Genomic DNA, 72,089 nt, shown 5'->3' on the forward strand with positions numbered 1-72,089 from the left:
CCCTTTAAACACAAGTCTCAAGACAGAGATTTTGGTTCATCTGAGATAAAGAAGAATATAAAAAGAGGGATGGACTACTGTCTCATAAACAGTCAGGATGACCTAGGCCTCAGCAGAAGCCTGGTGTCGGAGTTTAATAATCTCCTGGATGAAAACCATGTAGCGGGCCACCCGGGTGTAGACTCCAGGGATGCCTTCTCTACCTCAGCCTTTCCCGAAACTCGTGATTCCCACCTGGACAAACTGACCAGTAGAGGCCCACCAGAGTCCCCCTGACAAGTGGACAAGATAAACCACAAGTAAGACTGTGTGTGTTTTCCTTCAAGTGATGCAGTACCTGACAGGTGTCCTTTCCACCCTCCCAGAACCCAGCACACATGTCGAAGGTGAGAACAGGATACTCTTCCAGGCAAGCACACTACTTAATGAGTTAATGAGGGGCACTCTCAGCTGCTGCAGGATCTTATCGGCAGACAACGGTCCTGGAGAACATGAGAGAGAATTGGAGGAGAACACGCATAGGGGGATGAAGAAAAGCTAAAAGAACCTGGGCATAACATCTACTGGTTATCCAGTAGATTAGTAAGAATGACTCACCCCTTGCCTTTTTCCCTTTATCCAGATTACAACCTTTCACTTTCGGTTAATTGAAAATTGAGCCATTTTCATTTGAGGAACAAAATGTTGACAGCGGTGCCATACAGGTTATAAAATAGTATTTTCGATGTGCCGATTCCATGGCACATGGTTTATGAACTGATACCCAAAACAATGCTTGATTCAAACTTGGTGTTTCAATTGAAATGATTATACAAAGAAATTCTTGCCACCAACAGAATGTTACAGTGCCTTGCAAAAGTATTCATCCCCCTTGGCGTTTTTCCTATTTTGTTGCATTACAACCTGTAATTTAAATGGATTTTTATTTGGATTTCATATAATGGACATACACAAAATAGTCTTAATTGGTGAAGTGAAATGTAAAAAATAACTTGTTACGAAAAATGTTCAGAAATTTAAAACGGAAAAGTGGTGCGTGCATATGTATTCACCCCCTTTGCTATAAAGCCACTAAATAAGATCTGGTGCAACCAATTACCTTCAGAAGTAACATAATTAGTTAAATAAAGTCCACCTGTGTGCAGTCTAAGTGTCACATGATCTGTCACATGATCTCAGTATATATACACCTGTTCTGAAAGTCCCCGGAGTCTGCAACACCACTAAGCAAGGGGCATCACCAAGCAAGCGGCACCATGAAGACCAAGGAGCTCTCCAAACATTTTTTAAGAATATGGCAGCACAACAAACCCGCCCACCCACCAAAATTCATGGACCAGGCAAGGAGGGCATTAATCAGAGAGGCGACAAAGAGACCAAAGATAACCCTGAAGGAGCTGCAAAGCTCCACAGCGGAGATTGGAGTATCTGTCAATAGGACCACTTTAAGGACCACTTTCACAGAGCTGGGCTTTACGGAAGAGTGGCCAGAAAAAAAAGCCATTGCTAAAAGAAAAAAATAAGCAAACACGTTTGGTGTTCGCCAAAAGGCATGTGGGAGACTCCCCAAACATATGGAAGAAGGTAGTCTGGTCAGATGAGACTAAAATGTAGCTTTTTGGCCATCAAGAAAAACGCTATGTCTGGAGCAAACCCAACACCTCTCATCACCCAGAGAACACCATCCCCACAGTGAAGGATGGTGGTGGCAGCATCATGCTGTGGGGATGTTTTTCATCGGCAGGGACTGCGAAACTGGTCAGAATTGAAGGAATGATGGATGGCACTAAATACAGGGAAATTCTTGAGGGAAACCTGTTTCAGTCTTCAGAGATTTGAGACTGGGACGGAGGTTCACCTTCCAGCAGGACAACGACCCTAAGCATACTGCTAAAGCAACACTCGAGTGGTTTAAGGGGAAACATTTAAATGTCTTGGAATGGCCTAGTCAAAGTCCAGACCTCAATCGAATTGAGAATCTGTGGTATGACTTAAAGATTGCTGTACATCAGTGGAACCCATCCAACTTGAAGGAGCTGGAGCAGTTATGCCTTGAAGAATGGCCAAAATTCCCAGTGGCTAGATGTGCCAAGCTTATAGAGACATACCCCAAGAGACTTGCAGCTGTAATTGCTGCAAAGGGTGGCTCTACAAAGTATTGACTTTGGGGGGGGTGAATAGTTATGCACGCTCAAGTTTTCAGTTTATTTTTGGTCTTATTGTTTCTCTACACAATAAAAAATATTTAGCATCTTAAAAGTGGTTGGCATGTTGTGTAAATCAAATGATACAAACCCCCCAAAACATCCATTTTAATTCCAGGTTGTACAAAATAGGAAAAATGCCAAGGTGGGTGAATACTTTCGCACGCCACTATTTGTATATGGGGCATACAACCAACCATCTCAGCTCTGCAGATTTTGCTGCGAAGATACAGAATCATTAGATCACTTATTCTGGTATTGCCACTATGTACACCTTATGGAAAAACGGGGACTGTGAAGAGACCCACGCAAAGGTACAGACACATGCATACGCACACATTGTGATATTGTTGTATGGTGGTATTGAACATTTTCAGTACAAACAGTTCACTGTTTTATATATTGTTTTCTATGTAATGTGGGTGCTTTGGTGTGTTTGGACCCCAGGAAGAGTAGCTGCTGCCTTGGAACACCTCAAATATGACATTTTACATGTAAAATCATATGAAAACGTGTTTTTGGATCACTTCACATTTGACATTTCACATGTGAAAATGTGTTTTTGGAACACTTCACATGAGATCATGTTTTCACATATGCTCACATGTTGTAACTTGTAGTTTCATGTTATCACCTGTTGTCACATTTTATCACATTAACTTCACATAAGATCACGTGAAACACATGTGATCAAGTACAAGTAAAATGTGGTTTTTCCGTAAGGGTGAGGACCATGTTAGAAGACATTTGTTTTACCAGTCGTCAGGACGTCACGTGAGGGTCCCAGACTGTCCCAAACCGTCATAAGTAATTAAATGGTATGATGGTTTTAAGGTAAATGGTAGGCTGTTCAGCTAAAATATGACTTCACCAGGGATTAGAACTAAACCTCTGGATTGGAGGTGCACTGATCTTTCTGCTGCGCCGCAAAGTCTGTAGCATTCCACTGCACGTTCATGACCTATAATACATCTCTGCACTTAACAAAATAGTTCCATCTGCACTGCTATTTTACTTATCATTTAATCTGACTATTTTCATCATTGACTCCATTGACTTATTTCAGTAATTTGAGGGTTCTGTATAGTTGTCTAATGTTGGTGAGGCATATTATTCTGTTTAAATGTTACTCCTGAATAACTATGATAAATATAATAGTTTTTCTTAAATGTATTTTTAACAAAACTGAGATTTACTTTGAAGTCCAAAGCGTAGGAATACAATGGAAAACAGTTATTGACACAGACAAAATGGCATAGCAGAAAGATCAGAATGCCGTGAACTATGAAGTTGTGAGTTCAAATCCCTGGTGAAGACACGTTGAATAATAATTACTGTATCAATAAACATACAGAATGTTGTCATGTATATGTGTCAACTATGTAAGTTGAAAACACTATGTTAAAAGCACTGTATGTGTATCATAATGACTCATTTTGGTTTTCACATGTGAAGTGTTCCAAAAACACGTTTTCACATGTTTTCACATTTGCAATTTCACATGTGAAATCATGTGATTTTCCACATGAAAAATGGGAAATGTGGTTATTCCTTAAGGGTAGTTTCCAACCATAGTTAATGTGTTTATCCATTACACAGACGAACCAGGCAAGGCTGTCCATTGTCTCCTCTTATGAGAGAAAATAAGAACCATAAACCTGTCTTATTAGAGCCGAGGAAAATATCCAAGGAATTCAAGTGAAGAATTATATGAGTATGTCAACCTTCTATCCTTATGATATATTATTGACAGTTGAAAATCGAGAAACCTATTTGAAGGCTGTGATAAACAGAGTTTCAGGGCGACCTAGGCCTCAGCAGGAGCCTGGGTGTTGGAGTGAATCATCTGCTGGATGAAGTCCATGTAATGATGGGTATGCAAGTGTAGACTCCAGGGAAGCCTTCCAAAGCACAAGCGTTGCAATGCCTTAAAACTCACAAAGTTTAGTTTAGTTAGTGTATTTATTTAGCACATAAAGAAAACATCATACATAAAAAAGGTCAAACATTACAGTGCAGGGAGATGGGAATAAACTCAAGATCAAACTAAATAATGAATACAGAAAATCGATTGACAAGACATTACATGAAAAACAAACAGAAAGGTAAGACACGAAGAGAGAGTGAAGAGTAAAATGCTAAAAATGGGTGGGTACTGCTGTGAGAGGTAGTTGGGATGACTGGGCTTGGGCCTAAAGGTACTGTTTTAATAGTTGTGTTTTTAAACCTTTAATGGATGTGTGATTCGTCGGATGTCCTGGTTAAGTTATTTCAAAACAGTGGTCCTCGTGTGTTTAGTGAGAATTGTCCTTGGGTTGTCCTGTAAAAAGCAGTATGAAGATGATTAGCAGATCTGGTCACACATGGCAGCTGCCGCCATAAACAACATGACAGGAAATGAATCACTCGTCAAGTGCATAAACAGGATGAGACTGAGTGTAAGGGCTCCAGTATACTAAGTTTGAAATTGGCCGCCAGCCCATGGTATATGAGACGTAAGACACGCTTTCGGTTCAGCATTCAACAGAAAAATGATCCGAAGCTCTGCTTAAATATATAACGAAACTGAGGTTTACATAGTACAAGCCTCTTTGTTCTCTTAACAGCTATTTGTCTTTAAGGTCCAAAAACAAAGCAATCGGGTGGCAAAAGCATAAACCGCAGGTGTCTGTCACCTCTGGCTGCATAGCAAATGGCCCAAGACAATGCCCAACACAGGCAGTAGGTGGCACCTTAATTGGGGAGGACAGGCTTGTGGTAGTGGCTGGAGCGGAATAAGGGGAATGGTATCAAATACATTGAACACATGGTTTCCATTTGTTTGATGCCATTCCATTTGCTCCGTTCCAGCCATTATTATGAGCCGTCCTCCCATCAGCAGCCTCCTGTGATACCCAAGAACCAGTCAGCCATTCCCCCGCCAAGGGGTAAAAATGTATCTCTCTCTACAGTATCCAGAGGACTGACTGTTGAATGTGTGATAGAATAATTCTATAGTATCCATTGTATTTATGTTTTTAATAAACATTTGGCGACGAAATATAGTTTACATTTTGTCAACCCCATCTGTTTTGCTCCATAGTTGCACATGCATCGGTCTTGTTGCTAAACAACCAACCTGTCTACACCAGACCCTAATTGTGACTGTGGGGACACAAAACAATTACCAATAATATACACTAAATGGAGACAAAGTTCGATATAATGGTGCAAAAATTAGGCAAAACATTTGTGTATGTGTGAGGGAGGATGCTGGCTTATTCTGAGGCCCCCAGCAGTTAGCTGCTAGCTAGGAGTCCAATCAATGTTCAACATAGTTGTTCAGCAACCAAGACTCTGGGCTACCGAAAACAATTTGTCAACGTCCATGGAGGCTGCAAGTTAGTGATCCCCAGCTTTGCATTCTCTCTGATCTGGTCCTCCATGAGGGTGATCAACGGCGAGAAACTAGGTTATCGATATGTCAAATTTTCTTGACTACTAGCGGAGCTAGCTGGTAAATCAAGCTCTCTCTTGCCAACCAAGTCGGAAGAAGAGCGCAAAACATCTTCTCTCCCAAGAAAAGCCTTGAATGCAGTTATGTGCTGTTCTTTCAATTAAGTTATGCCTTCCAGTTCTGATATAAATGCTGCTATAGCAAAACCAACACCAACCTCCTCAAGAGCAATCATTGTTATTAGGAGTTTCGACTTTTCCCCCAGTACAGGCGCTTCTTGTGGTCATCATCAACTAAACGACCCTCACAGATTATCAGAGGACGCTGATTGGTCCAGCCATACGGTGGAGGGAAGGGAAGGACTAGAACTCAGAGGCTCTCAATTGTGCATCTGTAAAAGATTTCTGAGGGTCTTAGGGGCCAAGCCAAATTTCTTCAGACTCCTGAGGTTGAAGAGGTGAAGTTGCGCCTTCACCACACTGTGGGTGGACCATTTCAGATTGTAAGTGTTGTGTACACCGAGGACCTTGAAGCTTTCCACCTTCTCCACTGCGGTCCCATCAATGTGGATAGGGACTTGATCCTTCTGCTGTTTCCTGAAGTCCACGATCAGCTCCTTCGTTTTGTTGATGTTGAAGAGGTTATTTTCCTGGCACCACTCCACCAGGGCTCTCACCTCCTCCCTGTAGGCTGTCTCGTCATTGTTGGTAATCAGGCCTTCTACTATTGTGTCGTCTGCAAACTTGATGACTTGGTGGGGCACCTGTTTTAGAGAAATGTCATCATTGACTATTGTTATAGGTTTCATTGTCTGCTTACAGTGCATTCGGAAAGTATTCAGACCCCTTGACTTTTTCCACATTTTGTTACATTACAGTCTTATTCTTGAATGTATTTTAAAAAATCCTTCTCATCAATCTATACACAATACCCCATAACGACAAAGTAAAAACAGGTAAAAAAATGTTTTTGCAAATACGGAAATATCACATTTACATAAGTATTCAGACTCGCTACTCAGTACTTTGTTGAAGCACTTTTGGCAGCGGTCCGGATCCTGCTGAGATGGTCCGCGGTCCGGAGCCTCCAGCGATGGTACGCGGTTCGGAGCCTCCATCTACAGTCTGCGGTCCAGGGCCTCCAGCGGGGATTCTCAGTCCAGAGCCTCCTGCGAGGGTTCCCAGTTCGGAGCCCCTGGCGACGATCTACGGTCCGGAGTCCCCGGCGATGAACAACGGTCCGGAGTCCCCGGCGACAATCTACGGTCCGGAGCATCCGGCGACGTGCCCCGCACCGGAGCCGCCCCCGATGGTAGATGCCCACCCGGACCCTCCCCTATTGAGTCAGGTTTTGCGGTCGGTGTCCGGCACCTTTGGGGGGGGGGGGGTACTGGCACGCCCTGATCATAGAGAGCCTGTTATTCTCTATGTTGGTTAGGTCGGGGTGTGACTAGGGTGTGTCATCTAGGTAATTATATATCTATGTTGGCCTGGTATGATTCCCAATCAGAGGCAGCTGTTTATCGTTGTCTCTGATTGGGGATCATATTTAGGCAGCCATTTCCCCTTTGTGCTTTGTGGGCTCTTGTCTAGGTATAGTTGCCTGTGAGCACTACTCTGAGCTTCACGTTTCGTTTGTTCGCTTTATTGTTTTGTTATTTGACTTTTCTCTTCCTAATAAAAAGGATGGGAACATACCACGCTGCATTTTGATCCACTCCTTATGACGATCGTGACACTCTCAGCTGTAATCGCTGCCAAAGTTGATTTTAACATGTATTGACTCAGGAGGTTGAATACTTATGAAATCAATCAATCTATCTATACATTTTGAATACCTTTTTTTTATACAAATGTTGGAATTGGAATTATCCTTTTACATAAGGCGTTCTATGTGTGGGAACATTATTGGCATGGTCATATGTGTAATGAACCTGAAACACCAAATCATACAGTGATATGGGCATTAAATACTGCCACAAGCCTCCTTGTCTACATTTAAATCTACACCAAGAAGTCACTTGTAGTAAAAAGATTGCCTTGTTGAATTTGCCAATGAACAAAAGCACAGCATAATCCCGACACCAAAGCTTTCAGTAGACACTTGGTGCGCCCTGCGAGTGGGGAGACAGAACAGACAAGGCAAATGTTCCAATGCTGTTCCAACGCATGGTGAAATTAAGCCATCTTTACCTTGTCAGCGCAGTAAAATGAAAACTATTAAAACATAATAAATGTATATTATTCTGTGGCTGGAGTGGAGTTGAACCACAAAGACACGAACCAATTGAAGAAAAATAGGCAGAAAAACAGATTTGTGACTCTCCAGTTTTGCTTCTGGAGCAAAGTAAGAAGCATGTGATACATAAGAACCCATTCCAGTACTGCAAACAACAGCTTTCACCTATCCAGTGTCATAAGATATGTGCATATAAAGGAAACGACACAACCAGAAGCCCCTTAGCTACTATTAGGACTCAATCCTGGAATGTGCTCCAAAAGTCTCAGATAGCTCCCTTCATAACACCTATGAGTCTAGGTGGACTTGAATGTGTACAATTTAACAGTTTTTATCTTGTCCTTTCAAATGGTCAATATGGAAATTAAACAAGGAAACAAGACTTATTGGATTGGAACTCACACCAGTGGTGAATCTCAAAAGTCCTTCCTCCAGTCTTCTCCCCGCCCTCTCAAAACATCATAGGGAAGCAAGGAGAGCATTGTAGAAGGACTTTTGAGAGTCACACATTGTGACAAAATGGTGGTTTTAGACGGGTCAAGGGGCACACTCAGGGTGATTCCTCATCTTCCTCTATCGGTTGTAAAACTGAGACGACACCCACGCCAGGCCCCACTTGAGGTTGGTCAACATGAACTTGAGCACCTTGGTCCACTGCCCCCCCGAGTTGAACTGGGTCTTGATGGAGTAGGAGCTGCCGCTGCCTCCCGTGTCCTCAATCTTGCCCTTCTCGACATCCATCCTGACCCATAAAAGAAAAAGGTGCGTGAAAACTCAAACCCTTTATTTTAAGGCCAGTACGGTAAGACAAAATAACCTGCAGATTTCTCATACTAGTGACTAGTTGGAGGCAAATGATCATGCAGAGAGAATGGATTAAGCTGTCAAAAGCTGACCAACTCCAGTTATTTGTGTAAGTTGACTATCCTACCGATCCTCGACTTCGGCGATGTCATCTACAAAATATCTTCCAATACTCTACTCAGCAAACTGGATGCAGCTTATCACAGTGCCATCCGTTTTGTTACTAAAGCACCTTATACGACCCACCACTGCGGCCTGTATGCCCTAGTCGGCTGGCCCTCGCTACATGTTCATCGTCAGACCCACTGGCTCCAGGTCATCTACAAGGCTATGCTAGGTAAAGTGCCGCCTTATCTCAGTTCACTGGTTACGATGGCTACACCCACCCGTAGCACGCACTCCAGCAGGTGTATCTCACTGATCATCCCTAAAGCCAAAACCTCATTTGGACGCCTTTCCTTCCAGTTCTCTGCTGCCTGCGACTGGAACGAATTGCAAAAATCTCTGAAGTTGGAGACTTTTATCTCCCTCAACAACTTTAAACATCTGCTATCCGAGCAGCTAACCGATCGCTGCAGCTGTACATAGTCCATCGGTATATAGCCCACCCAATTTACCTACCTCACCCCCCATACTGCTTTTATTTATTTACTTTTCTGCTCTTTTGCACACCAGTATCTCTACTTGCACATGATCATCTGATTATTTATCACTCCAGTGTTAATCTGCTAAATTGTAATTATTCGATTTATTGCCTACCTCCTCATGCCTTTTGCACACATTGTATATAGATTCTCTTTTTTTCTACCATGTTATTGACTTGTTTATTGTTTACTCCATGTGTAACTCTGTGTTGTTGTCTGTTCACACTGCTATGCTTTATCTTGGCCAGGTCGCAGTTGCAAATGAGAACTTGTTCTCAACTAGCCTACCTGGTTAAATAAAGGTGAAAAAAGAAAAATAGAGTACCACAGTATGAGTCATAATACCTCAAAAAACATAGCGGTCAAATAAGGAAATGGTTCCAACCATATTTCCACCATTCATTTCTCCCCAAAGGGAATTTTAGAAATACTTAAAATAAGGGATTATTTTAATTATGATGTCACAACTGATCAATAAATTCCAAATGTTCTGTTTGAACATTCTGGTATCTGATTGCTGAAAATAGAACACTAGTATCCAAGACAATCTAGCAGATTCCTCCTGAGACATAGTTAACACAGTAGATCACCATAAAATATAGAAAGTGCTACAAGACGAAAACTTAGTTGCAGAACGAGGTTAGAAGAATGCCACTGTCAATCTCCTTGATGATGAGGAGATTCTTGCAGCCGCTACAGGAAGAAAATGCTTCAACAGGGAACCTTGGAGCTGCCAGTAGCAACTCCGTTCAGCCTGCCCTGCCATCTCAACCCAAGGCCACTGAGAAGCTTCCAGCGCTCAAACAAAACAGTTTAAACACCTCCAGAATCCCAGTACTGGAGTTGACTGAAGAAAGAAAGGGTGCTCTGCAGCAACTTGCCAGATTGAAGGCTGTGGAAAAGAAACCACATCCTCCCTCCAGAATCCCAGTACTGCAGAAAAAGACATCCATCTGCAATGGGAAGAGTCAAGGACTGCATGTAGCTCCAACATCTCAGCAGTCAGGGAAGGCTACTATTCCTCCCATCCGGAAGCCACTGCAACCCATCCGTACCAAGAGGGATCAAACCTGCGTGGTGAAAGACATCTACCTCCATAGTGCCAAGCCATTGAAGGCAGTCCATGGAGCCAATATGGTCGCCAAGATGCCACTGCCTCCCATTAGAGCCAGAATCACTGTGCCAAACAATGATGCCAAGAAGAAGCCATTCCAGCCAGTCAGACCAGGCAGCCCTCGTCCTGCTGCTTCAACGTACAGAAGGCAGGTTGTGAAGAAACACGTTCAGTTCAAGACTCAGACTCTAACTGTACAGGATCTACCGCCATGCCCCGATGAGATGGTATGGGACGTCTTTTACTCAGAGGCTGAGCAGGTGATGGCATATATGAAGGCCAAGCTGATCAGTGTCACCCAAGAACTGAAACTGATTAAGAGTGGGGCCAAGATGGATGCTCAGGCTTTGGAGGAGAAAAACTCAAAAGAGCAGTTGAGAAAAAAGGTGGAGAAGTTCATCCAGGAGATTTGCCTGATGAAGGTGGATTCTGACCTATGGGAGATGATAAGAGATAACGAAGAAGAGGAAGAGAGGAGTAAAGCGGTGAAGAGAAATGGAGAACAAATCAAGCCAAAGCAGACAGCCACGAGATACACTGTGAGCAAGCCAAAGGAAGTCAAGAAGGGTTTGAACATGGAAGAGAAAAAGGAGGACAGACAGGTAAAGTAGCTTGACATTGCAAAGCCATTCTAACTGCTGATCTAGTGTAGTGTTGGTGATCACGTGCGTTTGTATCAGAGGAGGCTGATGGGAGGAGTTATAGGAGGATAGGATCGTTGTAATGGCTGGAATGAAATGAATTGATCGGAATCAAACGTGGTTTCCATGTGATTGATGTGTGTGATACCGTTCCTTTTATTCTATTCCACCTATTACAATGAGCACAATACAATGAGCTCCTCCCATCTGCCTCATCTGGTTTGTACATATTGTATATCTTGTCTTTGTTGCCCAGCTGCCCATTATTTGGCCCATCTGATAACATCCATTCATTCAGGTGGTGTTGAAACGTCGATTTGGGATGAGTGCAGCCAACTCCAAGCTGAAACAGTGTGAGCACTGCGGCCGGTGCTTTGATCCTAGTCGCCTGGAGAAACACAACGAGATCTGTGCCAAGCTCTCCTCCAAGAGCTCTAGACGGGGGGTCTATGATTCCACCAGGCACCGGCTCAAAGGCACTGAACTGGCTGGCTACGTGAAGCGATCCGTGGTGTGATGCACTAAGGGACCTGAGTCTGTCGCTCTTTTGTATTTTGTATTGAATAGACAGACATACAGTGACTGCTAAACCACCTGCTGCCCAAATTAGGACTTCTACCTTGGAATCTGTGAGGGTTCCAATAAGAGGCAGTACTACTAGGAGGCAGTATTGTATCCAGAAACGTCTAAACCAACAGTGTTCAGCAGTTCCTCAAATCTACAGAAACACCTGTATAAAACACCTCAATAAAATCAAATCCAAATACTCATCTAAATCATTTTGTCAGATGTGTTACTAGTGCAGGAAAGTAGAATAAAGGAAATATTAAGAAACAAGGGAACATATTTGTCAAATCTGAATATGAAAGGAGTGATTTAATTTATGAATTGGAAAAATGAAGAAAGATAAACTAATTAATTTAGTTGTATAACTATAACCAAATTTACACAAATAACTGAAGTTGGTCAGCTTTTGACAGCTTAATCCTTGGTCTCTCGGCATAATCCATAGCTGATTACAATTATAATTCGATGATGTCTGCTAGACTGGTTGACTGACCTGTAGGGCAGGCAGAATCCCATGTCTCCCTTCTCCACCTCCTCCTTGAACTGCTGCACACAGTCCAGGAAGGCCACCATGGCATGGTCGAACTTGTTGTCCCAGTTTGTTGTTTGTCTCCATATAGTAGCCAGCGGTAAGTGTGTTCATGTACTATACATTTTAGTTCGAGACCTCACTTGTTTAACAACCATCACACCTCCTCATCCATGCTTCACGGTGGGAACCACACATGCGGAGATCATCCGTTCGCCTACTCCGCGTCTCACAAAGACACAGCGGTTGGAACAAATTCTCAAATTTGGACTCATCAGACCCAAGGACAGATTTCCACCGGTCTAATGTCAATTGCTCGTGTTTCTTGGCCCAAGCAAGTCTCTTCTTCTTATTGGTGTCCTTTAGTAGTGGTTTCTTTGCAGCAATTCGACCATGAAGGCCTGATTTACACAGTCTCCCCTGAACGATTGATGTTAAGACGCATCTGTTACTTGAACTCTGTGTAGCATTTATTTGGGCTGCAATCTGAGGTGCAGTTAACTCTAATGAACTTATCCTGTGCGGCAGAAGTAACTCTTCCATTCCTGTGGGGGTCCTCATGAGAGCCAGTTTCATCATAGCGCTTGATGGTTTTTGCGACTGCACTTGCAACTTTGAATGTTCCCGAAATGACTGACTTTCATGTCTAAAAGTAATAATGGACTGTCATTTGTCTTTCCTTATTTGAACTGTTCTTGCCATAATTGTTTATTTTTAACCTTTATTTAACAAGGCAAGTCAGTTAAGAACAAATTGTTATTTACAATGACAGCCAAACAGGGAACAGTGAGTTAACTGCCTTATTCAGCAGCAGAACAAGATATTTTTAACTTGTCAGCTCAGGGACTCGATCCAGCAACCTTTTGATACTAGCCCAACGCTTTAACCACTAGGCTATCTGCCACCCCACTTGGTCTTTTACCAAATAGGGCTATCTTCTGTATACCACCCCTACCCTGTCACAACACAACTGATTGGCTCAAAGACATTAAGAAGGAAAGAAATTCCACAAATTAACTTTTAACAAGGCACACCTGTTCATTAAATGCATTCCAGGATAATACCTCATGAAGCTGGTTAAATGAATGTCAAGAGTGTGCAAAGCTGTCATCAAGGCAACGGGTGGCTGCTTTGAGGAATCTAAAATATATTTTGATTTGTTTAACACTTTTTGGGTTACTACATGATTCCAAATGTGTTATTTCATAGTTTTGATGTCTAGACTATTATTCTACAATGTAGAAAATAGTAAAAATAAAGAAAACCCCTTGAATGAGTAGGTGTGTCCAAATATTTAACTGGCTCTGTGTGTGTGTGTGTGTGTGTGTGTGTGTGTGTGTGTGTGTGTGTGTGTGTGTGTGTGTGTGTGTGTGTGTGTGTGTGTGTGTGTGTGTGTGTGTGTGTGTGTGTGTGTGTGTGTGTGTGTGTGTGTGTGTGTGTGTCTCTCTACCTATCTATCTATCTATTGGGGGATTGGAAATGATGCAGACAATTACATTGATGGAAGCCACAATCTCTATGTGGCCTTCACCCGCCGCTACCTGGCCTACCACAAGGAGGAGCGCATTGACGTGCTGCAGCTGGCCCAAGACCCCTTCCTCATGCCGCCCTTCCGGAAGGCCCTGGCCACCGGACATGGGCCGTTGGCGTCAGGCTCCACGCCCTCCACCTCCAGCGCATACAACATCAGTGCCACGAACTGAGGCGCCCAACGCCACCCCAGAGGGCCCCTGTGGGGGCCACATTACTCAAACGCCCTCCCTTCTGGATAGCGGGATGTGAGAAGGAGGATGGAGGGGGTAAAAACAGACTAAAGGATGGAGGAGTAATGTCTGAAGTGCCCTCCCCATCCCCCCTCCTAAGACATGAAGGGGCAGTGCCAGTCTATGGTTTGTCTGTAGGACCCAATGGCTGCCCACGTACATGTACACACACACACCCCTGCCACAAAGAAGAGAAAGACCTTGCTTGGCCTGTCCAGTGGGCTGCATCACAGGGTCATAGGAAAACGGACTGAAGTCAGTGTGTTGTGTGTGTGCATACCTGTTTTCGGGAAAACCAAACAGCTCAAATCAAATTGTATTTGTCACATATATGTGTTTAGCAGATGTTATTGCGGGTGTAACGAAATGCTTGTAAGCTAGAAGCATGTTAGCCCTATCTGTCGGCACCATTTTCCTACATATCCATTCCATTTGATGTTTGAGTTTATTTTATTTTTACAGGGACAGTGCACATTAATCAACGTTTCCATAAAAGTGCCGGTTTTAGCCAGCCTACTAATTTTCAACCGCAGTCGCTGGGCAGGTTATTAAAAACAATTACAATACAGACAATCAATGAGCAGTGAGCACACGCAGAGCAACACAGGACAAGCAAGACATAGCATACAGACAGAGCAACATAGCACAAAAAGCAACAAGACAAAATCCATAAAAGCAACAAAGTGTTTCCACACAAGCTACAGACAACAGACAACATGGCAATACTGTCTGCAATACACAGCTAGGGATTATGTTCACAAATCTGATTGACCTTTAGCCATGTCTTCATGTTTTTTGTGAAAGTGTGATAGGTGGTGCAGTTATGTGTGTCTGATGGCAGTGTATTCCAGACATGTCAGTCACCTCTCATGGCAGACCTTGTGGATCTGCTGCCATATGTTTGGGTTTTTTGTTTAACAAAAAATTGTAAGTGGAGGGGGAGCCAGGCCATTTAGGATCTTGAATACAAGACAAGGTGTATTGGTGTATTGCACAAGATTTTCCAATCTCAGGAGCTCATGCTTTCTGAGGTTGTAACAGTGATGATGGCTATTGGGCTTCCTATCAAGAACTTTGAGAGCCTGTTTGTAGACAGACTGAATGGGTTTTAATGTTGTACAGCAAGCTTGGGCCCAACCAGTCAAGCAGTATGTTAAGTGGGGGAGTATCATGGATTTGAAGTACAGTTTTCCTACCTCTGCAGTCAAACAATTTCGTATAAATCGGAAATTAGCTAGGTTGAATTTGGTTATTTGAATGACCTTTTTCACCTGCTTTTTAATAGAAAGGTTGGAATCAAGTATGACGCCAAGGTACTTAAAATCAGATACCACCTGGAGCTTCTCCCTTGACACATAGACATCTGGCTCAGAAGCATCTGTTGCCCTCTTTGTGAAGAACATGCAGACAGTTTTTTTCAAATTGAGATGCAAACACAAGTCACTGAGCCACTTTGTAACCTGGACCATTACAGTAGTGAGTTCTTGTGCAGCTTGTTGTTTGCTCTTTGCATGCACATATATCACTGTATCATCTGCAAACATTTGAACTTCAGACCCAGTACAGACAGAAGGCAGATCATTAATGTACAGGCTGAACAGGAGGGCCCCCAGTTTTGACCCTTGGGGCACGCCCACATCATAGCTAAGAGTGGGCGACAGCTCATTGCTCACAGTTCTGCCTTCAAGGTATGATTTCATCCATCTCAAGGCATCGGGGGAAAAGTTGAACTTGGACAATTTTGTGATGAGAATCTCATGGTTAACAGTATCAAAAGCCTTCCTTGGGTCCAGAAACACAGCCCCAACAACGCCCCCTTTGTCCATCTTGGACTTCACATTTTCTAGAAAAAAGCAGTTGGCCGTTCCTGTGGAGTGTTTCGCTCTGAAGCCAAACTGCATGGAGTGTAATGTGAAGGGGCTGTTGTTGAGGTGGGCAATCAGTTGTTCTGCTACACACTTATCAACAACCTTCGACACCACAGGTAGTATACTAATGGCCCTGTAGTTACTCACGTCAGCATGGTCACCCAATTTAAAGATGTCCGTTATTATGGCCGACTTCCATACCCATGGAAACACCCCCAGACCAATAGATGTGTTGGCGACCTAAGTAATGGGGCCAATGAGTGACTCTTTGTCGTTTTTAAGAAAGGTAGAGTCCAGCCCAAATACATCTTTGGCTTTAGAGTTCTTTAGTGAGCTAATCACCTTGTTCACATTTGACTCAGAAACCTCCCTTATAATGAAGACAGGTTGAGTGTCATATACTAGCACTGAGCCCAAGAAACCAGTGTTGCGGTTCTGTGTCAGTACCCTGACAGAGTCAATAAAGTAGGAATTGAAGGCTATAGCTATTTCGACTGCATCCTGTGTTAGATTGTTATTCACCATGATTTCTAGTCTTTTTGCAGTGTTACTATGGTCTTTCCCTGTTAACTTTTTTAGATTCTCCCAGATCAATTTAGAATTCCCCTTTGCTTCACCAATTATGTTAATAAAAAAGTTTGCCTTGGCCTGTCTGATTTCTTTCATCACCTTATTTCTCAACATGGTAAACCTATGTCTGTCATGCTCTAATTTGGATTTTAGGGCTGTTTTTAGATCTCTCGTTCTTTCATCAATTTCCATATTTCTCCATTTAGCCAAGGAAGAGTGCTCTTTTGGCCAGGTTTGAATTTGATTTTCTTTATGAAACCCTTTATTGTAGTCTGGATTGTGGATCACATTCCCTAAGCATGTTATTAAACTGATCAAAAAACACACTTTTGGTGGAAGGTGGTCTATTCACTCCAATAAGGGTAAAATACATTTGGGGAGACAGTGTAACATTCAGGCCAATACATTCTAGTTCATTATCACATGACCACTCAATTTGTTTACATCGGATATGTCCTTTAATGTAAATCATCAGACCCCCTCCCTCCTCTTCCTTCAGTCCTCTCTCCTGAAAACATTGTAGCCAGGCACAATCAAAGCAGCATATGGAGAGTTTTTATGGAGCCATGTCTCTGAAAGGCAGAGGAAGTCGAGGTTGGAGTCTGTGAGAAGATGTTGAATTTGATCACTTTTTGGAATGACATTACGAATGTTCAAGTGCCCCCCTAGTAGTCCCTTGGGCTTAGCTCATGGTTCCCAAATGACTTGAGAGTGATTGACACATTGAAAAAAGTTACATTTTCTGTGTTTTCTGACGGCTGGGTTTAGGCCGTTTTGTTTCGTTTTGATTAAGGGCAGTTCGGTGGCGCAATTAACTATCCCTCCCGCAATGCACTGGATGTGGGGAACTAATTAAAACAGCTTGCGTACCAGAAGCAGAGTCAGGGATCGCATATAGCGACTTGGGTATGTTTGAAGAGTCAAATTCCATCCTGGAGTCGAGAGAAACCATAGGACCATAGCACTCACTCACTTCCGCAGCGGCAATGATCAGTGGACGAGGCCATCCACTGCTTTCCACTCTGGTGAGTATCGCTGGCTCAGTGATGTTAGGCCCTGGATTGAGTTGCACATCCCCGGAGAGCAGGAGAGTAGTGAACAGGAAGTTTAACAGTTTCCGATAAATGTTGGACTTGTGTTTGTTATGCCTAAGCGGTTCAGTGGAATAGGAAGCAAGGTAGACTTGGCCATTATTCAGAACATTATGGTATGCTGTGTACTGTCTGCTCCCGTGGAACCAGTGTTGCCAACTTAGCTATATTTAGCGAGTATTTAGACCCCTCTAGCGACACATTTTCAAAAAAGCGACTAGCGACAAACATAGCGACCTTTTCTGGTGTTATTGGAGACTTTTGGAGACTCTGACGTGAAAGCACGTATCGTTCTTACTCTTCTCAATGAGCAACGGGTGCTGCCGTGGGCCCCACCCCCGTCCTAAAGCACTCACAGGCGGCCCAGTCCTCGCGCAGCAGTCCCTCCCAGCTGCAGTCTGGCCCTAACCTGAATTAGGGCCAGACTAGTTACCATACTTTTCTCACATTGCCATTGACAGTTTTGTCTATTGTCTCTTTTTGGTCCATTTAGATTGTTAATGTAGATTGTATACAGAAAAATGTAAAAAATGTTATGGTTAAAAATGTTCATGTATTACTGTGACTTGTTTTAGGCTCCTAAGTGGACCATAAGGTTAAAAACCAAACCAAAATAACCCTCCCGTTGTCTCGGCGGGTCAGAGTGACCACGGGCAGTTCCGAGTTGATTGCCCGTGTCTGTGTGGGTCAGAGGGACCCCGGCAGCGTTAGCAAGGTGTATGTTGTAACCCTCCTGTCCCTGTGTGGGCGGGGTCATAGTGACGTCAGAGGGGTCAGAGTGACCCCGGCAGCGTTAGCAAGGTGTATGTTGTAACCCTCCTGCCCCTGTGTGGGCGGGGTCATAGTGACGTCAGAGGGGTCAGAGTGACCCCGGAGCAGCGTTAGCAAGGCGTATGTTGTAACCCTCCTACCCCTGTGTGGGCGGGGTCAGAGTGACCCCGGCAGCGTTAGCAAGGTGTATGCTGTAACCCTCCTGTCCCTGTGTGGGCGGGGTCATAGTGACCCAACACTACCACCTGCTGGATACTAGTCAAAGGTCCTGCCCCAAAATGGACACGCGCCAAATTTCGGGCAAGGGCCCTGTGTCGAATACGGCCCTCTGTCCCAGAATACGGCCCTCTGTCCCCGTGTGAGTTTGGATATCGATTCTAAAAACGCCCCCCTCCAAACTACCTTCCCTTGGTTGTGGATATTGTGCCTTTTGGGTATGGCTGTTGTTACACATCCTTCCCCCTTGCCTCGGCGGGTCAGAGTGACCCCCGGCCAAGCTTTACGAGTCGATTTCCAGTGTCTGTGTGGGTCAGAGACATCCCCGGCAGCGTTAGCAAGGTGTATGTTGTAACCCTCCTACCCCTGTCTGGTGCCGGGTCAGAGTGACCCCGGCCCTGTGTTAGGAGTCGTTCCCCTCTGTCTGGGCCGGGTCAGAGTGACCATGTCAGGGACCAGTTGTCCCCGACAACTCAGTGCACCACAACCTCAGTGCTATCACACGGGGAGGCCAGCCGGATGGGTGTACCGGATGGGACCGAAGGGGCCGAAGGGCCGAAAGAGCAGGCAAGGCCGACCATGCGCCTCGTCCATTCGCGCGCCTCGTCCCATTCACGTGGCCACCGTAAGCAGGGCGTAGAGAGGCTACTAATATTGTCAGGAAGAAGAAGAAGAAGATGAGGACGAGGACGACGACGACGAGGACGACGACGAGGAGGAATACGACCCCGCCGAGCGTGAGCCCTCCGCCTACGACTGTAAGCAGGGCGTAGAGAGGCTACTAATATTGTCAGGAAGAAGAAGAACAAGAACAAGAACAAAAAGAAGAAGAAGATGAGGACGATGATGAGGACGACGACGACGAGGACGAGGACGACGAGGAATACGACCCCGCCGATCGCGAGCCCTCCGCCTACGACGCCTCGCAGTCCTGGTTTCAGCGCGGCTCAGGTCCTGGAACAGATATCCTCCAGCGTCGACCAAGAAGACGAAGAAGACTACTGCGATTCCGAAGAGGAGGACGTTTCGGAAGATGAAGACGGCGAGGAATACAACCCCGAACGCGACGCGGACGACTACGAAGACGACTCGGCCTCGCGGTCGTGCTCCTCTTCGGAGGAAGAGCGAGAGGAAGAGCGAGAGGGAGAGCGAGAGGGAGACGCGGCCGCTGCCCGAGAGCGAGACAGAGAGCCAGACAGAGAGCGAGAGCGAGAGCGAGAAAGAGAGCGAGAGCGAGACAGAGCCAGAGAGCCAGAGCGAGAAAGGGAGACGTTGCTGTCAAAAAACGGCAAAATCAAACGGTCCTCCGCGGCCTTTCGCGGCCCGGAACGGCCCCGCGCCATCCGCCGGCCCGGCCCCGCCGTGACGCCGGGCCCCACGGCCTACGCCGCGTCGCGAGCGATCGACATCGCGTCCGCCTTCCGGCTGTTTGTCACACCGGCCATAGAAAGGATAATTGTGGACATGATGAATCTGCAGGGGGTGAGAAAATACGGCGACGGCTGGCGACCCATGGACTCCACCGACCTGCGCGCCTACGTAGGGCTGCTGATCCTAGCCGGCGTCTACAGGTCCCGAGGCGAGGCAGCGGCAAGCCTGTGGGACGCCGAGAGCGGCAGGACCGTGTTCCGCGCCACCATCCCGCGAGACTCGCCACCGACAGACTGGCGGCCGTAAGAGAGGTGTGGGACCTGTGGGAGGAGCGGCTGCAGGCCCTCTACAACCCGGGGCCCGAAGTGACGGTGGACTGGTCCCGTTCAGAGGTACCGTCTATGTACCTGTGTTTTGTACGTGTAAGCGTAGAGAGCACGGGCAGTCTATGTATCTGTGTTTGTACGTGTAGCTTAGAGAGCACGGGCGGTCTATGTATCTGTCTATGTACGTGTAGCATAGAGAGCACGGGCAGTCTATGTATCTGTGTATGTACGTGTAGCGTAGAGAGCACGGGCAGTCTATGTATCTGTCTATGTACGTGTAGCATAGAGAGCACGGGCAGTCTATGTATCTGTGTATGTACGTGTAAGCATAGAGAGCGGTAGCGGTCTATGTATCTGTGTTTTTGTACGTGTAGCATAGAGAGCACGGGCAGTCTATGTATCTGTGTATGTACGTGTAGCATAGAGAGCACGGGCAGTCTATGTATCTGTCTATGTACGTGTAGCATAGAGAGCACGGGCAGTCTATGTATCTGTGTATGTACGTGTAGCATAGAGAGCACGGGCAGTCTATGTATCTGTGTATGTACGTGTAGCATAGAGAGCACGGGCAGTCTATGTATCTGTCTATGTACGTGTAGCATAGAGAGCACGGGCAGTAGTAGCACGGGCAGTAGTAGCAATCGGCAGTAGTAGCAATCGGCAGTAGTAGCAATGGTCAGTAGTAGCAATCGGCAGTAGTAGCACGGGCGGTAACGTAAACGCAGTGCGCCCCGATGGTGAGCCAGTAACGATGACGCTGCTAATCTCCTCTCCCTCTCCTATCCCTCCCCTCTCCCCACCTGAAAGGACGCTGTCCTTTCCGACAGTACATTCCCAGCAAGCCGGCCAAATACGGCATCAAGTCGTGGGTGGCCTGCGACGCCAAGTCCAGCTACGCTTGGAAGATGCAGGTGTACACCGGCAAGGCGGCCGGCGGAGGCCCCGAGAAGAACCAGGGCGCGCGCGTCGTCCTCGATCTGACCGAGGGACTGCCGGCCGGTCACAACGTCACGTGTGACAATTTCTTCACCTCCTACGAACTCGGGCAGCGGCTCCTCGAGAGGGACCTCACCATGGTGGGCACGGTGCGAAAGAACAAGCCCGAGCTCCCTCCCGCGCTGCTCCAGTCCAAGGGCAGACAGGTCTCGTCCTCCATGTTCGCCTTCACGCCCACCGCCACTCTAGTGTCCTACCTGGCAAAGAGAAATAAGAACGTGCTGCTTCTGAGCACGTGGCACGCGGAACCCGACGTTAGCGATCGCCGAGACCGGAAGCCGGCCCTCATCCTAGACTACAACTGCAACAAGGGCGGCGTGGACAACCTAGACAAGGTGGTCGGGACCTACAGCTGCAGACGGATGACCGCCCGCTGGCCCCTGGTCATCTTCCACAACATCCTCGACGTGTCCTCCTACAACGCCTTTGTCATATGGCGAGAGATCAACCCCGACTGGATGCCTGGGAAGCGGAACAAGAGGAGGGTGTTCCTGGAGCAGCTCGGAAAGGCGCTCGTGAAGCCCCAGATCCAAAGAAGGCAGCGTCTCCCCCGCACCGAAGCCGCGTCCGCACTTGTCAAAGTCCTACGGGGCGAGCGTGTATCCGCCGACGAGGCTCGTCCGCAAGCCCGGGAGCGAGCCGCCGGCCCGGCCGCCGCCGCCGCTGCCGCCGCCGCCCCGGCCGCCCCGCTGGGGGCGAGTAAGAGGAAGAGGTGTCAGCTCTGCCCACCCAAGAAGGACGCCAAGACACACACCGCGTGCTGCAGGTGTAAGAAATACATCTGCAAAGGCTGTTCACACCCATACTGTCACACTTGTGCCCACTGGGCCTTTAGCCAAGACGGGACAGGGTGACCCGGGGGGGGACACTGTGTGCTAGGCATAATAGGAGGACAACGGGAGGGTTAAGAAAACTAAACAAAAAAATTAAAAATTAAATTAAAAATTAAAACTAAGTAACTCCGCCAGAGTGTCTCTTTTGGGTCACTTTTGAAAGTCCCAAGCCCGGATAAAGGAGGAGGGTTGGAATTGTGACATAAAAAAAATCAAGAATCAACAGAAGAAAGTTCATTTGTACTTCTAAACATATTTAGGGTGTTTTTTACTCACTTTTTGTCTCTCCCACGACGTTATTCCTCACTCCTACAGCGTCCACAATTACATGCACATGACCAATTATGCAAATTAGGCGATGATGTCATTTAGAAACTTCTAGTGACTTTTAGGACAGCCAATAGCTACTTTCCTTACTGAGGAGTTGGCAACACTGCGTGGAACGGTGAACCAATGTGTTTGGTGTTGATATTCTCCGGCAGTAGATTGATTGTGTCATCCCAGCAAGGACGCACTGAGATTATCAGTAGGGCAGCTACATAACTGACAATCATGGCAAAGTACTGGAGATAAAACACATAATTGCGCTTCAAATCTTTGCATGAGATACTAAGCTGGGGTTGGCGTACACCCGATGTTTGAGATAAAATAACAGCGTTCGTAGGAGAAGCCGCACCACCCTCCCTTCCGTCTGCCATTTTTTTTTCTCCAGCAGTTGGCTGGCAGTCCTCAGTTTTGAGAGAAAGGCTTTTTTATAAGTTGTTGCTTGAGTTGCATCATAAGTTGAACTCTATATATTTCCCAATAATAGAATAAATTTCCCCCCCCCCCTTTTGGAAGGGCTCAAATGAAGGGGGAGTTTCTATTTCATTAAATGAACGTTATCATTGTATCCTCTGTCTTCCTGCGCCTGACTTCGCACTCCGACACCCAGTCCTTACAGAATCCCGCACCCGCCAAATGGAGTCAGCAGGAACAGCGGCCAACCCTCTCCCATCGATGCTTCACCATACCACCGTTCTACACCGTATCGGATTGGCTATGGATTCTATGATGGAAAGAATGGACCGATGGGAGAGGAGTGGTCTCCTCTCTCCACCTTCGGCTCCCCCAGCTCAGGACTCTCCATCCCCCGGCTCCAGCGCTCTCCGTCTTTCACTCCCGAGGAATTATGATGGCGCGGCGGCGGGGTGCCAGGGGTTCTTACTCCAACTGGAACTGTACCTGGCCACCGTAAGACCTACTCCCTCGGGAGCGGAGAGGGTGAGTGTCCTCATCTCCTGCCTCACGGGTCGTGCTCTGGAGTGGGCGAACGCGGTCTGGAATGGCCCAGACTCAGCAAAGGAGCACTACCCAGAGTTTACCCGTCGTTTTCGTGCCGTGTTTGACCACCCTCCAGAAGGCAGAGCGGTGGGAGAACGACTATTCCATCTCAGGCAGGAGAAGAGGAGTGCCCAGGATTACGCGCTGGAGTTCCGGACCTTGGCAGCAGGATCTGGGTGGAACGACAGGGCCCTTATTGACCACTACCGGTGTAGTCTCCGGGAGGACGTCCGCAGGGAGCTAGCGTGTCGGGACACCGCTCTTTCCCTGGATGAGCGGATTGACATGTCCATCCGACTGGACAATCTGCTGGCTGCCCGCGGGCGTTCGGAGAGGGTTCTGTGCGTTTCACCACCCAACACCTCCGCTCCCATTCCGATGGAGTTGGGAGGGGCTGGGCCGAGGGGTACCGGAGGAGGGGGCTCTCCCTGCACCAGCTGTGGTCGGAGAGGACACACGGCCGATCGGTGCTGGGGGGGTCCGTCTGGGAGTCGAGATGGCAGGCGGAACGCTTCTCGATCACCCCAGGTGAGTCAGCACCAAACTCACCCAGACCCCCCTGTTGGTCACATGTTTGTCTTAATTTTTTTTTCTTAAATTTTTCCCTCTTCCCAGCATAGGGCGCTAGTCGATTCAGGCGCAGCTGGGAACTTTATGGATCGCGGACTCGCTCTTAAGTTAGGTGTTCCGCTTGTGCCGATAGATTCTCCCTTTCCCGTGCACTCCCTAGATAGCCGGCCATTAGGGTCAGGGGTGGTCAGGGAGTCCACGGTTCCCCTGGACATGGTGACGCAGGGGAATCACAAAGAGCGTATCAGTCTTTATATTATTGATTCGCCTGCGTTTCCAGTGGTGCTAGCGATTCCCTGGCTGGCCCGGCACAATCCTAAAATTTCGTGGAGACAGGGGGTTCTCCAGGGGTGGTCAGAGGAGTGTTCTGGAAGGTGTTTGGGAGTTTCCATCGGTGCCACGTCGGTGGAAAGTCCAGACCAGGGTCCCATGGTGTGCATTCCCCCCGAGTATGCCGATTTGGCAATCGCTTTCAGTAAAAAGAAAGCGACTAAATTACCACCTCATCGACCGGGAAGGGATTGTGCGATAGATCTCCAGGTAAACGCTGCGCTTCCCAAGAGTCACGTGTACCCATTGTCCCAGGAGGAGACGTGGCTATGGAGACATATGTCACTGAGTCTCTGGGACAGGGGTACATTCGGTCCTCCATCTCACCCGTCTCCTCGAGTTTCTTTTTGTGAAGAAAAAGGAGGGAGGTTTGCGTCCGTGTATTGATTATAGAGGTCTAAATGCCATCACAGTTTAGTTACCCACTACCTCTCATTGCTACGGCAATGGAATCATTTCACGGAGCGCAGTTCTTCACAAAACTGGATCTCAGGAGCGCGTATAGTCTGGTGCGTATTCGGAAGGGAGACGAGTGGAAAACCGCATTTAGTACCACATCGGGCCATTATGAGTACTGCGTCATGCCGTATGGGTTAAAAAATGCTCCAGCTGTTTTCCAATCCTTTGTAGACGACATTCTCAGGGACCTGCACGGGCAGGGAGTGGTTGTTTATATCGATGACATTCTGATCTACTCAGCCACTCACGCCGCGCATGTGTCTCTGGTACGCAAGGTGCTTGGTAGACTGCTGGAGCATGACCTATATGTCAAGGCTGAGAAGTGTGTGTTCTCCAAACGAGCCGTCTCCTTTTTGGGTTATCGCATTTCCACCTCGGGGGTGGTGATGGAGGGTGACCGCATTAGGGCCGTGCGTAATTGGCCGACTCCGACCACGGTAAAGGAGGTGCATCGATTTTTGGATTTTGCCAACTACTACCGGAGGTTTATCCGGGGTTTTGGCCAGGTAGCAGCTCCCATTACCTCACTGCTGAAGGGGGGTCCGGTGCGGTTGCAGTGGTCAGCAGAAGCGGACGGAGCTTTCAACAGGTTGAAGGCGCTGTTCACGGATGTGCCCGTGTTGGCGCATCCGGACCCCTCTCTAGCATTCATAGTGGAGGTGGACGGGTCTGAGGCTGGGGTAGGTGCCGTGCTATCACAGCGCTCGGGTACGCCACCAAAACTCCACCCCTGCGCTTTCTTCTCGAAGAAGCTTAGCCCAGCGGAGCGTAACTATGATGTGGGGGACCGGGAGTTGTTAGCGGTGGTCAGTGCTCTGAAGGTGTGGAGACACTGGCTTGAGGGGGCTAAGCACCCCTTTCTCATCTGGACCGACCACCAGAATCTGGAGTATATTCGGGCAGCTAGGAGACTGAACCCACGTCAGGCAAGGTGGGCCATGTTCTTCACCCGATTCTGGTTTACTTTATCGTATATACCGGGCTCCCAAAACGTAAAGGCGGATGCACTGTCCCGTTTTTACGACACGGACGAGCGGTCCACCGAACCTACTCCCATCCTTCCCGCCTCAAGGCTGATAGCACCAGTGGTGTGGGAGGTGGACTCGGACATCGAGCGGGCGTTACGGGCGGAACCCGCTCCTCCTCAGTGTCCGGCGGGGCGGAGGTACGTGCCGCTTGGTGTTCGGGACAAATTGATTCGGTGGGCTCACGTCCTACCCTCCTCGGGTCACCCTGGGGTGACGAGGACAGTGGGGAGCCTTCGGGGGAGGTATTGGTGGCCTACCTTGGCTAGGGACGTTAAGGTTTATGTCTCCTCCTGTTCGGTATGCGCCCAGAGTAAGGCTCCTAGGCAGGCACCTTCCTAGAGGGAAGTTACAACCCCTCCCCGTTCCACAACGGCCTTGGTCGCATCTATCCGTAGATTTCCTGACCGATCTTCCCCCGTCTCAGGGGAACACTACGGTTCTGGTGATTGTGGATCGGTTTTCTAAGTCCTGCCGTCTCCTCCCGTTGCCCGGTATCCCTACAGCCTTGCAGACTGCGGAGGCATTATTCACCCACGTCTTCCGGCACTACGGGGTGCCGGAGGACATCGTTTCTGATCGGAGCCCCCAGTTCACGTCCCGAGTATGGAGGGCGTTTGGGGGTCTCGGTCAGCCTGACCTCCGGTTATCACCCCGAGAGTAATGGGCAGGTGGAGAGAGTGAACCAGGAGGTGGGTAGGTTTCTGCGGTCGTATTGCCAGGACCGTCCAGTGGAGTGGGCGAGATACATCCCCTGGGCCGAAATGGCACAGAACTCACTACGCCACTCCTCTACTAACGTGTCCCCCTTTCAGTGTGTATTGGGGTACCAGCCGGTCCTGGCACCATGGCATCCGAGCCAGACCGAGGCTCCTGCGGTGGAGGAATGGGTGCAGCGCTCCAAGGAGACATGGAGGGCCGTCCAGGAATCTCTCCAACAAGCTAGTGGACGGCAGAAAAGGGGTGCTGACCGCCACCGCAGTGAGGCCCCCATGTTTGTACCGGGGGACAGGGTCTGGCTCTCGACCCGAAACCTGCCCCTCCGCTTGCCCTGCCGGAAGCTGGGTCCTCAGTGTGTAGGGCCCTTCAAAGTCCTGAGGAGAATAAACGAGGTGTGTTATCAATTACAACTCCCTTCCTATTATCGTATTAACCCCTCGTTTCATGTGTCTCTCCTCAGGCCGGTGGTAGCTGGTCCCCTGCAGGACGGTGAGGTGCTGGAGGTCCCTCCTCCCCCTCTGGACATCGAGGGGTACCCGGCGTATACGATACGGGCCATTCTGGACTCGAGACACCGGGTGAGGGGCCTGCAGTACCTCGTGGACTGGGAGGGGTACGGTCCGGAGGAGAGGTGCTGGGTACCGGTGGGGGACATTTTGGATCCGTCAATGTTGAGGGATTTCCATCGCCTCCATCCGGATCTCCCTGCACCCCGTCCTCCGGGTCGACCTCGAGGCCGGTGTCGGCGCGCTGCGGGAGCCGCGCATCGGGGGGGGGGGGGGGGGGGGGGTACTGTCACGACTCCGACCGAGGCAGGCTCTCCTTCCCGTTCGGGTGGCGCTCGGCGGTCGTCGTCACCGGCCTATTAGCTGCCACTCATCTTTCTCCTCCCCCTCCTTATGTGTTAATTGGTTACACCTGTTTTGTGTTTGTTCGTAATTAGTTGGGCTTTATCTGTCAGCCGGTCCGCCCGTTTCTTTGTGCGGGATTGTTTTATTGTAAGCGTGGTGTTTGTTAGTCTTACGTTACGTGTTTGTGTTAGTGTGCATTTTCTGAACTGTTTTCGTTCCCCGTGTCTGGGGCAGTTTATTGGGAGCACCCAGTGTCAAGTGGGGTGGCCGTTGTTTGTCAGTGGTTCATTAAATGAACGTGATCATTGTATCCTCTGTCTTCCTGCGCCTGACTTCGCACTCCGACACCCAGTCCTTACACTTTCAGTAGACACTTGGTGCGCCCTGCGAGTGGGGAGACAGAACAGACAAGGCAAACAATGCTGTTTCAATGCATGGTGAAATTAAACAATCTTTACCTTGTCAGCACAGTAAAATAAACTATTAAAACATAATAAATGTACATTATTCTGTGGCTACAGTGGAGTTGAACTACAGACACAAACCAATTGAAGAAAAATAGGCAGAAAAGCAGATTCGTGACTCTCCAGTTTTGCTTCTGGAGCAAAGTAAGAAGCATCTGATACATAAGAACCCATTCCAGTACTGCAAACAACAGCTTTCACCTATCCAGTGTCATAAGATATGTGCATATGAAGGAAAAGACACAACCAGAAGCCACTTAGCTACTATTAGGACTCAATCCTGGAATGTGCTCAAAGTCTCAGATAGCTCCCTTCATAACACCTATGATTCTAGGTGGACTTCAATGTGTACAATTTAACAGTTTTTATCTTGTCCTTTTGAATGATCAATATGGAAATCAAACAAGGAAACAAGACTTATTGGATTGGAACTCACACCAGTGGTGAATCTCAAAGTCCTTCCTCCAGTCTTCTCCCCGCCCTCTCAAAACATCATAGGGAAGCAAGGAGAGCATTGTAGAAGGACTTTTGAGAGTCACACATTGTGACAAAATGGTGGTTTTAGAAGGGTCAAGGGGCACACCTTGGGTGATTCCTGATCTTCCTCCTCTATCAGTTGTAAAACTGAGACGACACCCACGCCAGGACCCACTTGAGGTCAACATGAACTTGAGCGCCTTGGTCCACTGCCCCTTCCGAGTTGAACTGGGTCTTGATGGAGTAGGAGCTGCCGCGGCCTCCCGTGTCCTCAATCTTGCCCTTCTCGACATCCATCCTGACCCATAACAGAAAAAGGTGCGTTAAAACTCAAACCCTTTATTTTAAGGCCAGTACGGTAAAACAAAATAATCTGCAGATTTCTCATGCTAGTGAGTAGTTGGAGGCAAATGATCATGCAGAGAGAATGGATTAAGCTGTCAAAAGCTGACCAACTCCAGTTATTTGTATAAGTACAATAGAGTACCACAGTATGAGTCATAATACCCATAAAACATAGCGGTCAAACAAGGAAATGGTTCCAACCATATTTCCACCATTCATTTCTCCCCATAGGAAATTTTAGAAACACTTACAATAAGGGATTCTTTTAATTATGATGTCACAACTGATCAATAAATTCCAAATGTTCTGTTTGAACATTCTGGTATCTGATTGTCTTGGATACTAGTGTTCTATTTCAGCAATCTAGCAGATTCCTCCTGAAATATAGTTAACACAGTAGATCACCATATAATATAGAAAGTGCTACTAGACAAAAACTTAGTTGCAGAACGAGGTTAGAAGAATGCCACTGTCAATCTCCTTGATGATGAGGAGATTCTTGCAGCCGCTACAGGAAGAAAATGCTTTAACAGGGAACCTTGGAGCTGCCAGTAGCAACTCCGTTCAGCCTGCCCTGCCATCTCAACCCAAGGCCACTGAGAAGCTTCCAGCGCTCAAACAAAATAGTTTAAACACCTCCAGAATCCCAGTACTGGAGTTGACTGAAGAAAGAAAGGGTGCTCTGCAGCAACTTGCCAGATTGAAGGCTGTGGAAAAGAAACCACATCCTCCCTCCAGAATCCCAGTACTGCAGAAAAAGACATCCATCTGCAATGGGAAGAGTCAACCACTGCATGTAGCTCCAACATCTCATCAGTCAGGGAAGGCTACTATTCCTCCCATCCGGAAGCCACTGCAACCCATCCGTACCAAGAGGGATCAAACCTGCGTGGTGAAAGACATCTACCTCCATAGTGCCAAGCCATTGAAGGCAGTCCATGGAGCCAATACGGTCGCCAAGATGCCACAGCCTCCCCTTAGAGCCAGAGTCACTGTGCCAAACAATGATGACAAGAAGAAGCCATTCCAGCCAGTCAGACCAGGCAGCCCTCGTCCTGCTGCTTCAACGTACAGAAGGCAGGTTGTGAAGAAACACGTTCAGTTCAAGACTCAGACTCTAACTGTACAGGATCTACCGCCATGCCCCGATGAGATGGTATGGGACGTCTTTTACTCAGAGGCTGAGCAGGTGATGGCATATATGAAGGCCAAGCTGATCAGTGTCACCCAAGAACTGAAACTGATTAAGAGTGGGGCCAAGATGGATGCTCAGGCTTTGGAGGAGAAAAACTCAAAACAGCAGTTGAGAAATAAGGTGGAGAAGTTCATCCAGGAGATTTGCCTGATGAAGGTGGATTCTGACCTATGGGAGTTGATAAGAGATAACGAAGAAGAGGAAGAGAGGAGTAAAGAGGTGAGGAGAAATGGAGAACAAATCAAGCCAAAGCAGACAGCCACGAGATACACTGTGAGCAAGCCAAAGGAAGTCAAGAAGGGTTTGAACATGGAAGAGAAAAAGGAGGACAGACAGGTAACGTAGCTTGACATTCCAAAGCCATTCTAACTGCTGATCTAGTGTAGTGTTGGTGATCACGTGCGTTTGTATCAGAGTAGGCTGATGGGAGGAGTTATAGGAGGATAGGATCGTTGTAATGGCTGGAATGAAATGAATTGATCGGAATCAAACGTGGTTTCCATGTGATTGATGTGTGTGATACCGTTCTTTTTATTCTATTCCACCTATTACAATGAGCCCAATACAATGAGCTCCTCCCATCTGCCTCATCTGGTTTGTACATATTGTATATCTTGTCTTTGTTGCCCAGCTGCCCATTATTTGGTCCATCTGATAACATCCATTCATTCAGGTGGTGTTGAATTGTTGATTTGGGATGAGTGCAGCCAACTCCAAGCTGAAGCAGTGTGAGCACTGCGGCCGGTGCTTTGATCCTAGTCGCCTGGAGAAACACAACGAGATCTGTGCCAAGCTCTCCTCCAAGAGCTCTAGACGGGGGGTCTATGACTCCACCAGGCACCGGCTCAAAGGCACTGAACTGGCTGGCTACGTGAAGCGATCCGTGGTGTGATGCACTAAGGGACCTGAGTCTGTCGCTCTTTTGTATTTTCTATTGAATAGACAGACATACAGTGACTGCCAAACCACCTGCTGCCCCAATTAGGACTTCTACCTTGGAATCTGTGAGGGTTCCAATAAGAGGCAGTACTACTAGGAGGCAGTACTGTATCGAGAAACGTCTAAACCACAGTGTTCAGCAGTTCCTCAAATCTACAGAAACACCTGTATAAAACACCTCAATAAAATAAAATCCAAATACTCATCTAAATCATTTTGTCAGATGTGTTACTAGTGCAGGAAAGTAGAATAAAGGAAATATTAAGAAACAAGGGAACATATTTGTCAAATCTGAATATGAAAAGGAGTGATTTATTTTATGAATTGGAAAAATGAAGAAAGATAAACTAATTAACCACACATGCGGAGATCATCCGTTCGCCTACTCCGCGTCTCACAAAGACACAGCGGTTGGAACAAATTCTCAAATTTGGACTCATCAGACCCAAGGACAGATTTCCACCGGTCTAATGTCAATTGCTCGTGTTTCTTGGCCCAAGCAAGTCTCTTCTTCTTATTGGTGTCCTTTAGTAGTGGTTTCTTTGCAGCAATTCGACCATGAAGGCCTGATCCACACAGTCTCCCCTGAACAATTGATGTTAAGACGCATCTGTTACTTGAACTCTGTGTAGCATTTATTTGGGCTGCAATCTGAGGTGCTGTTAACTCTAAAGAACTGATCCTGTGCAGCAGAAGTAACTCTTCCTTTCCTGTGGGGATCCTCATGAGAGCCAGTTTCATCATAGCGCTTGATGGTTTTTGCGACTGCACTTGCAACTTTGAATGTTCCGAAATGACTGACTTTCATGTCTAAAAGTAATGATGGACTGTCATTTGTCTTTCCTTATTTGAACTGTTCTTGCCATAATTGTTTATTTTTAACCTTTATTTAACAAGGCAAGTCAGTTAAGAACAAATTGTTATTTACAATGACAGCCAAACAGGGAACAGTGAGTTAACTGCCTTATTCAGCAGCAGAACAAGATATTTTTAACTTGTCAGCTCAGGGATTCGATCCAGCAACCTTTTGATACTAGCCCAACGCCTTAACCACTAGGCTATCTGCCACCCCACTTGGTCTTTTACCAAATAGGGCTATCTTCTGTATACCACCCCTACCCTGTCACAACACAACTGATTGGCTCAAACACATTAAGAAGGAAAGAAATTCCACAAATTAACTTTTAACAAGGCACACCTGTTCATTAAATGCATTCCAGGATAATACCTCATGAAGCTGGTTAAATGAATGTCAAGAGTGTGCAAAGCTGTCATCAAGGCAACGGGTGGCTGCTTTGAGGAATCTAAAATATATGTTGATTTGTTTAACACTTTTTGGGTTACTACATGATTCCAAATGTGTTATTTCATAGTTTTGATGTCTAGACTATTATTCTACAATGTAGAAAATAGTAAAAATAAAGAAAAGCCCTTGAATGAGTAGGTGTGTCCAAATATTTAACTGTGTGTGTGTGTGTGTGTGTGTGTGTGTGTGTGTGTGTGTGTGTGTGTGTGTGTGTGTGTGTGTGTGTGTGTGTGTGTGTGTGTGTGTGTGTGTGTGTGTGTGTGTGTGTCTGTCTCTACCTATCTATCTATCTATTGGGGGATTGGAAATGATGCAGACAATTACATTGATGGAAGCCACAATCTCTATGTGGCCTTCACCCGCCGCTACCTGGCCTACCACAAGGAGGAGCGCATCGACGTGCTGCAGCTGGCCCAAGACCCCTTCCTCATGCCCCTCTTCTGCAAGGCCCTGGCCACCGGACATAAGCCGTTGGCGTCAGGCTCCACGCCCTCCACCTCCAGCGCATACAACCACAGTGCCTCGAACTGAGGCGCCCAACGCCACCCCAGAGGGCCCCTGTGGGGGCCACATTACTCAAACGCCCTCCCTTCTGGATAGGGGATGGGGAGGGAACTTCAGATATTACTCCTCCATCCTTTAGTCTGTTTTTACCCCCTCCATCCTCCTTCCCCCATCCCCACCCCTCCTGACATGACGGGGCAGTGCCAGTCTATGGTTTGTCTGTAGGACCCAATGGCTGCCCACGTACATGTACACACACACACCCCTGCTACAAAGAAGAGAAAGACCTTGCTTGGCCTGTCCAGTGGGCTGCATCATAGGGTCATAGGAAAACGAACTGAAGTCACAGTGTGTTGTGTTTGTGTGCATACCTGTTTTCAGGAAAACCAAACAGCGCAAATCAAATTGCATTTGTCACATATATGTGTTTAGCAGATGTTATTGGAGGTGTAACGAAATGTTTGTAAGCTAGAAGCATGCCAGCCCTATCTGTCGGCACCATTTTCCTACATATCCATTCCATTTGATGTTTGAGTTTATTTTTACAGGGACAGTGCACATTAGTCAATGTTTCAGTAAAAGTGCCGGTTTTAGCCAGCCGGCTAATTTTCAACCGCAGTCCCTGGACAGGTTATTAAAAACAGTTACAATACAGACAATCAATGAGCAGTGAGCACACGCAGAGCAACACAGGACAATCAAGACATAGCATACAGACAGAGCAACATAGGACAAAAAGCAACAAGACAAAATCCATAAAAGCAACAAAGTGTTTCCACACAAGCTACAGACAACAGACAACATGGCAATACTGTCTGCAATACACAGCCAGGGATTATGTTCACAAATCTGATTGACCTTTAGCCATGTCTTCATGTTTTTTGTGAAAGTGTGATAGGTGGTGCAGTTATGTGTGTCTGATGGCAGTATATTCCAGACATGTCAGTCACCTCTCATGGCAGCCCTTGTGGATCTGCTGCCATATGTTTGGGTTTTCTGTTTAACAAAAATACTGAGTGGAGGGGGAGCCAGGCCATTTAGGATCTTGAATACAAGACATGGTGTATTGGTGTATTGCACAAGATTTTCCAATCTCAGGAGCTCATGCTTTCTGAGGTTGTAACAGTGATGATGGCTATTGGGCTTCCTATCAACCACTTTGAGAGCCTGTTTGTAGACAGACTGAATGGGTTTTAATGTTGTACAGCAAGCTTGGGCCCAACTAGTCAAGCAGTATGTTAAGTGGGGGAGTATCATGGATTTGAAGTACAGTTTTCCTACCTCTGCAGTCAAACAATTTCGTATAAATCGGGAAATTAGCTAGGTTGAATTTGGTTATTTGAATGACCTTTTTCACCTGCTTTTTAAAAGAAAGGTTGGAATCAAGTATGACGCCAAGGTACTTAAAATTAGATACCACCTGGAGCTTCTCCCCTGACACATAGACATCTTGCTCAGAAGCATCTGTTGCCCTCTTTGTGAAGAACATGCAGACAGTTTTTTTCAAATTGAGATGCAAACACGAGTCACTGAGCCACTTTGTAACCTGGACCATTACAGTAGTGAGTTCTTGTGCAGCTTGTTGTTTGCTCTTTGCATGCACATATATCACTGTATCATCTGCAAACATTTGAACTTCAGACCCAGTACAGACAGAAGGCAGATCATTAATGTACAGGCTGAACAGGAGGGCCCCCAGTATTGACCCTTGGGGCACGCCCACATCATAGCTAAGAGTGGGCGACAGCTCATTGCTCACAGTTCTGCCTTCAAGGTATGATTTCATCCATCTCAAGGCATCGGGGGAAAAGTTGAACTTGGACAATTTTGTGATGAGAATCTCATGGTTAACAGTATCAAAAGCCTTCCTTGGGTCCAGAAACACAGCCCCAACAACGCCCCCTTTGTCCATCTTGGACTTCACATTTTCTAGAAAAAAGCAGTTGGCCGTTCCTGTGGAGTGTTTCGCTCTGAAGCCAAACTGCATGGAGTGTAATGTGAAGGGGCTGTTGTTGAGGTGGGCAATCAGTTGTTCTGCTACACACTTATCAACAACCTTCGACACCACAGGTAGTATACTAATGGCCCTGTAGTTACTCACGTCAGCAGGGTCACCCAATTTAAAGATGTCCGTTATTATGGCCGACTTCCATACCCATGGAAACACCCCCAGACCAATAGATGTGTTGGCGACCTAAGTAATGGGGCCAATGAGTGACTCTTTGTAGTTTTTAAGAAAGGTAGAGTCCAGCCCAAACACATCTTTGGCTTTAGAGTTCTTCACCTTGTTCACATTTGACTCAGAAACCTCCCTTATGATGAAGACAGGTTGAGTGTCATTTACTAGCACTGAGCCCAAGAAACCAGTGTTGCGGTTCTGTGTCAGAACCCTGACAGAGTCAATAAAGTAGGAATTGAAGGCTATTGCTATTTCGACTGCATCCTGTGTTAGATTGTTATTCACCATGATTTCTAGTCTTTTTGCAGTGTTACTATGGTCTTTCCCTGTTACCTTTTTTAGATTCTCCCAGATCAATTTAGAATTTCGACAAACATAGCGACCTTTTCTGGTGTTATTGGAGACTTTTGGAGACTCTGACGTGAAAGCACGTATCGTTCTTACTCTTCTCAATGAGCAACGGGTGCTGCCGTGGGCCCCACCCCCGTCCTAAAGCACTCACAGGCGGCCCAGTCCTCGCGCAGCAGTCCCTCCCAGCTGCAGTCAGAGCAGGAGATGTTCACCCCTCCGTGTCGAGACGGGAAATGAATCGCGAATGCGGGAAGTCGCCGCTGGCTGATCCCACCTGGTTAAAAACCAAACCAAATTAAGAAAACTAAACTAAAAAATTAAAAATGAAATAAAAAATTAAAACTAAGTAACTCCGCCAGAGTGTCTCTTTTGGGTCACTTTTGAAAGTCCCAAGCCCGGATAAAGGAGGAGGGTTGGAATTGTGACATTAAAAAAATCAAGAATCAACAGAAGAAAGTTCATTTGTACTTCTAAACATATTTAGGGTGTTTTTTACTCACTTTTTGTCTCTCCCACGATGTTATTCCTCACTCCTACAGCGTCCACAATTACATGCACTTGACCAATTATGCAAATTAGGCGATGATGTCATTTAGCAACTTCTAGTGACTTTTAGGACAGCCAATAGCTACTTTCCTTACTGAGGAGTTGGCAACACTGCGTGGAACGGTGAACCAATGTGTTTGGTGTTGATATTCTCCGGCAGTAGATTGATTGTGTCATCCCAGCAAGGACGCACTGAGATTATCAGTAGGGCAGCTACATAACTGACAATCATGGCAAAGTACTGGAGATAAAACACATAATTGCGCTTCAAATCTTTGCATGAGATACTAAGCTGGGGTTGGCGTACACCCGATGTTTGAGATAAAATAACAGCGTTCGTAGGAGAAGCCGCACCACCCTCCCTTCCGTCTGCCTTTTTTTTTCTCCAGCAGTTGGCTGGCAGTCCTCAGTTTTGAGAGAAAGGCTTTTTTATAAGTTGTTGCTTGAGTTGCATCATAAGTTGAACTCTATATATTTCCCAATAATAGAATCAATTCCCCCCCCCCCCTTTTGGAAGGGCTCAAATGAAGGGGGAGTTTCTATTTTTGATGACCAAAGTTGAAGGCATGCCTGGCTGATACAACACTGTTACGTTTTACACACGTCTAACTGTCAAGTAAAAGAAAGAAGTCATTTTCACTAGGATCATCACTTTTGACTGATTTGATCAGATTTAAATATTTGCTTGGATATTGGATTGGGAGTTTGCTTTGTTATTTGGATGGTTGTCCATATTTTTTCACGAGGCTTTCCCCCAAAATGGAGAGGGAGAGAGACTTAATAGAAATGCATATAAACCGTTTAACCTACTTTTGGTATGACTTTGTGGTTTGTTTGCAAGGAGTTACGTCAAAGATAATTCTCATTCATTGCAAATTGTGCAGTATAACAATCTAAATTCCAACATGACTTAAACAATAGCAAAGTTATTTTAGTATATTGAGAAACATGATTTCACGCTTGAGCATAGGTGTGTTGTTTACCAGAGAAAAGCAGAATAGCCTAACTGGTAATGGTCAAATATACAGAGCCATACAGAGCTAGCTACGTGCTACGTACAAGGCTAGTAACCCAATGACTGCCTGAAGAGCTAATCTCATAAAGTACATTCAGAAAGTATTCACACCACTTGACTTTTTCCACATTTTGTTGTATGGATTAAATTGAGTTTCACTGGCCTACACACAATCCCCCATAATGTGAAAGTGGAATTATGTTTCCTGAGATTTTCACAAATGAATGAAATAAAGGTATTGTGTCAATAAGTATTCAATCTCTTTGTTATGGCAAGCATGAAATTCAGGAGTAAAAATGTGCTTAACAAGTCACAGATTGCATGGACTCATCTGATAAGTGTTTTACAGGATTTTTGAATTACTACCTCATCTCTGTACCCGACACATACAGATAATTGTAAGGTCCCTCAGATGAGCAGTGAATTTCAAACACAGATTCAACCACAAAGACCAGGGAGGTTTTCTCATGCCTCGCAAAGAAGTGCACCTATTGGTAGGTGGGTAAAAAAACGAACAGACATTGAATATCCCTTTGAGCATGGTGAAGTCGATAATTACACTTGGATGGTGTATCAATATACCCAGTCACTACAAATATACAGGCGTCCTTCCTAACTCATTTGCTGGAGAGGAAGGAAACCGCTCAGGAATTTCACCGAGGCCAATGGTGACTTTAAAACAATTTAACGGCTGGGATAGAAAACTGAGGATGGATCAACTACATTATAGTTTCTCCACAATACTAACCTAAATGACAGAGTGAAAAGGAAGTCTACCGAATGAAAAATATTCCAACACATGCATCCTGTTTGCAATAAGGCACAAATAATACTGCAAAAAATGTGGCAAAGAAATATACTTTATGTCCTGAATACAAAGCATTATGTTTGAAGCAAATCCAACAAATAACTGAGTACCACTCCATATTTTCAAGCATGGTGGTGGCTACATCATGTTATGGGTATGCCTGTCATCAGTAAGAATGTTTATGATGAATATAAAAATAATAGCATTAAGCACAGACAAGCAACTCCAGTGTATGTTTGGCCTTGTGTTTTAGGTTATTGTCCTGCAGAAAGGTTAACATCTACCAGTGTCTGAAAATCCTAGAGGAAAACCTGGTTCAGACACTGGTAGATGTTAACCTTTCTGCAGGACAATAACCTAAAACACAAGGCCAAACATACACTGGAGTTGCTTACGAAGATGACATTGAATGTTCCAAAGTGGCCTAGTTCGATTTTCAAGACGATTTAAGTCAAAACTATGGCAAGACTTCAAAATGGCTTTATAGCAATGATCAACCACAACTTGACAGAGCTTGAAGAATTTATTTTAAGAATAACGTGCAAATATTGTACAATTATGGTGTGCAACGCATTTAGAGACTTACCCAGAAAGACTCACAACTGTAAATCGCTGCCAAAGGTGATTTTAGCATGTATTGACTTAGGAGGTTGAATACTTAGGTAATCAATATAAACTCAGCAAAAAAAGAAACGTCCTCTCACTGTCAACTGCGTTAATTTTCAGCAAACTTAACATGTGTAAATATTTGTATGAACATAACATTCAACAACTGAGACATAAACTGAACAAGTTCCACAGACATGTGACTAACAGAAATGGAATAATGTGTCCCTGGACAAAGGGGGGATCAAAATCAAAAGTAACAGTCAGTATCTGGTGTGGCCACCAGCTGCATTAAGTACTGCAGTGCATCTCCTCATCGTGGACTGCACCAGATTTGCCAGTTCTTGCTGTGAGAGGTTACCCCACTCTTCCACCAAGGCACCTGCAAGTTCCCAGACATTTCTGGGGAGAATGAGCCCTAGCCCTCATCCTCACCCTCCGATCCAACAGGTCCCAGACGTGCTCAATGGGATTGAGATATGGGCTTTTCGCTGGCCATGGCAGAACTCTGACATTCCTGTCTTGCAGGAAATCACGCACAAAACGAGCAGTATGTCATGCTGGAGGGTCATGTCAGGATGAGCCTGCAGGAAGGGTACCACAGATTGCCTGTACAGATTGCCCCTACAAGCTCAGTCCGATGATGCTGTGACACACCGCCCCAGACCATGACGGACCCTCCACCTCCAAATCGATCCCCCTCCAGAGTACAGGCCTCGGTGTAACGCTCATTCCTTCGACGATAAACGCATATCCAACCATCACGACCGGAGAGACAAAACCGCGACTCGTCAGTGAAGAGCACTTTTTGCCAGTCCTGTCTGGTCCAGTGACGGTGGGTTTGTGCCCATAGGCGATGTTGTTCCCGGTGATGTCTGGTGAGGACCTGCCTTACAATAGGCCTACAAGCCCTCAGTCCAGCCTCTCTCAGCTTATTGCGGACATTCTGAGCACTGATGGAGGGATTGTACCTACCTGGTGTAACTCGAGCAGTTGTTGTTGCCATCCTGTACCTGTCCCGCAGGTGTGATGTTCGAATGTACCGATCCTGTGCAGGTGTTGCTACACGTGGTCTGCCACTGCGAGGACGACCAGCTGTCCGTCCTGTCTCCCTGTAGCGCTGTCTTAGGCGTCTCATAGTACGGACATTGCAATTTATTGCCCTGGCCACATGTGCAGTCCTTATGCCTCCTGGCAGCATGCCTAAGGCACATTCATGCAGATGAGCAGGGACCCTGGGCATCTTTTGGTGTTTTTCATAGTAAGTAGAAAGGCCTCTTTAGTGTCCTACGTTTTTATAACTGTGACCTTAATTGCCTACTGTCTGTAAGCTGTTAGTGTCTTAACGACCGTTCCACAGGTGCATGTTTATTAATTGTTTATGGTTCATTGAAAAAGCATGGGAAACAATGTTTAAACCCTTAACAATGAAGATCTGTGAAGTTATTTGGATTTTTACAAATTATCTCTGAAAGACAGGGTCCTGAAAAAGTGTATTTTTTTCTGAGTTTATATATATTGTAGCAGGCTCAAGGAGGTGGGGTGTCCACATCACCAAGTTCAATAACCGAACACGCACACAAAGCATAAATAGAATACAAATGGGGAATTTATTAGGGAGAATTGCACACTGTGGGAAAGGTGGGAATTCAGCAACCAGTTCACAGTCCACAATCCGTTCTCGTTGTCCATTCCGTTCTCCGGGGGTAATCCTAAAACTCGGGTCCTCAGCGAAACCGGTTCGGTACACAGTGGGGTTAATCAGACAGTCCATGTCACAACGAGTAATCACACAGATAATTCTCTCTCTTCTCACACTCTCCATAACACACGTTTCCCTCTGTCCTCTCCCTGTTTGTGCAGTCCGCGTCCTTTTTTATCCTCAAGCACTCCATGGCTTAATGATCCATAGGATTTCCTTGTTGGGGTAGGAAGTCCATATAAGGCTCGGGGAAGGAGCCAGCAGGCTGCAAGATATCTCCCTTCAATCACCACTCCCCTCACTTCTTCCTGACGTCTGAAACAATATTGATTACCTATTTTTATTTATTTTTACAAAATGTTAGAACTGTAAATATACTTTTCCATAAGGCGTTCTGTGTGGGTCCATTATTGGCATGTTCATATGTGTAATGAACCTGAAAAACCAAATCATACAGTGATATGGGCATTAAATACTGCCACAAGCCTCCTTGTCTACATTTAAATCCACACCAAGAAGTCACTTGCAGTAAAAGGATTGCCTTGTTGAATTTGCCAATGAACAAAAGCACAGCATAATCCCGACGCCAAAGCTATCAGTAGACACTCAGTGCGCCCTGCGAGTGGGGAGACGAAAACAGACAAGACACATGTTCCAATGCTGTTTTTAACCTTATCAGCACAGTAAAAAAACTATTAAAATATGCACAATGTACATTATTCTGTGGCTTGAGTGGGGTTGAACCTCAAACACACAAACCAATTGAAGAAATATAGGCAGAAAAGCAGATTTGTGACTCCACTTTTCCTTCTGGAGCAAAGTAAGACGCATGTGATACATAAGAATCCATTCCAGTACTGCATCTCAGTAGTTCAATGTGTCCCAGTCTCCTTCCCTTCATTTGTACTGATCTTTAAGAATTGAACAGGTCAATTGGAAACATCTGATTCTTTCACCTGTCGAGTGTCATAAGATCTGTGCATAAGAAGGAAAAGAGACAACCAAAAGCCACTTAGCTACTATTAGGACACAATCCTGGGATTTGATAAAAACGTCTCAGATAGCTCCTTTCATAACACCTACTAGACTAGGTGGACTTGGATGTGTACAATTTAACAGTTTATCTTATCCTTTCAAACGGTCAATATGGAAATCAAACAAGGAAACAAGACTTATTGGATTGGAACTCACACCGGTGGTGAATCTCAAAAGTCCCTAATCCAGTCTTCTCCCCACCCTTTCAAAACATCATAGGGAAGCAAGGAAAACATTATAGAAGAACTTTTGAGATTTGGGCCCCACTTGAGCTTGGTCAAAATGAACTTGAGCGCTTTGGTCCACCGCTCTTCCGAGTTGAACTGGGTCTTGATGGAGTACAAGCCGCCGCTGCCACCCGTGTCCTCAATCTTGCCCTTCTCCACGTCCATCCTGACCCATAACAGAAAAAAGGTGAGTTAAATCTCAAACCCCCAAGTGTTTGTATATTTCTTGAGGGTTATGAACGAAACTGGTGCAACATCTACAGCTGCCAACACCAAAATGTTTATCTAAAGCTGGGTATGACAAACTAATCAGCAGATTTCTCATGCTTGTGACTATTTGGAGGTAAATGATCATTCAGAGACAATGGATTAAGCTGTCAAAAGCTGACCAACTCCAGTTTTCTGTGTAAGTTAGGCAAGTTATTAAATCAATAGAGCATCACAGTATGAGTCATAATACCCATAAAACATAGCGGTCAAACAAGGAAATGGTTCCAACCGTATTTCCACCATTCATTTTTTGAAAAAATTCAAATAAGGGATGTGTTTCATGTAGGCTTACTCTTGTGTGATGTTTCAATAACCGTGTAAATATCAGTAGGACAAGGTGACTTATCAATATATTTGCCTGTATTCAGCCTCCCAAAATGAAATGCTAATTAGTTGCTAATGTGGCTATCATAAAGAACTACAAATGCCATGATGATCTGAACGAGACTGCCAAGGCAAAGGTAAGAATCTCGGAATGAACTATGTTAGCTACATTTTGTAATTAATAAATTGGCAAAATGTCTATAAATTGACAATTCAGAGTTCAGTAATGTTTCACCTCAAAGAAAAGAGGCATGTTTAAATATGAGATAAGGGCAAGCAGTTCAACACAGGTAGGTCACATTCACCATTTTGGGCAGTATATTATGGTCTATTATGACATCACATCCATATAAGAGTGTGAGATTCTAGAAGTCTCCTTATTTGTGAACCAATGATGATGTCACAACTGATCAATAAATTAAAAATGTTCTGTTTGAACATTCTGGTGTCTGATTGCTGAGAATAAAACACTAGTATCCAAAATCTAGCAGATTCCTCCTGAGATATAGTTAACACAGTAGATCACCATAAAATACAGAAAGTGCTACTAGACGAAAACTTAGTTGCAGAACGAGGTTAGAAGAAGGCCACTGTCAATCTCCTTGATGATGAGGAGATTCTTGCAGCCGCTACAGGAAGAAAATGCTTCAACAGGGAACCTTGGAGCTGCCAGTAGCAACTCCGTTCATTCTGCCCTGCCATCTCAACCCAAGGCCACTGAGAAGCTTCCAGCGCTCAAACAAAACAGTTTAAACACCTCCAGAATCCCAGTACTGGAGTTGACTGAAGAAAGAAAGGGTGCTCTGCAGCGACTTGCCAGTTTGAAGGCTGTGGAAAAGAAACCACATCCTCCCTCCAGAATCCCAGTACTGCAGAAAAAGAGGTCCATCTGCAATGGGAAGAGTCAAGGACTGCACGTAGCTCCAACATCTCATCAGTCGGGGAAGGCTACTGTTCCTGCCAGGGATCAAACCTGCGTGGTGAAAGACATCTACCTCCATTGTGCCAAGCCATTGAAGGCAGTCCATGGAGCCAATATGGTCGCCAAGATGCCACTGCCTCCCCTTAGAGCCATATTCACTGTGCCAAACAATGATGCCAAGATGAAGCCATTCCAGCCAGTCAGACCAGGCAGCCCTCGTCCTGCTGCTTCAACGTACAGAAGGCAGGTTGTGAAGAAACACGTTCAGTTCAAGATTCAGACCCTAACTGTACAGGATCTACCGCCATGCCCCGATGAGATGGTATGGGACGTCTTTAACTCAGAGGCTGAGCAGGTGATGGCATATATGAAGGCCAAGCTGATCAGTGTCACCCAAGAACTGAAACTGATTAAGAGTGGGGCCAAGATGGATGCTCAGGCTTTGGAGGAGAAAAAGTCAAAAGAACGGTTGAGAAAAAAGGTGGAGAAGTTCATCCAGGAGATTTGCCTGATGAAGGTGGATTCTGACCTATGGGAGATGATAAGAGATAACGAAGAAGAGGAAGAGAGGAGTAAAGACGTGAGGAGAAATGGAGAACAAAGCAGTGTGGCAAGTAAGCCAAAGCAGACAGCCACGAGATACACTCTGAGCAAGCCAAAGGAAGTCAAGAAGGGTTTGAACATGGAAGAGAAAAAGGACGACAGACAGGTAAAGTAGCTTGACATTCCAAAGCCATGCTAACTGCTGATCTAGTGTAGTGTTGGTGATCACGTGCGTTTGTATCAGAGGAGGCTGATGGGTGGAGTTATAGGAGGATAGGATCGTTGTAATGGCTGGAATGAAATGAATTGATCGGAATCAAACGTGGTTTCCATGTGATTGATGTGTGTGATACCGTTCCTTTTATTCTATTCCAGCTATTACAATGAGCTAATTACAATGAGCTCCTCCCACCAGCCTCATCTGGTTTGTACATATTGTATATCTTGTCTTTGTTGCCCAGCTGCCTATTATTTGGCCCATCTGATAACATCCATTCATTCAGGTGGTGTTGAAACGCCGATTTGGGATGAGTGCAGCCAACTCCAAGCTGAAGCAGTGTGAGCACTGCGGCCGGTGCTTTGATCCTAGTCGCCTGGAGAAACACAGTGAGATCTGTGCCAAGCTCTCCTCCAAGAGCTCTAGACGGGGGGTCTATGACTCCACCAAGCACCGGCTCAAAGGCACTGAACTGGCTGGCTACGTGAAGCGATCCGTGGTGTGATGTACCAAGGGACCTGAGTCTTTTGTATTTTGTATTGAACAGACAGACATACAGTGATTGCTAAACCACCTGCTGCCCAAATTAGGACTTCTACCTTGGAATCTGTGAAGGTTCCAATAAGAGGCAGTATTGTATCCAGAAACGTCTAAACCAACAGTGTTCAGCAGTTCCTCAAATCTACAGAAACACCTGTAAAAACACCTCAATAAAATCAAATCCAAATACTCATCTAAATCATTCTGTCAGATGTGTTACTAGTGCAGGAAAGTAGAGTAAATAAAATATTAAGAAACAAGGGAACGTATTTGTCAAATCTGAATGTGAAAAGGAGTGATTTTTTTATGAATTGGAAAAATGAAGAAAGATAAACGAATTCATTTTCAATGTTGAACTTACCAAATTTACACAAATAACTGAAGTTGGTCAGCTTTTGACAGCTTGCCACTATAGGGGGTGCTGTTTCGCATTAGCATAATTTGCTCAACAGATTAAACGGCTTCCTAATAAATTCTTGCTCGTACAATATGCATATTATTGTTATTATTGGATAGAAAACACTCTCTAGTTTCTATAGCCGTTGGAATTTTGTCTCTGAGTGGTACAGAACTCAATCTACAGCACTTTTCATGATAGGGAGTCAGATTTCAGACATCCTGGCCCCTGATCTGGAGTCAGTTTAAAGGTCCCTGTAAATGCTATGGAGAAACAGACACGTCTTACGTCTTCCCCTGGATGTCAGTACGTGATGACGCTTTGAATGGAGTCGATTGCGCAATCAGGGGCTGCATAAAAGAGCAAATACCGGAAGTAGCATCCCTTTGCTGCCTGCGTCTTGCGCACGGAGGACGTCGGACTCGCCTCCTTCCAAGCGTTTGTTTAGCCAGTAATATTTCTCTGGTCATGTTTTTACTCGTTAGAGGTGTTAAAAACATCATAAGGTAGTTAATTTAAACCGTTTTATAGCAATTTATATCCGTTTAGTGCGATTTTGACCCATTTATTTCTGAGGCACTTTGAACAGCTGGGCACGTTTCCAGTTCATGCCGAACGCAGTGGGCATTTCCACATGGCAAGAGGACAGCTTTCGACCAAAAGACGATTAGACCCAAGAAAGGATTCTTTGCCCAAGATTCTGATGGAAGAACAGCTCACAGTAAGAACAATTTATGATGATAAATCGTGTTTGTCGAAAAATGTTAAACGCTTATGTCGCCATTTTGTTTTGTATAGCTTCGCTTGGCGCAACCTGTATTGAAAAGTAAGGATAATTTAAAAAATGTAAATCAGCGATTGCATTAAGAACTAATTTGTCTTTCGATTCCTGTCAACCCTGTATTTTTTAGTCAAGTATATGATTAGCTTTTGATTAAACTAGATCACTAAAAGATGGCGACCGACATTTCCAGGCTTGTTTTGCTACTATTTTCATTGTATAACCACGGTTTTTTATGGCTAAATATGCACATTTTCGAACAAACTCTATATGTATGTTGTAAAATGATGTTACAGGAGTGTCATCGGAAGAATTCTGAGAAGGTTAGTGAAAAAATTAATACATTTTGGCGATGATTACGTTATCCCTCTCTTTGGCTTGTATCAATGCTCGGGTAACGTTTGCACATGTGGTATGCTAATATAACGATTTATTGTGTTTGCTGTAAAACGCTTAGAAAATCTGAAATATTGTCTGAATTCACAAGAACTGTCTTTCCATTGCTATGCTTTGTCTATTTTTATGAAATGTTTTATGATGAGTAAATTGGTCATACACGTTGCTCTCTGTAGTAATTCTAGTCGAGTTGTGATGGTGGGTGCAATTGTAAACTGTGATTTCTACCTGAAATATGCACATTTCTCTAACAAAACCTATCCTATACCATAAATATGTTATCAGACTGTCATCTGATGAGGTTTTTTCTTGGTTAGTGGCTATCAATATCTTAGTTTAGCCGAATTGGTGATAGCTACTGGTGTCAGGACCCGGTGCGAGAAACAGTCACTAAATCGGCAGAACCCAGAAGATGAGGCAGACACAGCAGTACTAGAGATGGTGGTTTAATAAAAAATAGATATCTTCCAAAATACAAAGAAAATCCACAAAGTGGTAAAAACAGCAAGGGAAAAACAAACCTCAAAAGACTAATCCAAAATACAAAAGAACAAAACCAGAGAACCTCTGGAAAATCCAACAAGAGAAAAATATATGTTCACAACAAGGCTTGGGCTGGGGCTGGGTGCTAACATACAAACACTGAGCAAGGAACTGAGGAACACACAGGGATTAAATACTAACAAGGGAACGACATACAGGTGCAAACAATAATTAGAGCAAGGGCAAAAACAAAAGGTACAAAAAAGGTGCAATGGGGACATCTAGTGACAAAAAACCAGAACAGAACAGTCCTGGCCAAAACCTGACAGAATCCCCCTCCTAGGAACGGCTCCTGACGTTCCTACCAGCCTTCTCAGGGTGGAGGGCCCTGAACTGACGAATGAGGTCAGGGTCCAGTATGTCCTTGGCAGGAACCCAGGAGCGCTCCTCGGGACCGTAGCCTTCCCAGTCCACCAGATACTGCCAGGACCGCTGCACCCGGCGGGAGTCCAGTATCCGGTGGACGGTATAAGCCGACTGGCCTCCGATGACACGGGGCGGAGGGGGAGGTCTGCCTGCCGGAATAAGGGGAGAAAAAACAACAGGTTTTAATAAAGAAATGTGAAATGTGGGATTGATTTTAAGGGATCTGGGTAAGTGCAGGCGAAAAGTAACGGGATTGACTCTCCTGGCAATCTTAAAGGGTCCGATGAATCTCTGGGACAGCTTGCGAGACTCCACCCGTAGCGGTAAGTTTTTTGTTGAGAGCCATACTCTCTGGCCGGGGTACAGGGTAGGACCGGGACGGCGACGTCTGTTGGCTTGTCGTTGGTACTGCTGTGAGGAACGCAGAAGATTAAGACGGGCCTTCTTCCACGTAAGCCGACAGCGTCTGATGAACCTCGAGGCTGAAGGCACTCTGACTTCTGCCTCCTGGTCCGGGAACAATAGAGGAGCATAGCCAAACTGACACTCATGCGGGGATATACCAGTGGAGGAGGAGCACAAGGTGTTGTGCGCGTACTCAGCCCAAACAATGAAGGATGACCATGTGGATGGGTTGTTGGAAACCATACATCTGAGGGTGGTTTCCAGCTCCTGATTCATCCTCTGTTTGGCCGTTGGACTCCGGATGGTACCCTGAAGATAAACTGGCCGTGGCCCCTATGAGTTGGCAGAAGGCCTTCCAAAACCTTGAGGCGAACTGGGGACCTCTGTCGGAAACCATATCTTGCGGGATGCCAAAGACTCGGAACACATGGTTAATCACCAACTCAGCTGTTTCCTTGGCAGAAGGTAATTTGGTCAAGGGAACAAACCTGGCCGCCTTAGAAAACCTGTCGATGATGACTAGGATCGTAGTATTACCATGGAACGGAGGAAGGCCAGTAATAAAGTCCAGCGAGATATGGGACCAGGGTCGGTGGGGAATAGATAAAGGGTGAAGGAGTCCTTGAGGGCGGAGGTGAGAAGATTTGCCCTGGCAGCACACGGAACAGGCCTTGACGAAAGTGGCAACGTCTTCTTTTATGGTGGGCCACCAGAACTTACGCTGGATGAACTCCAAGGTGCGACCTACGCCCGGGTGACAGGTGAGGCGAGAGGAGTGCCCCCACAGAAGGACTTGGGACCTTGCTGCCTTGGGAACAAACAACCGATTAGCAGGACCTCCTCCAGGGCCCGGTTCGATGGCTTGAGCTTGTTTCACGGTATCCTCCACTTGCCACGAGATCGGAGCCACGATCTTAGCGGCAGGAAGAACAGTCATGTCAGTATCTTCTCGAATGGCAGGAGAGTAGACTCGTGACAAGGCATCCGGTTTGAGATTCTTCGACCCGGGTCTATAGGTGAGAATAAACTGGAATCGGCTGAAGAAAAGAGACCATCGAGCTTGTCTGGAGTTCAACCGCTTCGCCTGCTGGATATACTCCAGATTTTTGTGGTCCGTAAGCACTTGAAACGGTTGAGAAGCCCCCTCGAGCCAGTGTCTCCATTCCTTCAATGCCATCTTAACCGCTAGGAGTTCACGATCCCCCACATCGTAATTCCTCTCGGCCGGGGTAAGCCGGTGAGAGAAGAAGGCGCAAGGATGAAGCCTCTTGTCTTCACCCCTCTGAGACAGGACAGCTCCAACACCAACCTCTGATGCGTCTACCTCCACCACAAAAGGTTCATCCGCCGTCGGTAGTGTCAGGATGGGAGCAGAGAGGATGCGCTGCTTGAGTCCTTGGAAGGCCGTCTCAGCTTCTCTTCCCCACAGAAACCTTGTGTTGCCACCCTTGGTTAAAGCTGAGAGAGGGGCTGCCACCGAGCTGAAGTTCTTGATGAACTTGCGGTAGAAGTTAGTGAAGCCCAGGAAACGCTGAACTTCCTTAACGGACTTGGGGGTGGGCCAATCTGCTACCGCCCCTACCTTCTTGGGGTCCATCTGGACTCGACCGGGTTCCACTACAAATCCCAGGAACTGTACTCGAGAGGAATGGAATTCACACTTTTCCGGCTTAACGTACAAATGGCTGTCTAGGAGGCGTTTGAGCACTTGTCTGACATGCTTAGTGTGTTCTTGAAGGGAGCTCGAAAAGATGAGGATGTCATCCAAGTAAACAAACACGAAAATGTTAAGCATATCCCTAAGCACATCGTTTATGAGCGCTTGGAACACAGCCGGGGCGTTGGTCAGGCCGAAGGGCATCACCAAGTATTCGTAGTGACCAGTAGGCGTGTTGAAAGCGGTCTTCCACTCGTCACCGGGTTTGATCCGCACAAGATGGTAAGCGTTCCGCAGGTCAAGCTTAGTGAAGACCACTGCTTCCTGGAGCAGCTCAAAGGCTGTGGCCATAAGGGGTAGCGGGTAGCGGTTACGGACGGTTATGGCATTAAGTCCCCGGTAGTCGATGCAAGGACGTAATCCCCCGTCTTTTTTGTCCACAAAGAAAAACCCTGCTCCCGCCGGCGAGGTGGATGGACGCATGAGGCCTGCTGCCAGAGCGTCCTTGATGTAGGTATCCATAGCAGCTCGTTCGGGAGGAGATAGGGAAAAGATCCGACCCCTGGGGGGGCAGGTGCCCGGAAACAGGTCGATGGGGCAATCGTAAGGTCTATGGGGTGGTAGTTTGGTGGCCCTCTGTTTGCTAAATACCGGTTTGAGGTCATGGTAACACTCGGGAACTCGGGACAGGTCGATGGATTCTAGAGACTCGGGAGGGGAACTCGGGGAACTTGGGAAGATACAAGTGGCTTGGCACGTAGGACCCCACTGCTTGATAGTGCCCACAGACCAGTCGATGTGAGGGTTATGGCTGTGAAGCCAGGGGTATCCAAGGACGAGAGGGAACTCGGAACACGAGGTCAGATGAAAGTTCATCACTTCCTGGTGTTGGGAAACTGAAAGACGCAAGGGGGTAGTGACACGAGTGACAAGTCCAGATCCCAAAGGGCTTCCATCCAACGTAGTAACCCTTATGGGGTCACTTAGAGGTTCAGAGGGAACGCCATTCTCCTTCGCCCAGACACCATCCATGAAGTTACCTGCGGCTCCAGAGTCTACCAAGGCTTGAAGGGGAAGCTCGTGGTTGTCCCAGGAAAGGGTAACTGGAATGAGCAGGCGGGAGTTGGATGGATGAGAGGAGGTTATGTTTCCCGTTACCGTCCTCCCAGGCCTGCACGGGAGAGTGCGTTTTCCCTGGAGCCCGGGACACGTGGAGAGGAAATGGCCCGGTTTGCCGCAATATAGACAGCATCGCTCCCTCATCCGGCGGTCTCTCTCAGCCTGGGAGATGCGTCCAACCTGCATGGGTTCCGGTGGAGTCAGCGGGGATAAAGGTGGAGACTCGGAGCTGGGACCGATAGGAGCTAGGGTGAGAGATCTACGGTTGAGCTCTCTCTCTCTCAGACGCTGGTCTATGCGTGAAGCCAACTTGATCAGGGACTCGAGGTTGTCCGGTGGTTCCCGAGTGACCAGTTCATCTTGGATGGTGTCGGAAAGACCCTTCAAAAAGCACACTGTGAGCGCCTCGTCATTCCAGCCACTCGCTGCTGCCACCGTGCGGAACTGGATGGCATAGTCCGTCACGCTGCGCCGACCTTGGCGGAGAGTCAGGAGCTGTTTTGCTGAGTCAGGACCGCTGGTAGGACCTTGAAACACTCGCTTGAATTCTTCAGCAAAGGTAGAGTAGCTGGCACAGCAGGGACTTTGGGCATCCCACACAGCAGTAGCCCAGGCTAGGGCTTTTTCCGACAGCAGGGTGATGATATATGCTATCTTGGACCGGTCGGTGGGAAATGACGAGGGTTGCAGCTCGAAGGAGAGAGAACATTGGGTGAAAAACCCCTTACAACCACTCGGATCACCTGAGAACCGTTGGGGAGGCGGCAGACGAGGTTCAGCCAGGGGGTTCACTTGAATCTGATGAACTGGAGCAGAAGCGGTTGCAGGAGAAAGTTGATCAGAAATCTGCTTTATGGAAGTCATCATCTCCGACAGAAGTTGAGAATGTCCAGCCATTAAGTCCTCTTGCTGAACCAGAGCAGCTTCGTGACGTTGGACAGTCCCCTCGTGGTGGGACAGTATGGGAAAAAAGTCCTGGGTACTGGCTGCCTCTGGGTTCATTTTAATAGCTCAGTGTTTCTGTCAGGACCCGGTGCGAGAAACAGTCACTAAATCGGCAGAACCCAGAAGATGAGGCAGACACAGCAGTACTAGAGATGGTGGTTTAATAAAAAATAGATATCTTCCAAAATACAAAGAAAATCCACAAAGTGGTAAAAACAGCAAGGGAAAAACAAACCTCAAAAGACTAATCCAAAATACAAAAGAACAAAACCAGAGAACCTCTGGAAAATCCAACAAGAGAAAAATATATGTTCACAACAAGGCTTGGGCTGGGGCTGGGTGCTAACATACAAACACTGAGCAAGGAACTGAGGAACACACAGGGATTAAATACTAACAAGGGAAAGACATACAGGTGCAAACAATAATTAGAGCAAGGGCAAAAACAAAAGGTACAAAAAAGGTGCAATGGGGACATCTAGTGACAAAAAAACAGAACAGAACAGTCCTGGCCAAAACCTGACAACTGGTGGAGAGAAAAAATGGTGGACAAAGAAATTGTGTATTTTGCTAACGTGTTTAGCTAATAGATTTACATATTGTGTCTTCCCTGTAAAACATTTTAAAAATCTGAAATGGTGGCTTTATTCACAAGATCTGTATCTTTCATTAGGTGTCTTGGACTTGTGATTTAATGATATTTAGATGCTACTATTTAATTGTGACGCTATGCTAGCGATGCTAATCAGTGTGGGGGGGGGGGGTGGGGGGTGATCCCGGATCCGGGGTTGAGGCTCGTTAGAGGTTAATCCTTGGTCTCTTGGCATAATCCATAGCTGATTACAATTATAATTCGATGATGTCTGCTAGTCCAGGAAGGCCACCATGGCATGGTCAAACTTGTTGTCCCAGAAGAAGCACAGGCCCCCTCCCCTGTACAGTACAGTGGTAGGTCCTACACATACAAGAAGAAAGAGAGAGTGGAATGTACCATATACAACATGGCTTATTCACTGGGGTTGGCTTTGGCCAGTCTAATGAGCATTGGAAAATAGTTCACTCTTTTTTTCACAGCTCATTAAAAAATGTTTGTTGTTTGTCTCCATATAGTAGCCAGCGGTAAGTGTGTTCATGTATTGTACATTTTAATTTGAGACCTCACTTGTTGGTGACAACCATCACACCTCCTCATCCATGCTTCACGGTGGGAACCACACATGCGGAGATCATCCGTTCACCTACTCCGTGTCTCACAAAGACACGGTGGTTGGAACCAAATCTCAGATTTGGACTCATCAGACCAAAGGACAGATTTCCACCAGTCTAATATCCATTGCTTGTGTTTCTTGGCCCAAGCAAGTCTTTTCTTCTTATTGGTGTCCTTTAGTAGTGGTTTCTTTGCAGCAATTTGACCATGAAGGCCTGATTCACACAGTCTCCTCTGAATAGTTGATGTTAAGACACATCTGTTACTTGAACTCTGTGAAGCATTTATTTGGGCTGTAATCTGAGGTGCAGTTAACTCTTCCTTTCCTGTGGGGATCCTCATGAGAGCCAGTTTCATCATAGTGCTTGATGGTTTTTGCGACTGCACTTGAAGAAACTTTGAATGTTCCGTAATGACTTACTTTCATGTCTAAAACTGATGATAAACTGTCATTTCTCTTTCCTTATTTGAACTGTTCTTGCCATAATTGTTTATTTTTAACCTTTATTTAACAAGGCAAGTCAGTTAAGAACAAATTGTTATTTACAATGACAGCCAAACAGGGAACAGTGAGTTAACTGCCTTATTCACCAGCAGAACGAGAGATTTTTTATCTTGTCAGCTCAGGGATTCGATCCAGCAACCTTTCGATACTAGCCCAACGCTTTAACCACTAGGCTAGCTGCCACCCCAATTGGTCTTTTACCAAATAGGGCTATCTTCTGTATACCACCCCTACCTTGTCACAACACAACTGATTGGCTCAAACACATTAAGAAGGAAAGAAATTCCACAAATTAACTTTTAACAAGGCACACCTGTTCATTAAATGGGCCGTTGGCGTCACGCTCCACGCCCTCCACCTCCAGCGCATACAACCGCAGTACGTCACCCCAAAGGGCCCCTGTGGGGGCCACATAACTCAAACGCCCTCCCTTCTGGATAGGGGGATGGGGGAAGGAGGATGGAGGGGGTAAAAACAGACTAAAGGATGGAGGAGTAATATCTGAAGTGCCCTCCCCATCCCCCCTCCTAAGACATGAAGGGGCAGTGCCAGTCTATGGCTTGTCTGTAGGACCCAATGGCTGCCCACGAACATGTACACACATACACCCCTGTCACAAAGAAGAGAAAGACCTTGCTTGGCCTGTCCAGTGGGCTGCATCACAGGGTCATAGGAAAACGGACTGAAGTCACAGTGTGTTGTGTTGTGTGTGTGTATATGCATACCTGTTTTCGGGAAAACCAAACAGCTCAAATCAAATTGTATTTGTCACATATACAGTAGGGAGAACAAGTATTTGATACACTGCGGATTTTGCAGGTTTTCCTACTTACAAAGCATGTAGAGGTCTGTAATTTTTATCATAGGTACACTTCAACTGTGAGAGACGAAAAATCAAAACAAAAATCCAGAAAATCACATTGTATGATTTTTAAGTAATTCATTTGCATTTTATTGCATGACATAAGTATTTGATACATCAGAAAAGCAGAACTTAATATTTGGTACAGAAACCTTTGTTTGCAATTACAGAGATCATACGTTTCCTGTAGTTCTTGACCAGGTTTGCACACACTGCAGCAGGGATTTTGGCCCACTCCTCCATACAGACCTTCTCCAGATCCTTCAGGTTTCGGGGCTGTCGCTGGGCAATACGGACTTTCAGCTCCCTCCAAAGATTTTCAATTGGGTTCAGGTCTGGAGACTGACAAGGCCACTCCAGGACCTTGAGATGCTTCTTACGGAGCCACTCCTTAGTTGCCCTGGCTGTGTGTTTCGGGTCGTTGTCATGCTGGAAGACCCAGCCACGACCCATCTTCAATGCTCTTACTGAGGGAAGGAGGTTGTTGGCCAAGATCTCGCGATACATGGCCCCATCCATCCTCCCCTCAATACGGTGCAGTCGTCCTGTCCCCTTTGCAGAAAAGCATCCCCAAAGAATGATGTTTCCACCTCCATGCTTCACGGTTGGGATGGTGTTCTTGGGGTTGTACTCATCCTTCTTCTTCCTCCAAACACGGCGAGTGGAGTTTAGACCAAAAAGCTCTATTTTTGTCTCATCAGACCACATGACCTTCTCCCATTCCTCCTCTGGATCATCCAGATGGTCATTGGCAAACTTCAGACGGGCCTGGACATGCGCTGGCTTGAGCAGGGGGACCTTGCGTGCGCTGCAGGATTTTAATCCATGACGGCGTAGTGTGTTACTAATGGTTTTCTTTGAGACTGTGGTCCCAGCTCTCTTCAGGTCATTGACCAGGTCCTGCCGTGTAGCTCTGGGCTGATCCCTCACCTTCCTCATGATCATTGATGCCCCACGAGGTGAGATCTTGCATGGAGCCCCAGACCGAGGGTGATTGAACGTCATCTTGAACTTCTTCCATTTTCGAATAATTGCGCCAACAGTTGTTGCCTTCTCACCAAGCTGCTTGCCTATTGTCCTGTAGCCCATCCCAGCCTTGTGCAGGTCTACAATTTTATCCCTGATGTCCTTACACAGCTCTCTGGTCTTGGCCATTGTGGAGAGGTTGGAGTCTGTTTGATTGAGTGTGTGGACAGGTGTCTTTTATACAGGTAACGAGTTCAAACAGGTGCAGTTAATACAGGTAATGAGTGGAGAACAGGAGGGCTTCTTAAAGAAAAACTAACAGGTCTGTGAGAGCCGGAATTCTTACTGGTTGGTAGGTGATCAAATACTTATGTCATGCAATAAAATGCAAATGAATTACTTAAAAATCATACAATGTGATTTTCTGGATTTTTGTTTTAGATTCCGTCTCTCACAGTTGAAGTGTACCTATGATAAAAATTACAGACCTCTACATGCTTTGTAAGTAGGAAAACCTGCAAAATCGGCAGTGTATCAAATACTTGTTCTCCCCACTGTATGTGTTTAGCAGATGTTATTGCGGGTGTAGCGAAATGCTTGTAAGCTAGAAGCATGGCAGCCCTATCTGTCGGCACCATTTTCCTACATATCCATTCCATTTGATGTTTTGAGAGAAATATTTTTTTATAAATTGTTGCTTGAGTTGTATCATAAATTGAACTCTATATATTTCCCAATAATAGAATAAATTGCCCCCGCTTCCTTTTGGAAGGGCTCAAATGAAGGGGGAGTTTCTATTTTTGATGACCAAAGTTGAAGGCATGCCTGGCTGATACAACACTGTTACGTTTTACACACGTCTAACTGTCAAGTGAAAGAAAGAAGTCAGCTAGCAAACGTCCACCGTCTACCGAATAGCAGCACTTTGGTCCGCAGGTAGTATAACTTTTCATTACATTTCATTACATTTCATTATAGTACAACGGTTTAATTTGTCTAATCTTAGCAATTTCTTCTTAGCTAGCTACATAGCCGTCTTTGTATCAAAGATAATTGCGTAATTATCATATTTCGTCGTCCTAACGCAGTCTACACTGCTATCTGCCATCTGCCCAGCAGCTAGCCAGCTAGCAAACGTCCACCGTCTACCGAATAGCAGCACTGTAGCAACTATTACACCCAACTGAACGACTTGATTAGTGTAGTGTTAGCTAGCTACATAGTTGTCTTTGCTGTCTTCGTATCCAAGATAATTGTGTAGTTTAGAGTGTGTAGTTTTAGAGTGATTATCTTAATTTACCGAGGCTAGCTAGCCAGCTATCTGTCGTCCTTAACGTAGGAGACACTGCTAGCTAGCCAACAGCTAGCCAACGTCTACCGAATAGAACTTCTGCACTCAACAACCCGGTCGCATTCCGCTTCGCTCCACAGGTAGTATCACATTTTCATTTCATTTCATTACAGTACAACGGTTTGATTTGTTTGATCGTAGCTAGCTACATAGCTAGCTACATAGCCGTCTTTGTATCAAAGATAATTGTGTAGTCTAGAGCGATTTTCTAGGTTAGCTAGCCAGCTATTGTCGTTCTCTTAACGCAACGTAACGTAATCAACACTGCTAGCTAGCCAGCTAGCCCCCGAATAGCAGCACTGTAGATACTATTACACTCAACGGAACGACTTGATTAGTGTAGTGTCAACAACGCAGCCACTGCCAGCTAGCCTACAAAGTCAACAACTGCCAGCTAGCCTACAAAGTCAACAACGCAGCCACTGCCAGCTAGCCTACTTCAGCAGTACTGTATCATCTTAATCATTTTAGTCAATAAGATTCTTGCTACGTAAGCTTAACTTTCTGAACATTCGAGACGCGTAGTCCACTTGCCACTCCAATCTCCTTTGCATTAGCGTAGTCTCTTCTGTAGCCTGTCAACTATGTGTCTGTCTATCCCTGTTCTCTCCTCTCTGCACAGACCATACAAACGCTCCACACCGCGTGGCATCGGCCACCCTAATCTGGTGGTCCCAGCGCGCACGACCCACGTGGAGTTCCAGGTCTCCGGTAGCCTCTGGAACTGCCGATCTGCGGCCAACAAGGCAGAGTTCATCTCAGCCTATGCCTCCCTCCAGTCCCTCGACTTCCTGGCACTGACGGAAACATGGATCACCACAGATAACACTGCTACTCCTACTGCTCTCTCTTCGTCCGCCCACGTGTTCTCGCACACCCCGAGAGCTTCTGGTCAGCGGGGTGGTGGCACCGGGATCCTCATCTCTCCCAAGTGGTCATTCTCTCTTTCTCCCCTTACCCATCTGTCTATCGCCTCCTTTGAATTCCATGCTGTCACAGTTACCAGCCCTTTCAAGCTTAACATCCTTATCATTTATCGCCCTCCAGGTTCCCTCGGAGAGTTCATCAATGAGCTCGATGCCTTGATTAGCTCCTTTCCTGAGGACGGCTCATCTCTCACAGTTCTGGGCGACTTTAACCTCCCCACGTCTACCTTTGACTCATTCCTCTCTGCCTCCTTCTTTCCACTCCTCTCCTCTTTTGACCTCACCCTCTCACCTTCCCCCCCTACTCACAAGGCAGGCAATACGCTCGACCTCATCTTTACTAGATGCTGTTCTTCCACTAACCTCACTGCAACTCCCCTCCAAGTCTCCGACCACTACCTTGTATCCTTTTCCCTCTCGCTCTCATCCAACACTTCCCACACTGCCCCTACTCGGATGGTATCGCGCCGTCCCAACCTTCGCTCTCTCTCCCCCGCTACCCTCTCCTCTTCCATCCTATCATCTCTTCCCTCTGCTCAAACCTTCTCCAACCTATCTCCTGATTCTGCCTCCTCAACCCTCCTCTCCTCCCTTTCTGCATCCTTTGACTCTCTATGTCCCCTATCCTCCAGGCCGGCTCGGTCCTCCCCTCCCGCTCCGTGGCTCGACGACTCATTGCGAGCTCACAGAACAGGGCTCCGGGCAGCCGAGCGGAAATGGAGGAAAACTCGCCTCCCTGCGGACCTGGCATCCTTTCACTCCCTCCTCTCTACATTTTCCTCTTCTGTCTCTGCTGCTAAAGCCACTTTCTACCACTCTAAATTCCAAGCATCTGCCTCTAACCCCAGGAAGCTCTTTGCCACCTTCTCCTCCCTCCTGAATCCTCCTCCCCCTCCCCCCTCCTCCCTCTCTGCAGATGACTTCGTCAACCATTTTGAAAAGAAGGTCGACGACATCCGATCCTTGTTTGCTAAGTCAAACGACACCGCTGGTTCTGCTCACACTGCCCCACCCTGTGCTCTGACCTCTTTCTCCCCTCTCTCTCCAGATGAAATCTCGCGTCTTGTGACGGCCGGCCGCCCAACAACCTGCCCGCTTGACCCTATCCCCTCCTCTCTTCTCCAGACCATTTCCGGAGACCTTCTCCCTTACCTCACCTCGCTCATCAACTCATCCCTGACCGCTGGCTACGTCCCTTCCGTCTTCAAGAGAGCGAGAGTTGCACCCCTTCTGAAAAAACCTACACTCGATCCATCCGATGTCAACAACTACAGACCAGTATCCCTTCTTTCTTTTCTCTCCAAAACTCTTGAACGTGCCGTCCTTGGCCAGCTCTCCCGCTATCTCTCTCAGAATGACCTTCTTGATCCAAATCAGTCAGGTTTCAAGACTAGTCATTCAACTGAGACTGCTCTTCTCTGTATCACGGAGGCGCTCCGCACTGCTAAAGCTAACTCTCTCTCCTCTGCTCTCATCCTTCTAGACCTATCGGCTGCCTTCGATACTGTGAACCATCAGATCCTCCTCTCCACCCTCTCCGAGTTGGGCATCTCCGGCGCGGCCCACGCTTGGATTGCGTCCTACCTGACAGGTCGCTCCTACCAGGTGGCGTGGCGAGAATCTGTCTCCTCACCACGTGCTCTCACCACTGGTGTCCCCCAGGGCTCTGTTCTAGGCCCTCTCCTATTCTCGCTATACACCAAGTCACTTGGCTCTGTCATAACCTCACATGGTCTCTCCTATCATTGCTATGCAGACGACACACAACTAATCTTCTCCTTTCCCCCTTCTGATGACCAGGTGGCGAATCGCATCTCTGCATGTCTGGCAGACATATCAGTGTGGATGACGGATCACCACCTCAAGCTGAACCTCGGCAAGACGGAGCTGCTCTTCCTCCCGGGGAAGGACTGCCCGTTCCATGATCTCGCCATCACGGTTGACAACTCCATTGTGTCCTCCTCCCAGAGCGCTAAGAACCTTGGCGTGATCCTGGACAACACCCTGTCGTTCTCAACCAACATCAAGGCGGTGGCCCGTTCCTGTAGGTTCATGCTCTACAACATCCGCAGAGTACGACCCTGCCTCACACAGGAAGCGGCGCAGGTCCTAATCCAGGCACTTGTCATCTCCCGTCTGGATTACTGCAACTCGCTGTTGGCTGGGCTCCCTGCCTGTGCCATTAAACCCCTACAACTCATCCAGAACGCCGCAGCCCGTCTGGTGTTCAACCTTCCCAAGTTCTCTCACGTCACCCCGCTCCTCCGCTCTCTCCACTGGCTTCCAGTTGAAGCTCGCATCCGCTACAAGACCATGGTGCTTGCCTACGGAGCTGTGAGGGGAACGGCACCTCAGTACCTCCAGGCTCTGATCAGGCCCTACACCCAAACAAGGGCACTGCGTTCATCCACCTCTGGCCTGCTCGCCTCCCTACCACTGAGGAAGTACAGTTCCCGCTCAGCCCAGTCAAAACTGTTCGCTGCTCTGGCCCCCCAATGGTGGAACAAACTCCCTCACGACGCCAGGACAGCGGAGTCAATCACCACCTTCCGGAGACACCTGAAACCCCACCTCTTTAAGGAATACCTAGGATAGGATAAAGTAATCCTTCTCACTCCCCCCCCCTTAAAAGATTTAGATGCACTATTGTAAAGTGGCCGTTCCACTGGATGTCATAAGGTGAATGCACCAATTTGTAAGTCGCTCTGGATAAGAGCGTCTGCTAAATGACTTAAATGTAAAATGTAAATGTAATTTTCACTAGGATCATCACTTTTGACTGATTTTATCAGATTTAAATATTTGCTTGGATATTGGATTGGGAGTTTGCTTTGTTATTTGGATGGTTGTCCATATTTTTTCACGAGGCTTTCCCCCAAAATGGAGAGGGAGAGAGACTTAATAGAAATGCATATAAACCGTTTAACCTACTTTTTGGTATGACTTTGTGGTTTGTTTGCACGGAGTTACGTCAAAGATAATTCTCATTCATTGCAAATTGTGCAGTATAACAATCTAAATTCCAACATGACTTAAACAATAGCAAAGTTATTTTAGTATATTGTGAAACATGATTTCACGCTTGAGCATAGGTGTGTTGTTTACCAGAGAAAAGCAGAATAGCCAAACTGGTAATACTCTAATTTACACAGCCATACAGAGCTAGCTACGTGCTACATACAAGGCTAGCAACTCAATGACTGCCTGAAGAGCTTAAATTCAATATCCCTGGCCTACACACAATCCCCCATAATGTGAAAGTGGAATTATGTTTCCTGAGATTTTCACAAACTAATGAAATAAAACTATTGTGTCAATAAGTATTCAACTCTTTGTTATGGCAAGCATGAAGTTCAGGAATAAAAATGTGCTTAACAGATTGCATGGACTCATCTGATAAGTGTGTCGTGTCTTTGACTATGCCAGATTAATTGCTATGACATGCTATTCTATAAAATAATTTCTCCGTAATTAATATTACCTGATTGAACTAATCATGTAAATGTTAATTAACGAGAGGGACACCACGAAAGAATATTTATAGAGCTGTTATCTTTCGAATAAACTCTTAAAGATTTAGTAATATTTTACTAAATAGCAGTCACATTAATCGTCATTTTATTCAGTCTCATCTGAAAGTTGTAAGTCCTTGATTATCTGCAAGAATCCTGGCTAACAAGTTGAATCAGCAATACAAAATTGGGTTTAATTATTTATTTACTAAATACCTAACTAATCACACAGAATCACACATATACAATTAAATCATAACTTGATCACAAATTACGTCATACAGAAAAACGTCCCTAGGGGGCGGAATAGATATGACAGCTTGTTACACAAAGGGAAGGGGCTGAGTCTTAGTGAAAGAGCGGGAGACTGGAACATAGGCGAGCTGTGCTATCGTAAATACAGTATCTTATGCATTCTAAATTACCGCCCATTTGAAAAGGAAAATGCAATAAATATTTACTCTGAGCTGCGCTTCAGTAGGTTGATGGTAGATGGACCGTGTCGCCAACCCGAGTACTCTGTCCTTTGGAGAATGTCTCTGGTAGACACGGGATACTTTGGAGTAACGTTGTGTGTAGTACACGGGATACTCGGACTGTCCTTCCTAACCTGCGTTTAGCTGTTGCTAACTCAACGGTTAGGAGATATCACTTCTGTAGTGAATACGAGTTCAAAGTTCATACCATTCACAATCAAAGTCCATGCTGATGTTGGCTTAGTTCTGTAGTTATTATCTGAACCATTCTGACACCGGACCGTCATCCTGGTGTACCCGGAATAGAAAGTTATATTCTTGTCAATGGCTTTTATAGTGGAGGGAGAGGGGTGTGTCTGAAAAGTTTATAACCCATGCCTCTTCACAGGGGCGGGCCCCTGGTTGAGCAGAAGCCAAATTTATGAAAACCCAGATCTCTCATTTGGAAGCTAAAATTACATTTAATCTCTTCACAAATAATCTCATATTCAAACATTTGAATTAAACAACAATTCCATGTGAATCCGATACCTCTGACGTTTAGACTTTCCACAGTAGAGTTTATGTCATTCTATCATTGATGAGAATGTGTCAGAGGGCAACCGAACTTACATAATATACCTTAAGTACCACCGCATATGTTCAGTTGGTCGGATTACCAGAATATAGTTCATTCCCCCCCACCTTCTGATGTCCCCAGAATCTCTATGTTAACCAAGGGGTTTTCTTATGTCACATCAGTAGGGAAGAGGAACGGGGGAGGGGGGAAAGAGGTATTTATGACTGTCATAAACCTACCCCCACTGCCAACGTCAGTGACTGTCAAAGTGTTTGACAGGATTTTTGAATTACTACCTCATCTCTGTACCCGACACATACAGATAATTGTAAGGTCCCTCAGATGAGCAGTGAATTTCAAACACAGATTCAACCACAAAGACCAGGGAGGTTTTCCCATGCCTCGCAAAGAAGTGCACCTATTGGTAGGTGGGTAAAAAAACTAACAGACATTTAATATCCCTTTGAGCATGGTGAAGTTGATAATTACACTTTGGATGGTGTATCAACATACCCAGTCAGTACAAAGATATAGGCGTCCTTCCTAACTTAGTTGCCGGAGAGGAAGGTAACCGCTCAGGGATTTCACCGAGGCCAATGGTGACTTTAAAACAGTTTAACAGCTGTGATAGAAAACTGAGGATGGATCAACTACATTGTAGTTACTCCACAATACTAACCTAAATTACATAGTGAAAAGGAAGTTTGTAAAGAATAAAAATATTCCAAAACATGTATCCTGTTTGCAGTAAATACTGAAAAAAATGTGGCAATGAAATTGACTTCATGTCCTGAATACAAAGCGTTATATTTGGAGCAAATCCAACAACAATAATACAATTTCAAGCATGGTGGTGGCTACATGCCTCATCGGCAACTTTTAGCAGGACAATAACCTAAAACACAAGGCCAAATATACACTGGAGTTGCTTACCATGACGACATTGAATGTTCCAGAGCGCCCTAGTTAATTTTGACTTAAATCGGCTTGAAATTCTATGGCAAGACTTAAATGGCTTTGTAGCAATGATCATCAACCAACTTGACAGAGCTTGAAGACTAACATGCAATCCTGGTGTGAAAAGCATTTAGAGACTTACCCAGAAAGACTCTCAGCTGTAATCGCTGCCAAAGGGGATTTTAACATGTATTGACTCAGGAGGTTGTATACTTACATAATCAATAAATCAATCAATCCATCTATCTATACATTTTGAAGACCTTTTTTATACAAATGTTAGAATTGGAAATATCCGTTTACATAAGGCGTTCTGTGTGGGTCCATTATTGGCATGTTCATATGTGTAATGAACTTGAAAAACCAAATCATACAGTGATATGGGCATTAAATACTGCCACAAGCCTCCTTGTCTACATTTAAATCCACACCAAGAAGTCACTTGTAGTAAAAGGATTTCCTTGTTGAATTTGCCAATGAACAAAAGCACAGCATAATCCCAACGCCAAAGCATTCGGGAGACACTTGGTGTGCCCTGCGAGTGGGGAGACAGAACAGACAAGGCAAACGTTCCAATGCTGTTCCAATGCATGGCGAAATTAACTTCTCTAGGGTAGGGGGCAGCATTCGGAATTTTGGATGAAATGCATGCCCAAATTAAACTGCCTGCTTCTCGGGCCCAGAATATATGACATGCATATATTTGGATAGAAAACACTCTAAAGTTTCCAAAACTGTTAAAATAGTGTCTGTGAGTATAACAGAACGGATTTGGCAGGCGAAAACCTGAGAAAAATCCATTCAGGAAGTAGTTTCTTTTGTGGTTTTGTAGTGTTCTATTCAATGCCATTACAGTATCCATTGACTTAGGACTCAAATTGCAGGTTCTATGCCTTCCACTAGAGGTCAACAGTCTTTAGAAATTGTTTCAGGCTTGTATTCTGAAAAATAAGGAAGTAAGAGCAGTCTGAATGAGTGGACCCTAAAGTGTCACAGAGCTTTTTCATGCGCGAGACCGAGAGAGCGCCTTTCTTGTTTACCTTTTAAATTGACGACGTTATTGTCCGGTTGAAATATTATTGATTATTTACCCTAAAAACAACCTGAGGATTGAATATAAACATCGTTTGACATGTTTCTATGAACTTTACGGATACAATTTAGATTTTTTGTCTGCGGTTGAGCCTGTGGATTACTGAAGAAAACCCGCAAACAAAACTGAGATTTTGGGATATAAAGAGACTTTATCGAACAAAAGAAACATTTATTGAGTAAATGAATGTCTGCTGAGTGCAACCATATGAAGATCATCAAAGGTAAGGGATTCATTTTATCTCTATTTCTGACTTGTGTAACTCTTCTACTTGGCTGGTTACTGTTTGTAATGATTTGTCTAGTGGGCTATGTTCTCAAATAATCGTAAGGTATGCTTTCGCCATAAAGCATTTTTAAAATCTGACACCGTGGTTGGATTCACAAGAAGTTCATCTTTAAACCTATGTAAAATATGTTTTGTTTTCTGAATTTTTATAATGAGAATTTCTGTATTTGAATTTGGCACCCAGCAGTTTCACTGGCTGTTGAACAGGTGGGACGCTAACGTCTCACGTACCCAAGAGAGGTTAAACCATCTTTACCTTGTCAGCACAGTAAAAGAAAACCTATTAAAACATAATAAATGTACATTATTCTGTGGCTACAGTGGAGTTGAACAACAAAGACACAAACCAATTGAAGAAAAATAGGCAGAAAAGCAGATTTGTGACTCTCCAGTTTTGCTTCTGGAGCAAAGTAAGAAGCATGTGATACATAAGAACCCATTCCAGTACTGCATCTCAGTAGTTCAATGTGTCCTTCTCTCCTTCCCTTCATGTGTACTGATCTTTAAGAATTGAACATGTCAATTGGAAACAACAGCTTTCACCTATCCAGTGTCATAAGATATGTGCATATGAAGGAAAAGACACAACCAGAAGCCACTTAGCTACTATTAGGACTCAATCCTGGAATGTGCTCCAAAAGTCTCAGATAGCTCCCTTCCTAACACCTATGAGTGCAGGTGGACTTCAATGTGTACAATTTAACCGTTTTTATCTTGTCCTTTCAAATGGTCAATATGGAAATCAAACAAGGAAACAAGACTTATTGGATTGGAACTCACACCAGTGGTGAATCTCAAAAGTCCTTCCTCCAGTCTTCTCCCCGCCCTCTCAAAACATCATAGGGAAGCAAGGAGAGCATTGTAGAAGTAGAACTTTTGATACTCACACAATGTGACGAAATGGTGGTTTTAGAAGGGTCAAGGGGCACACCTTGGGTGATTCCTGATCTTCCTCCTCTATCAGTTGTATAACTGAGACGACACCCACGCCAGGACCCACTTGAGGTCAACATGAACTTGAGCGCCTTGGTCCACTGCCCCTTCCGAGTTGAACTGGGTCTTGATGGAGTAGAAGCTGCCGCGGCCTCCCGTGTCCTCAATCTTGCCCTTCTCGACATCCATCCTGACCCATAACAGAAAAAGGTGCGTTAAAAGTCAAACCATTTATTTTAAGGCCAGTACGGTAAAACAAAATAATCTGCAGATTTCTCATGCTAGTGAGTAGTTGGTAGCAAATGATCATGCAGAGAGAATGGATTAAGCTGTCAAAAGCTGACCAACTCCAGTTATTTGTGTAAGTACAATAGAGTACCACAGTATGAGTCATAATACCCATAAAACATAGCGGTCAAACAAGGAAATGGTTCCAACCATATTTCCACCATTCATTTCTCCCCATAGGGAATTTTAGAAACACTTAAAATAAGGGATTATTTTAATTATGATGTCACAACTGATCAATAAATTCCAAATGTTCTGTTTGAACATTCTGGTATCTGATTGTCTTGGATACTAGTGTTCTATTTCAGCAATCTAGCAGATTCCTCCTGAGATATAGTTAACACAGTAGATCACCATATAATATAGAAAGTGCTACTAGACAAAAACTTAGTTGCAGAACGAGGTTAGAAGAATGCCACTGTCAATCTCCTTGATGATGAGGAGATTCTTGCAGCCGCTACAGGAAGAAAATGCCTTAACAGGGAACCTTGGAGCTGCCAGTAGCAACTCCGTTCAGCCTGCCCTGCCATCTCAACCCAAGGCCACTGAGAAGCTTCCAGCACTCAAACAAAATAGTTTAAACACCTCCAGAATCCCAGTACTGGAGTTGACTGAAGAAAGAAAGGGTGCTCTGCAGCGACTTGCCAGTTTGAAGGCTGTGGAAAAGAAACCACATCCTCCCTCCAGAATCCCAGTACTGCAGAAAAAGAGGTCCATCTGCAATGGGAAGAGTCAACCACTGCATGTAGCTCAAACATCTCAGCAGTCAGGGAAGGCTACTATTCCTCCCATCCGGAAGCCACTGCAACCCATCCATACCAAGAGGGATCAAACCTGCGTGGTGAAAGACATCTACCTCCATAGTGCCAAGCCATTGAAGGCAGTCCATGGAGCCAATATGGCCGCCAAGATGCCACTGCCTCCCATTAGAGCCAGAGTCACTGTGCCAAACAATGATGTCAAGAAGAAGCCATTCCAGCCAGTCAGACCAGGCAGCCCTCGTCCTGCTGCTTCAACGTACAGAAGGCAGGTTGTGAAGAAACACGTTCAGTTCAAGACTCAGACCCTAACTGTACAGGATCTACCGCCATGCCCCGATGAGATGGTATGGGATGTCTTTTACTCAGAGGCTGAGCAGGTGATGGCATATATGAAGGCCAAGCTGATCAGTGTCACCCAAGAACTGAAACTGATTAAGAGTGGGGCCAAGATGGATGCTCAGGCTTTGGAGGAGAAAAACTCAAAAGAGCAGTTGAGAAAAAAGGTGGAGAAGTTCATCCAGGAGATTTGCCTGATGAAGGTGGATTCTGACCTATGGGAGATGATAAGAGATAACGAAGAAGAGGAACAATCCAAAATTTCTTTTTGATACTGTTGCGAAACTAACTAAAAAGCAGCATTCCCCAAGAGAGGATGGCTTTCACTTCAGCAGTAATAAATTCATGAACTTCTTTGAGGAAAAGATCATGACCATTAGAAAGCAAATTACGGACTCCTCTTTGAATCTGCGTATTCCTCCAGGGCTTAGCTGTCCTGGATCCGCACAGCTCTGCGAGGGCCTGGGATCGGGAGAGACACTTAAGTGTTTTAGTACTATATCTCTTGACACAATGATGAAAATAATCATGGCCTCTAAACCTTCAAGCTGCATACTGGATCCTATTCCTACTAAACTGCTGAAGGAGCTGCTTCCTGTGCTTGGCCCTCCTATGTTGAACATAATAAACAGCTCTCTATCCACCGGATGTGTACCAAACTCACTAAAAGTGGCAGTGATAAAGCCTCTCTTGAAAAAGCCAAACCTTGACCCGGAAAATATAAAAAACTATCGGCCTGTATCGAATCTTCCATTCCTCTCAAAAATTTTAGAAAAAGCTGTTGCGCAGCAACTCACTGCCTTTCTGAAGACAAACAATGTATACGAAATGCTTCAGTCTGGTTTTAGACCCCATCATAGCACTGAGACTGCACTTGTGAAGGTGGTAAATGACCTTTTAATGGCGTCAGACCGAGGCTCTGCATCTGTCCTCGTGCTACTAGACCTTAGTGCTGCCTTTGACACCATCGATCACCATATTCTTTTGGAGAGACTGGAAACCCAAATTGGTCTACACGGACAAGTTCTGGCCTGGTTTAGATCTTACCTGTCGGAAAGATATCAGTTTGTCTCTGTGAATGGTCTGTCCTCTGACAAATCAACTGTACATTTCGGTGTTCCTCAAGGTTCCGTTTTAGGACCACTATTGTTTTCACTATATATTTTACCTCTTGGGGATGTTATTCGAAAACATAATGTTAACTTTCACTGCTATGCGGATGACACACAGCTGTACATTTCAATGAAACATGGTGAAGCCCCAAAATTGCCCTCGCTAGAAGCCTGTGTTTCAGACATAAGGAAGTGGATGGCTGACAACTTTCTACTTTTAAACTCGGACAAAACAGAGATGCTTGTTCTAGGTCCCAAGAAACAAAGAGATCTTCTGTTAAATCTGACAATTCATCTTGATGGTTGTAAAGTCGTCTCAAATAAAACTGTGAAGGACCTCGGCGTTACTCTTGACCCTGATCTCTCTTTTGAAGAACACATCAAGACTGTTTCAAGGACAGCTTTTTTCCATCTACGTAACATTGCAAAAATCAGAAATTTTCTGTCCAAAAATGATGCAGAAAAATTAATCCATGCATTTGTTACTTCTAGGTTAGACTACTGCAATGCTCTACTTTCCGGCTACCCGGATAAAGCACTAAATAAACTTCAGTTAGTGCTAAATACGGCTGCTAGAATCCTGACTAGAACCAAGAAATTTGATCATATTACTCCAGTGCTAGCTTCCCTACACTGGCTTCCTGTTAAGGCAAGGGCTGATTTCAAGGTTTTACTGTTAACCTATAAAGCGTTACATGGGCTTGCTCCTACCTATCTTTCCGAGTTGGTCCTGCCGTACATACCAATACGTACGCTACGGTCACAAGACGCAGGCCTCCTAATTGTCCCTAGAATTTCTAAGCAAACAGCGGGAGGCAGGGCTTTCTCCTATAGATCTCCATTTTTATGGAACAGTCTGCCTACCCATGTGAGAGACGCAGACTCGGTCTCAACCTTTAAGTCTTTACTGAAGACTTATCTCTTCAGTAGGTCATATGATTGAGTGTAGTCTGGCCCAGGAGTGTGAAGGTGAACGGAAAGGCTCTGGAGCAACGAACCGCCCTTGCTGTCTCTGCCAGGCCGGTTCCCCTCTCTCCACTGGGATTCTCTGCCTCTAACCCTGTTACAGGGGCTGAGTCACTGGCTTGCTGGTGCTCTTTCATGCCGTCCCTAGGAGGGGTGCGTCACTTGAGTGGGTTGAGTTACTGACGTGATCTTCCTGTCTGGGTTGGCGCCCCCCCTTGGTTTGTGCTGTGGTGGAGACCTTTGTGGGTTATACTCGGCCTTGTCTCAGGATTGTAATGTTGGTGGTTGAGGATTTCCCTCTAGTGGTGCGGGGGCTGTGCTTTGGCAAAGTGGGTGGGGTTATATCCTTCCTGTTTGGCCCTGTCCGGGGGTTTCTTCGGATGGGGCCACAGTGTCTCCTGACCGCTCCTGTCTCAGCCTCCAGTATTTATGCTGCAGTAGTTTATGTGTCGGGGGGCTAGGGTCAGTTGGTTACCTGGAGTACTTCTCCTGTCTTATCCAGTGTCCTGTGTGAATTTAAGTATGCTCTCTCTAATTCTCTCGTTCTCTCTTTCTCTCTGAGAACCTGAGCCCTAGGACCATATGTCAGGACTACCGGGCATGATGACACCTTGCTGTCCCCAGTCCGCCTGGCCTTGCTGCTATTCCAGTTTCAACTGTTCTGCCTGCGGTTACGGAACCCCTACCTGTCCCAGACCTGCTGTTTTCAACTCTTAATGATCGGCTATGAAAAGCCAACTGAGATTTATTCCTGATTATTATTTGACCATGCTTGTCATTTATGAACATTTTGAAAATCTTGGCGCTCTCTAATTTTCTCCTTCTCTCTTTCTTTCTCTCGGAGGACCTGAGCCCTAGGACCATACGTCGGGACTACCGGCCGTGGTGACACCTTGCTGTCCCCAGTCCGCCTGGCCTTGCTGCTATTCCAGTTTCAACTGTTCTGCCTGCGGTTATGGAACCCCTACCTGTTCCAGACCTGCTGTTTTCAACTCTTAATGATCGGCTATGAAAAGCCAACTGAGATTTATTCCTGATTATTATTTGACCATGCTTGTCATTTATGAACATTTTGAAAATCTTGGCATAGTTCTGTTATAATCTCCACCCGGCACAGCCAGAAGAGGACTGGCCACCCCTCATAGCCTGGTTCCTCTCTAGGTTTCTTCCTAGGTTTTGGCCTTTCTAGGGAGTTTTTCCTAGCCACCGTGCTTCTACACCTGCATTACTAGCTGTTTGGGGTTTTAGGCTGGGTGTCTGTACAGCACTTCGAGATATTAGCTGATGTACGAAGGGCTATATAAAATAAAATTGATTGATTGATTGATTGAAGAGAGGAGTAAAGAGGTGAGGAGAAATGGAGAACAAATCAAGCCAAAGCAGACAGCCACGAGATACACTGTGAGCAAGCCAAAGGAAGTCAAGAAGGGTTTGAACATGGAAGAGAAAAAGGAGGACAGACAGGTAAAGTAGTTTGACATTCCAAAGCCATACTAACTGCTGATCTAGTGTAGTGTTGGTGATCACGTGCGTTTGTATCAGAGGAGGCTGATGGGAGGAGTTATAGGAGGATAGGATCGTTGTAATGGCTGGAATGAAATGAATTGATCGGAATCAAACGTGGTTTCCATGTGATTGATGTGTGTGATACCGTTCCTTTTATTCTATTCCACCTATTACAATGAGCCCAATACAATGAGCTCCTCCCATCTGCCTCATCTGGTTTGTACATATTGTATATCTTGTCTTTGTTGCCCAGCTGCCCATTATTTGGCCCATCTGATAACATCCATTCATTCAGGTGGTGTTGAAACGTCAATTTGGGATGAGTGCAGCCAACTCCAAGCTGAAGCAGTGTGAGCACTGCGGCCGGTGCTTTGATCCTAGTCGCCTGGAGAAACACAACGAGATCTGTGCCAAGCTCTCCTCCAAGAGCTCTAGACGGGGGGTCTATGACTCCACCAGGCACCGGCTCAAAGGCACTGAACTGGCTGGCTACGTGAAGCGATCCGTGGTGTGATGCACTAAGGGACCTGAGTCTGTCGCTCTTTTGTATTTTGTATTGAATAGACAGACATACAGTGACTGCTAAACCACCTGCTGCCCAAATTAGGACTTCTACCATGGAATTTGTGAGGGTTCCAATAAGAGGCAGTACTACTAGGAGGCAGTATTGTATCCAGAAACGTCTAAACCAACAGTTTTCAGCAGTTCCTCAAATCTACAGAAACACCTGTAAAAACACCTCAATAAAATCAAATCCAAATACTCAACTAAATCATTTTGTCAGATGTGTTACTAGTGCAGGAAAGTGGATTAAATGAAATATTAAGAAACAATGGAACGTATTTGTCAAATCTGAATATGAAAAGGAGTGATTTATTTTATGAATTGGAAAAATTAAGTAAGATAAACTAATTAATTTAGTTGTATAACTTACCAAATTTACACAAATAACTGAAGTTGGTCAGCTTTTGACAGCTTAATCCTTGGTCTCTCGATATAATCCATAGATGATTACAATTATAATTCGATGTCTGCTAGACTGGTTGACTGACCTGTAGGGCAGGCAGAATCCCATATCTCCCTTCTCCACCTCCTCCTTGAACTGCTGCACACAGTCCAGGAAGGCCACCATGGCATGGTCGAACTTGTTGTCCCAGAAGAAGCACAGGCCCCCTGTACAGTACAGTGGTAGGTCCTACACATACAAGAAGAAAGAGAGAGTGGAATGTACCATATACAACATGGCTTATTCACTGGGGGTTGGCTTGGGCCAGTCTAATGAGCATTGGAAAATAGTTCACTCTTTTTTTCACAGCTCATTAAAAAATGTTTGTTGTTTGTCTCCATATAGTAGCCAGCGGTAAGTGTGTTCATGTATTGTACATTTTAATTTGAGACCTCACTTGTTGGTTACAACCATCACACCTCCTCATCCATCCTTCACGGTGGGAAACACACATTTACATTTACATTTAAGTCATTTAGCAGACGCTCTTATCCAGAGCGACTTACAATTTGGAAAGTTCATACATATTCATCCTGGTCCCCCCGTGGGAATTGAACCCACAACCCTGGCGTTGCAAGCGCCATGCTCTACCAACTGAGCCACAGTTGAGATCATCCGTTCACCTACTCCGCATCTTACAAAGACACGGCGGTTGGACCCAAATCTCAAATTTAGACTCATCAGACCAAAGGACAGATTTCCACCAGTCTAATGTTCATTGCTTGTGTTTCTTGGCCCAAGCAAGTCTCTTCTTCTTATTGGTGTCCTTTATTAGGGGTTTCTTTGCAGCAATTTGACCATGAAGGCCTGATTCACACAGTCTCCTCTGAACAGTTGATTGTCAGACACATCTGTTACTTGAACTCTGTGAAGCATTTATTTGGGCTATAATCTGAGGTGCAGTTAACTCTAATGAATTTATCCTGTGCGGCAGAAGTAACTCTTCCTTTCCTGTTGGGGTCCTCATGAGAGCCAGTTTCATCAAAGCGCTTGATGGTTTTTGCGACTGCACTTGAAGAAACTTTGAATGTTCTGTAATGACTGACTTTCATGTCTGAAAGTGATGATGGACTGTTGGGAACAGTGAGGCAACTGCCTTATTCAGCAGCAGAACGAGAGATGTTGATCTTGTCAGCTCAGGGATTCGATCCAGCAACCTTTCAGTTACTAGCCAAACACTCTAACCACTAGGCTACCTGCCACCCCACTTTGTCTTTCACCAAATAGGGCTATCTTCTGTATACCACCCCTACCTTGTCACAACACAACTGATTGGCTCAAACACATTAAGAAGGAAAGAAATTCCACAAATTAACTTTTAACAAGGCACACCTGTTCTTTAAATGCATTCCAGGTGAATACCTCATGAAGCTGGTTAAATGAATGTCAAGAGTGTGCAAAGCTGTCATCAAGGCAAAGGGTGGCTTCTTTGAAAATGATTTGTTTAACACTTTTTGAGTTACTACATGATTCCAAATGTGTTATTTCATAGTTTTGATGTCTAGACTATTATTCTACAATGTAGAAAATAGTAAAAATAAAGAAAAGACCTTGAATGAGTAGGCGTGTCCAAATTTTTAACTGGTACTGTGTGTGTGTGTGTGTGTGTGTGTGTGTGTGTCTCTACCTATCTATCTATCTATTGGGGGATTGGAAATGATGCAGACAATTACATTGATGGAAGCCACAATCTCTATGTAATATTAAAGCTGATCTACCCCCTAAAAAACAAATCAACATCTCACTCCGTCAGGCCTTCACCCGCCGCTACCTGGCCTACCACAAGGAAGAGTGCATCGACGTGCTGCAGCTGGCCCAAGACCCCTTCCTCATGCCGCCCTTCCGGAAGGCCCTGGCCACCGGACCTGGGCCGTTGGCGTCAGGCTCCACGCCCTCCACCTCCAGCGCATACAACATCAGTGCCACGAACTGAGGCGCCCAACGCCACCCCAGAGGGCCCCTGTGGGGGCCACATTACTCAAACGCCCTCCCTTCTGGATAGCGGGATGTGGGAAGGAGGATGGAGGGGGTACAAACAGACTAAAGGATGGAGGAGTAATATCTGATGTGTCCTCCCTATCCCCACCCCTCCTAA

At 45.8% G+C, this 72,089-nt stretch overlaps 1 protein-coding gene and 2 pseudogenes across 1 annotated transcript; 1 reads left to right on the forward strand and 2 right to left on the reverse strand.

Annotated features, from left to right (window-relative positions):
• Positions 1–8,406: 8,406 nt before the first annotated feature.
• On the reverse strand, positions 8,407–12,235 carry LOC139546812 (beclin-1-like). The gene is made up of 2 exons (XM_071355657.1): positions 12,142–12,235; positions 8,407–8,620 (listed from the first exon to the last, which is right to left on the reverse strand). Exons 1-2 carry the CDS (start codon positions 12,219–12,221, stop codon positions 8,452–8,454), a joined length of 249 nt encoding a protein of 82 aa, XP_071211758.1. The 5' UTR covers positions 12,222–12,235; the 3' UTR covers positions 8,407–8,451.
• A 6,740-nt stretch (positions 12,236–18,975) lies between these two features.
• LOC139563579 (piggyBac transposable element-derived protein 4-like) lies at positions 18,976–22,003 on the forward strand (annotated as a pseudogene).
• A 42,043-nt stretch (positions 22,004–64,046) lies between these two features.
• LOC139563645 (beclin-1-like) lies at positions 64,047–70,425 on the reverse strand (annotated as a pseudogene).
• Positions 70,426–72,089: the final 1,664 nt, after the last annotated feature.

This window comes from Salvelinus alpinus, chromosome 1 (assembly GCF_045679555.1).
Source record: "Salvelinus alpinus chromosome 1, SLU_Salpinus.1, whole genome shotgun sequence".
Lineage (NCBI taxonomy): Eukaryota > Metazoa > Chordata > Actinopteri > Salmoniformes > Salmonidae > Salvelinus > Salvelinus alpinus.

Excerpts from the sequence above, each read along its gene's own strand:
- LOC139546812 (XM_071355657.1), bottom strand. The coding sequence starts at position 12,221 with ATGGTGGCCTTCCTGGACTGTGTGCAGCAGTTCAAGGAGGAGGTGGAG. Across the intron at positions 8,621-12,141 it reads GGATTCTGCCTGCCCTACAG|GATGGATGTCGAGAAGGGCA; the intron begins GTCAGTCAACCA and ends TTTATGGGTCAG.